At 33.4% G+C, this 72,089-nt stretch overlaps 4 protein-coding genes, 1 long non-coding RNA gene and 1 other non-coding gene across 7 annotated transcripts; 3 read left to right on the top strand and 3 right to left on the bottom strand.

Annotated features, from left to right (window-relative positions):
- Positions 1-14,311: 14,311 nt before the first annotated feature.
- On the bottom strand, positions 14,312-19,462 carry LOC145620549 (uncharacterized). Of its 2 annotated transcripts, XM_081675242.1 has the most exons (3): positions 19,347-19,440; positions 17,305-17,390; positions 14,312-16,895 (listed from the first exon to the last, which is right to left on the bottom strand). In XM_081675242.1, the coding sequence occupies exon 3, from the start codon at positions 16,835-16,837 to the stop codon at positions 14,987-14,989; it is 1,851 nt and encodes a 616-aa protein (XP_081531368.1). In that variant the 5' UTR covers positions 16,838-16,895; positions 17,305-17,390; positions 19,347-19,440; the 3' UTR covers positions 14,312-14,986. The 2 variants fall into 2 exon arrangements, with proteins under 2 accessions (XP_081531368.1, XP_081531367.1); XM_081675241.1 differs by lacking the exon at positions 17,305-17,390 and having other exon boundaries at positions 19,347-19,462.
- A 4,928-nt stretch (positions 19,463-24,390) lies between these two features.
- On the bottom strand, positions 24,391-24,495 carry LOC145621813 (U6 spliceosomal RNA). The gene has a single exon (XR_014108610.1). It is a non-coding gene; the product is annotated as a U6 spliceosomal RNA (small nuclear RNA).
- A 12,109-nt stretch (positions 24,496-36,604) lies between these two features.
- Positions 36,605-41,470, top strand: LOC145620514 (GABA transporter 1-like). The gene is made up of 7 exons (XM_081675198.1): positions 36,605-36,754; positions 37,834-38,064; positions 38,870-38,967; positions 39,049-39,235; positions 40,013-40,143; positions 40,259-40,492; positions 41,075-41,470. The coding sequence occupies exons 1-7, from the start codon at positions 36,631-36,633 to the stop codon at positions 41,453-41,455; spliced, it is 1,386 nt and encodes a 461-aa protein (XP_081531324.1). The 5' UTR covers positions 36,605-36,630; the 3' UTR covers positions 41,456-41,470.
- A 3,178-nt stretch (positions 41,471-44,648) lies between these two features.
- Positions 44,649-58,946, top strand: LOC145619822 (GABA transporter 1-like). Its single transcript, XM_081674515.1, has 7 exons — positions 44,649-44,745; positions 46,663-46,893; positions 56,451-56,548; positions 56,672-56,858; positions 57,817-57,947; positions 58,064-58,297; positions 58,540-58,946. The coding sequence occupies exons 1-7, from the start codon at positions 44,649-44,651 to the stop codon at positions 58,918-58,920; spliced, it is 1,359 nt and encodes a 452-aa protein (XP_081530641.1). The 3' UTR covers positions 58,921-58,946.
- Positions 58,947-67,019: 8,073 nt separating this feature from the next.
- Positions 67,020-70,173, top strand: LOC145620533 (GABA transporter 1-like). Its single transcript, XM_081675221.1, has 7 exons — positions 67,020-67,161; positions 67,285-67,515; positions 68,334-68,431; positions 68,559-68,745; positions 68,852-68,979; positions 69,079-69,315; positions 69,492-70,173. Exons 1-7 carry the CDS (start codon positions 67,038-67,040, stop codon positions 69,945-69,947), a joined length of 1,461 nt encoding a protein of 486 aa, XP_081531347.1. The 5' UTR covers positions 67,020-67,037; the 3' UTR covers positions 69,948-70,173.
- Positions 70,174-70,688: 515 nt separating this feature from the next.
- LOC145621417 (uncharacterized) lies at positions 70,689-72,031 on the bottom strand. The gene is made up of 2 exons (XR_014108414.1): positions 71,920-72,031; positions 70,689-71,061 (listed from the first exon to the last, which is right to left on the bottom strand). It is a non-coding gene; the product is annotated as an uncharacterized LOC145621417 (long non-coding RNA).
- Between the last annotated feature and the right edge of the window lie 58 nt (positions 72,032-72,089).

Here is a 72,089-nt window from a genome sequence, read left to right as displayed (position 1 = left end):
AAAGCTCAAAAAAACAAAGCTTATGTCTAGTCAAAAGCATTCTCCTTACATAAATTAAATATAAATATTTCTAAAAACAAACTTATTAATAATTAGAAAATCAATTATTGCACATTTATGCAACATGTATATGCTAGAGTCCTAGATCTTATCAATCAGTGTTGATGGCGAAGCCCTATTGGTAGTAATCCAGAGTTGCGGACCCAACCTATTGGCGTTTTGTCTAATTTGCCATGAAAGACATGATTGACCTTCACAACTTTCTAAGGTCAGATGTTTGTTTACACTCGTCTACTCTAATCTGTAACGTTCCCCTACAAAAAAAAGATCCAAATACTAGGCAATTTCCTCTCCAAAAAAGAAAAAGACTTACTACTCACAATTATTTTTTCTTTGTCAAAAAAAAAAAAAAAACAATTATTTTTTATTGTTCCATGAAGGCATGAAGCCAATGAAGAATGGTGAAGGTTGGCTTCAACTGCACTTATAGACGTCCTTCGATTTACAAATGATTTTGTTAATAAAAAAAATTTACAAATGATTTTGGATTAATAATTGAAGTTGGAGTTAAAGTTATAAGGTTATAATTTTCCAACGACTGTCATAAGCCATATAACAAACAACAAAAACGAAGTATTTGATGATAATTTTAGGTGGAATTGTCCGAAGTTGAAACTTTTTAGCCCAAATGTCACAACAAGAAAAGGGCCGTTTTGCGACGGAAATAATTCGTCGCAAACTGGCAAAATTCCGTCGCAAAGTGACTTTGCGACGGATTTCCGTCACAGGCATGGCGTCGCTCAAACTTTCGTAGCAAACAGTCCTTTTGTGACGGAATATCCGTCGCAAAACGAATTGCGACGGATTTTGCGACGGAAAGGTAGTTGTAGCTGAAAACAACATTTGCGACGAAAATTCCGTAGCAAGAGGAATCATTTTGCGACGGAATATTCCGTCACAAAGTTTGCGACGGAATGTATTTCCGTCGCAAAATGGATTCTTTTGCGACGGAATAGTCCGTCACAAATTTTGCGACGGAATGTAATTCCGTCGCAAAATGAAGTTTTTCCGTCGCAAAATACTCCATTTTAATTTTAATTTTTTTTTTTTTGTATTTTGTTTTTTTTCCTGGAACCTGTATTCCTGCAATCCTGTTTAATTTTTTTGTATTTTGTTTTGTTTTCCTGGAACCTGTATTCATGCAATCCTGTTTAATAAAATACGTGCATTTAAAATAATTTCAGTCAAAAAGTCCACGCCCTAACATAATTCAAATATATACAACACGTAGCCGTAACTACCAAGTACGGTACATGATATAATTTTTTAAACTACAATGTCATCCATATACAAAAATCGAAAAATGACACCTAACTAAACACAAGCTGGCTGTCCTTGGCCTGCACCACCACCACCACCACCACCCGGGTCGTTCCTAAGGTCTCGAATCTGAGGCTGAATCGTAGAACAAGTGAAAGGAGTGGTCAATCCTGTAAATCTACTGGCTAACTCCTCTAAGAACTCCTTGTTCTTCCTCTCGATTTCAGCCATCCGTTCTGCCACTCGAGCCTCCACTCGAGCATCGAGCTGTTCCGCCACACGGCTATCGATCTGGCTCTCAATTGCTTCCACCCTCTCATTCAACTCCTTGTGGAAGTTTTCCTGCATTTGAGTTATGACCGACGGTACGTATTGGCTGGAAGAACCCGATCCTCGTCCCCTAGATGTGCCGTAGTACAAGTCAGCACCAACACCAAGACCTCTAACACGACCCTTCTTATTACGACCACCAGCCGCCTCAAAGAAAATTTCATTTTCAGACAGTTGGGAACCCTGGGTTCTTGATTCCTCCTGTCTGTGTTGGTACGCCTCCTGTAACAAACAAAGGATATACAATGCAGAAATAAAAATAAAGAATGAGAACCAATAGTTTGAGGCTTGATATAGTTCATAAGTGGCAATATAGGTTCACTAGGTCCTAAAACTAGGAAAATTGGGTGAAAATGGGGCGTTTTTGGTTCTAACTTGTCTATTTCTTACATTTGTTATCTAATGAACCTATTTTTGACCTTAATACACCTAACTAACATAGTTACTTGAGTTTGAGGCTTGAAATTGTTTATAAGTGGCAATATAGGTTCACTAGGTCCTAAAACTAGAAAAAATGGGCGAAAATGGGGCGTTTTTGGTTCTAACTTGTCTATTTCTCACATTTGTTATCAAATGAGCTTATTTTTGACCATATAATACACCTAAATAACATAGTTACTTGAGTTCGAGGCTTGAAATAGTTCATAAGTGGCAATATAGGTTCACTAGGTCCTAAAACTAGGAAAATTGGGTGAAAATGGGGCGTTTTTGGTTCTAACTTGCCTATTTCTCACATTTGTTATCTAGGAATAAGAAGATGCAAATGCTTTCAAATCTTAGTGAACATATATAATTAACATACATACCATAATTGTTTAATTTAAACAAGTTTAAAGCAAGTGATGAAACACATATAATTAACACACAATTACCCACATTCAAATAAACATACATACACTAACATGTATTTTTAAATTAACATATATTTTAAACTAATCTAACATATATTTTAAACTAATCTAACATATATTTTAAACTAAACTAACATACATTATAAACTAACTAACATATATTTTAAACTAAAATAACATACATTATAAACTAATCTAACATATATTTTAAACTAAACTAACATACATTAAACTAATTCTAACATTGCAATATATCTTAAAAATTAAACTAATTCTAACATTGCAATATAAATTAAACTACACTACACTAAACACAAGTAATTAAATAATAAAATTTAGTTACAAATTAAATTAAAAAACATAATTAGAAAAAGTTAGGGTTTACATTAAAATTAAATTGAAAACAAAAACAAAGGGGGATAGTGGAATACTCACCGGGATTTGAGGGTGTTGTGGCGGAAATCCGGCTGCCGGAAGGAGGGTGGTGTGGTGGCTGCACACCGCCGGCGAACGGAGGGGCGTGAGTGGGCTTGAACGGAGGGGGTGGCGTGGGTGGGCGTGAGTGCGCGTGAGTGGGAGTGAACGGAGGGGGTGGGCGTTAGTAGGTGTGAGTGGCCGGATTCCGGTCGTTCCGGTGGCGACAGCGGCGGTGAAGTGGCCGAATTTTCTTTCTCTCTCTACGCTTTCCTCTATCTCTCTCTACGCTTTCCTCTTTCTGTTCTTCGTTTTCTTTTTCTCTCTCCTTCAGCGAAACTTCAGTTTTTTTTAAAAAAATTTAAAAACTTTTTGCGACGGAATTTCCGTCGCAGAATCCGTCGCAAAATGTTTTTTTTAATTTTTTTTTTTAATATTTTTTTGCGACGATTATTTCCGTCGCAAACAAACTTTTGCGAGGGAATAAATTCCGTCGCAAACTTTGCGACGGAATTTCCGTCGCAAAAGTTTGTTTCCGTCGCAAAGTTGCGACGGAATTTATTCCCTCGCAAATTAACCCTTTTTGCGACGGAATTGTAGTCCGTTGCAAGGTTTCCGTCGCAAAATGACCTATTTCTTGTAGTGTGTTTAGGCGTACATTTAGCCATTTAGGGCATGCTTGGATTGAGAGTAATACATTGAAGGGGTAATAAAAGTCAAACTAAGCAAAATGAATGTGAAAATAGGGATGAAGGAGATAGTGATAGTGTGATTGTAAGAATATTATGTAGTGATGGTATGGTGTGAGGTGAAGAAAGAAAATAGGGACGAAGGAGATAGTGATAGTGTGATTGTAAGAATATTATGTAGTGATGGTATGGTGTGAGGTGAAGAAAGAGGAATCAATACCCTCATTTTGGGGGTAATAGTTACACTAGGGAGAGGGTGGGTAACTATTACCCTCATTATGAGAGTAATAATTCCTCTATCTCTCTTTTCATCATGGTACAACTACCTTATTTCATTTGTAAATACCATGGCTTCTACAACTACACCTCAAATTACTTTTGTTTTTTCAAGTGTTGATTTTTATTACCCCCTTAATGTATTACCCCCAATCCAAGGAGTGTCGAAATACTTTCAGTGCCGGAATATTTCTTGCTTTCAAATTCGATTGTTCATCCTAATTTTGTTTTTTTTTTTTTTTTTGGCAATGCTCATGAATATATATTGTGATATTTCTTAATAATAATTTAGAGTTTTTAATGTTGAAAAAGGAAATTCAGTGTGTCTTGTGTACGGTTAGCCACACTATGTGCTCACCTATAAAAGAGAAAAGAAACCCCTATATCACTGACCTAGTGAACCCCTATAACATCGATGAAGTAACCTCAATGCGTTTTCTATGTGGTTGACCACATCATGTGGTCGGCTGCGCTGACACACACCAAAACACTGATCGGGTAATCATTGACCGACCGAGTAAACCCCTAACCAAGTAGCCTTGCTTGACTGAGTAACCCTCGATCGATCGAGTAACCCTGAGTAAGTAATTTCTAAATAAATAACGTCGGACACACAATATAGCCAGCCACATATGAAACTTTGCGCAAACAATATATTATAGCATAAGACGGTTTAAATTACAGTTATCTTTGTAACAACATTCTAGTAATAATATATGATAATGAGATGTGCTAGTTTGGTCGACCAACCATCTAGCTAGTCGAGCAAGACAATGTTTACTTTTGGTGTGAACAATGCTTCAATTTATGAGCGCATAAAGCAAACCAATGCTTCCCATTGTGCTCATTATACACAACATAATTTGGAAAGATATTTTACGCGAAAATGATGATACATTAAACATTGACTACAGTATAATAGAAACCAATATTCACTATTAAATTGATTAATGAAGTTCCAAATTTCAAATCAATGAATTATCATCACCAACAATATACTTCCATAATCCATATCAATTGATGACTACATGTCTACGGGTCTGTTCACATTTACTGAACTGAGCTGAACTGAACTGAACTAAACTGAACTGATTGAAGCTGAACAGAACTGAACTGAACTGAGCTAAAATGAATATTTTATGAGAGAGGGAAATTAGGAGCTAAACTGAACTGAACTGATTGGAGCTGAACTGAACTAAACTGATTAGAACCGAACTAAACTGAACTGAACTAAAATTAAGTAAATGTGAACAAGCCCTACATGCATATTATAGTACACCTATTCATGTAGTTAACAGTAATTGACTGTTTGGTAATATATTAGTACGTAAATTTGTAAAGATCGATCGGTCAAAGAAAGAGAAATATTTCGCTCCGTTTTGCTCTCTTCACGTGAATGTTGGTTTTTCTTTTTCCTCTGAAATCTAAGATATGGTGTAGTCTGTTTTGATGTGGTCTAAATTTCTTTGGTTTGATATGATTGTCTCTTAGCTTGATTGAACTTTTACACTTTGTTTGGATTGAAGGAATTGAAATGAAGGGAAAAGAAGGGAAGGGATATGTATGGAGGAATGGATCATCTTTCATTTGGATAACTAACTAATAAGGAAAGAAGAGAATTTGAAGGGAAGAGAAGTGGAGGGATTAAATTGTAAGAAATTGATCTTTTTAATAATTGAGAGAATCGGAAGAAAAACTGATCATTCTTCCCTTCATTCCCCTTCCCCACCCCCCTTATTTTTCTTCCCAATTATCTGTCTAAACACATTGTAAAAAGTATATTTTTGCTAATATTTTAGGAAATTTAAAAATACCACCATCTATTGTTCACATTTTGTATATTATATACCACCTCAAGTTTTTTTTTTTAAATTTTTTTTTTATTGTATTTTACCACCTAGTTTCCTCAAAAACCAAAAAAATTCCCTCCTCTTTTGCCCAACTCCCCTATATGACATCACGGTGGATCCAACTAACCAATTTTCCTTCTCTCTTCCTTCGAATTTCACCTTTCTTCTTCCCTAATCATCCTATTTAACCAATTTTGCAACTAATTAACCCTAGAACTAACTTCCCAAATATAATTTATAAACCCTAATTTCAATTGAAACACCCCCCAAATTGATTTTATGAACCCTAATTGAACAAAACTCTCTATAACATGATTATTCCCTCGTTTTTGCATTGTCGTTTGGCTTGAAGAACAAATTAGTGAATTAAAATCCTAAATAACGCCTAACTGATTCACAAATTGATACTCCCTCCGTGTTTTTTTAAGTGTTACACTTCCCATTTTCGGCCGTGTTTTTGTAAGTGTTATACTACCTTTTTTTGGCAAAAAGGTATATCAAAATATTATATCTCTCTCCTCTCATGGTCTTCACCCAAACCCACAACAACTTTTTTATTATATATTTCCTCGCACATTCATTACTTTTCAATAAAATATTAGCCCCACTATCTTTCTTTTTTAATTTTTTAATACTCTAACTACCCCACTTACCTCTTGTTTTATTTAAGTTAATTAAATTACCTAAAATTATGTACTGGTCAAACTGTAACACTTAAAAAAACACAGAGGGAATATCAAAATTAGACAAAGAGGAAGAAGAAGGAATAACAGAGGTGAGAATCAAGGGGAAAGAGAGGTATAATTGATAGTGGGACCCAATGTGACGTCATATAGGGGAGTTGGGCAAAAGTGGTGGAGTTTTTTTGGTTTTTGAGAAAACTAGGTGGTAATGTACAATAAAATTAAAAAAAAATTAAAAAAATTAAAAATTAAAAAATAAAAAAAATAAAAAAAACACTTGAGGTAGGTAGTGCTGTACAAAATGTGAACAATAGATGGTAGTATTTTTCAAATTTTTATAACCTAAAACTTTATCTTAAGATATCTTAGGGCTTGTTGTCTTCAGCTTAAGTTCAATTCATTTAAGTTTCTAACTTCCTCCTCTCATAAAATATTTAATTCAGTTTAGTTCAATTCAGCTCAGTTAGGCCCTTAGTAGGTTTGTTTCATTGCTATGTGATTTACGAACATATGGTTTTCATAATTCTTACTTCATTTTATTTAAAGATACTCTGCGTTATTTCAATTACTCCGTTTGAAATTACATTTGGTCTTTTCTTCTTGACAAGAATTAGTGAATGAAACAAGGTGATCATTGACCATGACAATTGAATCTACATCTTAACAAGTGATATTGAAAATTAATTATATCGTTTCTAGCACAAACACAATTCGCAAAAGAAATACATAGTTGGAGAACAAACGATCGAAAGTAACGTTGCATTATCGTAAGATCGGTTTTCATCTCTCTAGCTACAACAATTACCATTTATTCCCATATAATAACACCGCGTACTATTACAATTTATGGGAAAATACAAGTTAATCTGCTAGATAAACGAATTTTTGTTAATCTGATGGCATTTTTATAAATATATTGAAAAAGCAGGGTCAATTATTAAGTACTGTTCAATTACTATTTGCCTTTTGCTTTTACCGTTTAGTGAGAAAATTACACATGTACCCCTCAACTAGTACATGGAAAGACGCATATACCCCTTCATTGCTACTTGAAAAGACAATTATACCCTCAGATAAACAAATTCGTTAATCTGGGAATTGACTGGGGTCGGCTCACAATTTATTTCCTATTTCCCATAAATCACATGAGGAATTGATATGAATACATTTCTAAGCTATTCTCTCTGATTTATTGTAATAATAAATTATTTTTCTATTTTCATGATATTAAAAAAATGACTACACTTGTACGTAAACTATTTTAATTTGGGATACATATACAAGTATATATGTGTAACATTATTTTGTTTCTTTTTCCTTATTTTATTATTCTTTCCATACAATGATTTATGGGAGATTGGGAAAATGGTAATAGTACCATTAGTAGGTTTAGTACCTGGTGATATTTATTCGTTCATCATCTTGCTCTTATGCTCTATTATAGAATAAATATGTTATATTTTTTTTTTTTGACAAAGGATACAAACTGTAAATTACATATTAATACTAAAGCAAATTGAGTTAACCGCTGCTTCTCCAGCAATTAGATGAGCTCTATGGACGCGCTGGCGATCCGCCTTGTGAATAGTGCATACCCGAAACCTAGAGGCATGCTGTAAAATCCTCCGAATGAGCCATATATAAGCGATATAACCTTGCCCCTCCCCTCGAAGCAGGGAGACCAGAAGATAGGAATCAGTAAAAACCACGAGAGACGTAAAACCTTGGTCAAACGCCCACTGTAGCCCATACATGCATGCCAACGCCTCCGTATGTAAAGCCGAGGAACAAACCCCGAAGTGACTACCTCCAATGATCCGATCATCCAGTGGGTCATCATTATCCAAACACCATCCCATTCCTGCTCGGCGAGAGTCTTTGTACCACGCGCCATCTATCTGAAGAGAAAGTAGCGCACTCCCATGCGGAGTCAAGCCAAGCTGAGCCATATAAAACCCAGGCGGAGACGAGGCAGCACCTTCCGCGTCCGCAATAGCCGGGATACTAGTAGGTACATCAGAATTGATAAAAATTGAATGATTATCCATTGCCTCCTGAAACAAGGACTCAAAAGGCCGAGTTGCTGAAAGATCCCTAAAAATCCCGGAGTTTCGACATAACCACAAGCACCAAAGCGTACCAACAAAGGTACCTAAGCGAGTACTAGACAAACCATCCTGACTGATAAAAAGTCGGATATAATCTTGGATCCAATCTGAGAGAGAAAGGTCTCCATTAAATTCTGAGCGGATGCCGAGGCATCCACCCCTCCAAACCGAATGTGCATTAAAGCACTTTCTGAAAAGGTGTTGTAAATCCTCCGGATCCGAGTGACAAAGGTCACAACACACGTCAGGAATCGGAACTCCACGATGATGAAGTTCCGCCTTAACCGCATGAGCGCGGTGTAGCAGTTTCCATAAAAACAACTTCCATTTAGGCTGCACTGGAAGAGACCAAAGAACCTTCCAGAAAGAATTAGAGGCGGACGGTGTAGAAGGAAGGGGAAGTTGTTGTTGAAGCATAGCATAGCCAGTTTTAACCGAGTACTTTCCAGAAGGGGTACCGGCCCAATAACGGAAATCGACCTGAGTCGTATCAGGAGCCTCCATAGCCAGGATTGTAGAAGCATCCGCAGGGACAAACCAATCAACAACTTTGGTAGAATCCCAATCTATGGTGTGATGATTGATGAAGAAACTGACAGTGGGATGGGCCGTATGTGGCAAAAGAATTCCTGGTTTGAATTCAGGAATGCAACCATTAACCTACTTGGCTGACCCAGCTAGAGTGGAGTTGCCATTACCAGTTTTGCAGTTACAGCCAGAATTCAATAGAGTGTCCGCTTTGAGCAAACCCCGAAGGCCGTAGGAGTGGCGACCAGCATATCGCGGGCCATTAATAGGGACAGTGGAGAGAAAGGTCGTTCGAGCGCCATAAACTCTAGAGGCAAGCAACTGGGGGTTAGTAACAAATCTCCAAACTTGTTTCATGAGCATAGTCTTGTTTAAGGAAGACAAGCAGCGAATGCCCAACCCACCGAGGCCACGTGGAAGGTGCATGGTTTCCTTATTAACCCAGTGCATGCCTTTAGTATCAGAATTCGCCCAGAAGAAGCGCAGCAGTAAGGAGTTAATTTTCCCCGTCATAGAGGCGGGTAACTCATAACAAGCGAGAACATGGGAAGCCATAGCAATAAGGATTGAGTTAATAAAAATTAACTTCTGTGATTGTGAGAGGCGTATGGCATTTAGACAATTAATTCGGCCCGTGATCTTGTCGATGAGAAACTGAAAGTGATCTTTCTTTCTTCCAACAAAGTCAATTGGAGCTCCTAGATGATGATCGAAAACCTGAACGTGCTTCATTTGAAAAAGCGATTTGAAGCCTTGCTGAGCTACCAAACTGATATTAGGGCTAAACTTAATCAAGGGTTTAGAAAAGTTTAGTTGTTCGCCTGATATCTTAGCAAACCGCTGAATAATCTGCATGATATTAGTACAGGCTGTAGACGAAGCATGAAAAAAGATGAGAGCATCATCCGCAAAGAATAAATGCGAAATAGTAGGGCTCCTTCTAGACAACTTAATTCCTTGTAAAAGCTTCAAATATGTGTATATTAGGGTTAGAGTAAAGCTTAGATGAAATAAGTACAGGAAAAATATGATTAGATAAGTTTGATTAATGGTTAGCCAAGTTTAACTTATAATTAAAATAAGATCTAATAAATTAGTTCAGATATATAAAATTCAGATGAATAAAAGTATTACACACACCTTATTCCAGCAATTATAAATAAAATGTATTTTGTAACAATTAATACGAAATGGACTGAGCACCCAATATGATAAGTTGTATGGTCATAAGTCATAACATTATATATTCATATAAGTTGCTACCTCTCATGGTGGGACCTTCCCATGCATGGTGAAGGTCCCTCAAATTAAGCTCCTTTTGACATAATAATCACACAAGGAGGCCAAATTTTGATTCATGTAAATAGTGCACGTTTGTGTCGGTTGACACTGATTTTCTAACTCCTATAATGTTTTTAGTAATTTCTTAAATTAATGTCCCCCTCAACCCTTCCAATCCTAAGAGAATCTACTTGATCGTAACCACGACCTATATATGCTTTCATAAATTATACTCCATATATTCCATTGAATTTTTGTCCAACTATATAAACAATCAACCTCATGGCTTAAAAAATATATATAGTATTGTTTGTATAAATAAAATACCACACTAAAATTAATATATGGATTGAACAAAGCTAATTTAATTTGAGTTTGCAAAAAAAAAAAAGTTTATTTAATTTGCTTTATTACATCATCTAGAATGCTACTATTATTTTGTTAAGATGGTTCTTTATTAACCTTAGTTTACACGCGTAGCTAATTTAGCTAGATAATGAATGCCTAGTTATGTATGTAAATAATACAACAAACTAATATTCACATTATTGTATACATACACATACTTGATATTTTAAGACTTGTCACTCAACCTATTATTATTAGAAAGATTGAGAATAACTGATCAGAATTAATTATATTGAATTATTGTTCTACTGATCCTTATGTCATTAATCATTAAATTAATACGAGTATCATTTTAAAAAGTATTTAACATTGATAAGCAGCTCAATGAAAAGTGCATCTAGCTTTATCCGTTATTATTTACAAAATTACTCATAGTATAGAATTAAACCCCGTTAGATTTATATGTGCACGACTCTCCATCGACACTTCTAAAAGAATGAGAGCATTCACACCTTGTCTTGAAATGCAGCCTCATTTCGATTTATTAATCTTTAAATATAACTAATATTTCAGTGTTGTCTAAGCAAAGTTAACAGACATGTTAAGTCTAGCACTAATATTTTTTACATGCTTATTTTATTATATTGATTTAATTTAGAATTTAAAGTATAATTCAGTAATGGAGTAACATTAACACTTCTACAGTAAAAAAAAAATTGATAATTAGTTACACAAAAATAAATCCTATCTGAAGTCAATTACAATTTTTTTTTTTTTTGAGAAAAAAAATTAATTAGATTTCCAAAGTCAAAGAAGAAGCATAGAAAGCGGTAATCCAACATGGTAACCAAATCACAAAACTCAAAGATTAATTAGCCAAGCAACTTGACCAAAGTCGCTGCAAAATGGGAATTATCACATTAATTTACTGTGTGTCGGTAGACAAACAATGGGCTTAAATTATAAACCATGATATTGCGGAACCAAGTACTATTTTTATTAATTTACTAAATGTTGTTATATATTATATTTAATTATTACACCTTCCGTCTCCAAATGATAGTCACTTTTGCCATTATTGGTGACCCAAAATGTTAGTCACATTTGCTTTTTTTTAAGTACCATTAATATTATTTTTTTTTTACTAAAATTCTCTCCCATTTGCAAAAATATTTGTGCAAATTTAACTTTCCTATGTAAATTTTACTTTCCCATGTACTTTAATTACTTTTTCACTCTACTTTTTTTCATACTCGATGTAAATTTACTTTTTCAATTTACTTTTACTACTTATTTATGTTTATTAATTCCCGTGATTTTCTACCAAAAGTGACTATCAATCGGGAACGAATGGAGTATTATGGATAATATTCATAATAATGGTATTAATGTGTTCTTCGATCTAGTCAATATTATCAATATGAATACAATTTTGATGATTTATACTTAGTGGTTTCTAGGGGAAAAAAGAAAAACTGTTTAGAAAATACTGAGGCCCGAGGATAGTAATATAAACAAATTTGCAAATTTTTCTTTACTTTAGAGGAAATTCTAACTTACGTTTTAGACACCACGACCTCCAGACTTTAACTTTTTAAAATAATTGACATCAATATGATCATTGTATGTATAACATTATGTAATTTATGCTATTTTTATCCTCTTATACAGTAACAAATTTTTGTTGGTACTTTTAAATCTTATGGTTGAAAATGTACAATACCAACATAAGGTATAAGAGTAGACCTCATGTTACTACAATATACTCGTATTACCAAAAAGAAGAAGTACGTACCATTGTACCAATTATTACTGTTCTAAAGTACTACGTATATTAACAATTAATAATTAATTTTACAGCCATGTATTTCCTGTTGTTTTATTAATGGTAGTTGTTACTAATTGATTAAAAGAAAAAAAAGGGTAGTATAACAATAAAAAAAATTTGACTAAGTAAAGAGGGGACAAGTCAGTAAGCATCATTTATAAAAGAGAAGAATTAAGAGGTACTATCAATTTATTTACCAAAGGCCAAATAAAAAAAGGAATCAAAAAATTATGGAATTTGTTCAAAGTAGATGGGTACAAGAAGAAGGTGCTAAAAAATCGATAAATCATTTAGTAAATATAATAATATACTCCAATACATGTGAGAGATAATTATTGAATATTGATGATAATTAGTAAAAAGAAAAGGAAAATTAAAAAAATAATAAAAAAAATAATAAAAAAAATTCTTTAATCTTAAGGCACATGCTAAACATGTGTTTTTTCATGCCTTAAATGTTAAAATGGTGGAACTTTAACTAAGTCCATCAGTGATGCAGCTTATGACAATTGCAATTACTTGATTAGCCAAGAGAAAAATTAGCCAAAAAAGTTACTTGTTCTAATTATACTTGTATATATTTGGTTGCCAATCATTAGTTGATGATGTGAATGAGTAATGATGTTTACGCCTATGATCAAATGAGGTTATATTGATATAGGAAGGGGTTACTTTGACGGAAATATGGTGATGCTCTTACAATTAAGTGGAATCATTTTCTTAATTGTCAAAACAAAAGAAAATAGTTTACTCAAATAATAAACAAATAGTTTTTTTTGTTTTTTTGACGTTATTCGTATAATGAATTGAGACCACTCTTGTAGACAAAAAAAAAAAAAAAAAAAAAAAAAAAAGGGTAAAAAAATACATTAATGAATAAATAATAAAAGTTACTCTTCTCTTCTCTACCTTATAAAAGTAGAAAATTGTTCTTATGAATAGTGCACGGACTATTATACCCCTCAAAGTATTTATTTACCTTCTTATCCTCATGTGTAACTAATTTTGTAATTTTATCAATTAAGCATAAATTAAATGGAGGATTGGAATAATAAAGTTTAGAATTTTTTAGAATTTTATGATTTAATTATATAACAGCATTAGTTACTGGACAACGAAAGGTTGTTTCTTTATGTGAGCGTTATTTTAAAGTAGCTCAACTAAAGCTTAGAACATTGCACAACATCCAACATATTTATCGTTTATATGCAAATAACTTTGATAAAATATTATACACAAACCGGCATAAGACATAAAGAACATCGATAATAATTTTACTCAAAGGCTAGCTATACCGCACGCATTGGAATCCCTACTATAAATAAATGTAGGCTATAGCTCCACCATGTTACAGGCCGCACACAAGATTTATTGGGGCCAATGGAAAATAACGCCAAACTAAATGGTGTCGAGTACGATGACATAAAAGTCAAGATTTGTGATTACTCTACAAAAGGAAGAATTTAACACCGACTTGTCTTAATAAACTGGAACCAAATCAATTTATTTTTGTAGAATGCTGGTATCACTAGGACCCTACATAAGATCAATACCCAACTGAAATAGTCAAGCTTTGCCCAGCTACACCACCAAAAGAAATCAGCAAGAGAGATGTAGCATGGAATAAGTAAGTCCATGGCTAATTAGACATGTCAAACATTTTCAGATTTCGGACATCGATCAACAATCAAACTGACTACACTTGCCTATTCAAATGGGGTTGGACCGTCGACCACAAGTCAAGTAAGATGGCTTTGCTCGCTTGCTCGTTCATTCTATGATATGATGTGCTCAAGGGTGAAAGCTGCGACCGAAAAATATATGTGCTGATATAATGTAAAAAACAAAAGCATTATAAACAAAGTTGGGCAGTATCACAAGAATTTATCAGCATTAATAACTGCTTACACTCCCTTATGTCCAAATAAGATTGCTTCATTTGAACATTATTTGCGGGAGCTTCTTGAGTCAAATGGGACAATCTTAGTTGGACGGGAAGTATATAACATAGAACAGTATCATAGGCCATCATGTTTTATCCAAGTCACATCTTGCAAGATGCTGCTAATGGGAAGTTACAATCAAATGTGCCTCAACCAGCAATATTAGCATGCTATTATCTCGGAAACACAGCCTTTCTCTGAAAGAAACCGCTCTGCTGTGAAATAAAATGCACAATGTACTGACTTGTAAAATGTTTCAGAGTAAAATTCACTTCACCAATACTGACCCAGAAAATGTCCAACCCTGGTTATACTTGTATACTCATCCATCAATGGGAAGTGTCATTTTGAATGAAAGAAGGGGATAAGAAATTCATACCCTAATGTAACTCATGAAAATCCTGAAAAATAGTTATCAAGAACCCATGGGAATTCCTTGCTGCATAAATGGAAGTCCACCAACCTGAAAATATTGATATTTATATCCATGTACAAGCCGTGAACTTTAACACTTCATCTCAGAACAATGCATAGCTATCAACATCCAGTCGAACAACACATATTTCCACTTTTAGGCATAGATATAAAGTTAATGCTCCCATGTTTTAGGCTTAGAAGGCCAAGATTGTTTCTCACAAACGCAAGATCCTCCACTCTTTCCACTCCCATCTTTTTCACAGTTTCTCGACATGGAAGACTGTCACATTGGCCACTATCTCTACACAGCGACACACTGGAAACCTGGCTCAGCACCTTTATGGCTAAAGTCTGCAAGTGGGGTGTCTCAAAACCAAAATTCTCCCACCAAGCAACTGGGTCCATCTTATCTCTACATTCAACAGCATCTTCCTCTCCGAATGATCCCTGTGATCTCCAGTAAACACTAAGCTGTTCTCTTAGTAAACGCCTTGTAGCACTTTCATGCTCATATCGTTCTAGAGTGGCCTTCCATCCTCGCATAACAGTTTTATCCTTGCTCTGGCCTCTCCCAAAATATTTTGGGTTCAGCATATAGCCGGCTGCATGGAGGGGGGAAAATAGCATATCCCATCTGCTCTCTATCAGTAACTCCATTTGACTAAGTGCAATGTCATCAATGCCCCTGCTCCTCACAGCTTCAAGTGACTGAACTCGCCAGTTGTACACATCCCCCATGACAGATTTGTCGATATTGAACGTAGCAAGTAGTCTAACAAAAGGTTCGCTAAGCTGCAACATCAACTGAGCCCTAGCCCAGAATTCGTCCCCTAACACAGTGGCTTCTGTATTGACTACATCACATAAATCAGTAACCTTCCATTGCTTCCACTCAATGCTCATGACTAAATCTTGTAATTCTTCCTTCATCTGAAAAACTCTTTGGACCAAACAGAATGAAGGCGCAAATTTCAAAGACAGAGAATCAGAAATCTCCATTGAATTGTATAAAATACAGGAAGAATATCGTTGGTAAGATGAAATAACTTGCTCAATTCCTCTAGCACACAAAACAACAGCTTTCATCCAGTCCAATTCAGCAATCTCTTCCATAAGAAGATGGATAGAATGTGAAGTGCAATGGGACCAAAATATATGAGGGAACTTTGATAAAATAACAGATTCAAAAGCACTACTTGCCTGGCCAAGGTGAGTAATTATTTGAATTACATTTCTGGGCCCAATTTCTACTATTGCATCACTGAGAACATTGATAAATAAATTGTCAGCTTCATCCCCTTCATTTATATCAATGGATTTCAGAAACATAACACCCCTCGGGCTCGCAATGAAGAAGTTAATACAAAAGCATCCAAGGGATCCATCAACACGATTGACACATATAATTGTGCATCCTGTGTGAGGCCAGGACTCCCTGACTAAGGTTATGGCTTTTTCCAGCTTTGCCTTTTCTTTAATTAGACAGGTATCCGACAACATATGTTTAGAGGGGAGTTCGTATCCAGGACCGTAAGCTGCAACTGCTCTGATCATTTCTCGAAAGTATGGGGAGCTCACTACATTCATGTTTAATCCATCAGCATAAAAAAATCTGGCTACAGTCTCATCTACATCCTCTTTAGCAAGAGTTCTAATCGGGCTAGTGAAATTCAATTGGCAATTCTTCATGCGCTTACCAATCTTTGCACTAAGAGGATTCTTTTTCTTCTTCCTGTTAAGGCGTTCCTCTTCTAAAATCCGGAATTCTTCTCTTAAAGATTTGTCGATTGCCGGGCAACTTTTCACGCCAACACCAGTGAATCCAAGAAGATGGGCCCTCACACGTGAATAGGAACCGTTGTATCTTACATTACAATGATTGCATTTCCATCTTTTTGTACCACTACCTTTATCAAATCCACCGAACACACTAACATGTTTCCAACCCCATTTATCAGTCTCAGTAGGCATGTTTTCTCATAGAAAAAACAGTTGTGGCAAGTGGACAACGTAGAACACAAATGTAGACCTACAAAGATGAGTCAGAAATATATGGTGAGATATTTATGCAACTAGATCCAGGAGAAAATCTAAAAGTTCTTAAAGTCTGCAGCCATATGACTGACATTAGATGCACTAAATTATTATTGGCTACTTGTCTAGTAAGCATATGGATTAAAAACCTTTATTATGTAGTCAAGCTACATTACAGGCAGCAAATCTTTTGTTCAAGCAATGCACAATACAACAAAATTTATCATTAGCCATATTGAGGCTATGTCATTCAATAAGATTTCCCATTATCAATTGTCAATAGACGTGAGACATACTCTGCTTTGTGCTTGTATGAGCAGCTATCTATTTTCATTACTAAAGCAAATAAGCAAAGCTAATTCAGTGTACTTTAGTTAAATAGCTTGAAACACATTGAGGCTTACCTTGGGAAGAAAGCAAAGCACGTAATTGAATTTCATAAATCACAAAGATGACACCAGTTTAAAGAAAGCCCACGTTTGAAATCAACCTACAAGTTTTAGGTTGAAAGTGAAAATGAGTTTCAATCATTATTTAGTTCAGAAAGACGGAGATCATTAGTTAGTGATGGTATAGAATTTAGAGGCCAAAGTAAAGTAATTCTCTACACACAATCATGAATCATTTACTCCCATAGTAGTCGAATTGCAAGGTTCAGTGGTTCACTCCTAAATTACGTCCTGAGGAATATCTTATGTTCTTACGATAACCAGGAAGTATCTGTGAGATACAGCATGAAAAATTCGTCAACTTTTATAATAAAATCCACTATTGGATGCATCTAATGCTCCATTTCCTTACATAAATTCCTAGCCAAAGAAGTATAATACTACATGTTCAATATGGTAGCAGCAAAAAAAAAAAAAAAAAAAAAAAGAGAGGGGGGGGGGGGGGGGGGGATGGGGGAAATAGGAAGAAAAAGTTGTTTATTGAAATTGACAAAAGATACACACAATACAATTTATCATGCTTCTTTTCACCAATAAATCAAAAGCAGCCACAATCATGGTGAAATACCAAGAGTACCAAGCATTATCTGAATGCCTTAAACAAGTAACTGAATCCTGATCAACAATTGCCCATCCCAACTTTCCCGCAAGCCAGATCAAAACGTAAAGGCTTTAACAACACAGTTTCAGGTTGCTCTTTTACACCCACCAGTCATACTCTTTAAAAAAGCAATACTTCACACACCCAAGCACATTGATTCAGTCTTTATAATTATGATGATTATTTAGAGATCAGAAATATTAAAACTAAAATCAGCAATATTCACCATCAACTCAAGCCACAACAATAGCCCATCACCATAAGCCGATTTATAGGCAAGGAATTAGGGCCTGTTCTGATTGACTGAAGTGAACTGAGCTGAGGTGAACTGGACTTATTGGAGCTGAACTGAATATTTTGTGAGAGAAGGAAATTAAGAAAAAAACTGAACTGAACTTAACATAACTTATTGGAGCTGAGCTAAACTGAAATGAAAATAATCTGAAGAGAACAAGCCCTTGTATGCCTATAACTAGTGATAGGCTAACACAAAAACCATCTTCGAAACAATATACGGCATCCCTCACCAATCACTAGATTTAAAGTTCAAACATGTTAAATCACTTTTCCTTCATTTTTAAGAAAATAGAAGTTAGTGAGGTTATATAACTCCGTTACAACAATACAACATAGCCAAAACAAGTCAATAGCAACCGGCAGTCCAATATAGAGCCCTATAGACATTAATTTAACTATACTGTACTATCATTCAACATTTGGAAACTCAACATAATTCACTTTGTTGATTCAAATTTGTTATAGAATGATCAAAGAACATCAAAGCTCTCCTCTCCAACCCGTTTGAGAAAGTCTATGTCAATATCTGAGATCAACTGCAACCAAATATAAAGTCCTATAGACATCAAATTAATCTAACTATATCATCATTCCATATTTGGAAACTCAACTTATATCACTATGTTAGCCCATATTTGTTATCACACAAACTGATCAAAGATCATAAGAGCTCTCTACTACAACCCGTTTGAGAAAATCGATATTAATATCCGAAATTGATCGATTTCACACACATGAACAATAAAACCGCTAACCATATAACAAATTACAATATTCAAAACCATAAACATCATCAATCAAATTACAACTTTTCTACAGTTCCAGAAATTTTTTTCTAAATACCCAATTCAACAAAACCACAAATAATCAAAACCCAAATAAAAAACATATACTTTTAAATTCATTTGACTTCAACAAAGATCATATGCTAAAATTGTAATAATAAAAACAAACAAGAAATAATTGTATTAATATTTTATAATAATTTGTGCGATCATCAAATCAACAATTACAGGTATGATATAGTAAATCCCAAAATAATTGATCGAAAAAAGGGGGAAGAAATAAAAAAGATTAAGTGGGGTTTAAATTAAAATACCTGAAAGAGTGGGAGATAAAAGGGCCGAAACATTTGAAGAAAGATCGAAACCTTTGCGTTTCGTTTAAGATTAAAACGAAACCTGAAACCCTTCAATTTTGAAAAGACGGATAACAATCAACAATTTGTCAATTTGGGAATAATATCAAAGTCGACGACTTTGGAGTTTAATGGACCCGAAACGGGTTTCTCGTTTTTTTAATTAATATTTTTTATATTAATATAATTTTTTTTTTTATATATTATTATAAAAACTTACCCTTCATATTTACAAAAAAAAAAAAAAAAAAAAAATAATAAAAAAAAAATAAAAATAATAAAAAAAAATAATAATAAAAACAACACTTTTTAACACAAATGAAAATTAGCATTAGTTGTATATTGAAAATATAATTGGTTCTTCTTTAAATGTATAAAGCATTTTGGCCCATTTAATGCACGGGTTATTACTTAGAATATTTTTATGTGCAAGTATATATTTCAATAATTGAAACTTTTGATATAAAATACAAAGTAATTGTTTTATGCCCATTGAGGTGAATAAAGTTCACTATTAAACAAAGAGATAATGAGTGCGGATTGTGGAAAAAAAAAAAAAGGAAGGCATTTAGTTAGGTATTATGACATATTAGTTTAAGGGTCTGTTCACATTTACTGAACTGAACTAATTGGAGCTGACTGAACTGAACTAAGCTGATTGGAGCTAAACTGAACTGAACTGAAATGAATATTTTACGAGAGAAGAAAATTAGGAGCTGAACTGAACTGAACTGATTGGAGCTGAACTAAACTGAACTGAGATTGGAGCTGAACTGAACATAAATTAAGTAAATGTGAACAGGGCCTAAGTTATATGTTAAGTTTAGGAGATGAAAAGACTAATTTTTTTTTTTTATTATTGCAATTCATATGTTTATTAATGTGTACTAATCAGTTCAACTTTATTTTATTACATATGGTGGAAATAATGAAGCACTTCATTTCCTTACTTAAATTTGCAAGTTAAGGAATGCATAAAGACTTTTAACATTATTTTGTTTTAAGTTTAATATTAAAAAGGGTATTTAAAAGGAAGGGTTAAGAGAGGTGACATGTGGCACATGGGTGATTTGTAATGACATGCGGCATATGAGTGATTTGTGGTTTGTGTTTTTAAATACTAAGTATAAAGTATAGAAATAAAAGTATAGATTAGTTCCGTATCTAATAAAAAAAAAAGAGAGAGAAGTAGTATAGTTGGTTGTATTAGGCAATTAATTTGTTAAGAATTAGGTAATTAAATACATTGAAATTCTTAATAATAATAATAATAATAATAATAATAATAATAATAATAATAATAATAATAATAATAATAATAATAATAATGGATTGGCTGAATAGGATTGATTATATTGGACAATCTAAAGGTAAAAAGGTAAAGTTTTTCAGAGTTAGTTGAGATGAGATTAATAGATTGGTCATAATTTTATTGCTTCTGTTCATTTGCAGCTGCTGACTGTAATAACAACTATCGACGACTTGAACTATCTAGAGAAGACTGATACTTATTACATCGTTAATGCACCATATATATATTCTCAGCATGTTGGAAGGTTTGCCTCTAATTTAATTTCTTCCACTTAAAGTAGATGCTATCAAAGTTGGTCCACCTCTAATAATTTGTTTTTGGTATTTAATTTGTTTTTTGTGATTGGAGGCTGCCATCTTCTGGTGCGATCAGAATAAATTCTGATGCTAATATGGCTGCGGGAAACCAGATTGGGTTGGGTGTGGTGTTAAGGGATGATGCAGGGTGCGTTGTGGCTGTGGCTGTTAGAAGGTTGAAGGCTTGGTGGGGTGTTGAACAAGCTGAGGTGGCAGCGGCTAGAATATGGGTGTGCAGATGGCAAAGCAGCTGGGACATGAGAGAATTGTGCTATTTAAAGATTTCAATTAGTGATTCCAAATTTGTTCCACTACAACTAGTCATGAATAAAGCATAAGTTGGAATTGTACTACTATGAGATATTGTACATATGCTATAACATATTTATATGTAATAAAAAAAATTTAGCATAAACTTGTTGTACGTTTTTGTTTTTTTTTTTGTTTTTGTTTATATTTTATTTTGGTATTCTAGAATTTTTTTTTAAAAAAAAAAAAAAATTGGACAAGAAAAAGTGTCCCCAAATTAGAAAATATGGACAGGAAAAAGTGTTGCCAAAATGTTAAATAGCAAATGTATGAAAATTTGGACAAAGAAAAGCGTCACTAATTTTAAGATTCTTGACGTGAAAAAGCGTCGCCAAAGTTAAGAAAGTGCGCCAATTGTGGCAAATTCGTATTAAAATTTGGACACAATAAAGCGTCGAAATTTGCGACGCTTTTATGTGTCGAAAAAAAGGTTGAAAAGCGTCTAAAAAGCACGCTTTTTGTAGTTCCATGGAAAGATTTGAAAAATAATTCAACTCAATGAACTAACTATCAATACCCACATAAAATGTTTCTACACATTGTGATTCTAATATTAAATATTTATAAAAGAAATTGTTATTATTATTATTTATTTATTTTGAAAGAATATAATTGTTATAATTATTTGAAATTACTAATTAATAATATTATTAAATATTAATTCTTAATAGTTTGAATTATTAAATATTATGATTGATAATTATTATCATTTATTATTATTATGATTAATAAATATTAATTATTATTAATATTAATAATTATTAAAATTATTTTTAATATTAATAATTATTATAATTATTCAGAATAATAAATTATTATCATCAATACAATATTAATTATTATTATTGAATATTAATTATTAATAATGTTATTATTAATTATTATTTGAAAATAGAGTACAGCAGAGTAGATTTTTTTAAGTAGAGCAGAGCAGAGCAAATTTAATTTGAGCAGAGCAGCTCTAAAGAACGGGGCCTTATTGTAATCCCATCGCAAATTCTTGGCTGCATTATAGAGCAGCCAAGTTATTAGCTGCAACATTATTGAATGTGAACATAAAAATGAAGATACGCTTTTTTTTCTTTCTTATGTCTTAACTCTTTTTCTTCTTCTTTTGTAGCTCTATTTTTTTTTTCTCTCTCTCTCTTCAGTTTTCTTCTCAATTTAATATTTTCTCTCTCCTCTTTACCTCAATTCCCCTCAATCTATAAACTTCTTTGTCCTACTTTGGATATTCTCCCATTTGTCACCACTATAGCAATCTCCATCGTCATCATCTTCGTCGTGATCATGAATCTTGAGGTGAGTTTGATTTTTTATTTTATTTTATTTTTTTAATTTTTATTTTTATAAATATGTGAATGTTGTAAAAGTGTTATTTAATTTTGCATTTGTCATTCCAAATCTATTATGTTGTAGATTGATAATTATTGCCTTTATGATGAACTAAAATTAGATTTAAGATGGATATTCAAATTTTTAGAGTTAAAATAATTACAATCGAACTTGTGTATAATTTCTGTAAAAAAAAATGAACATGAAATACTTTAAAATTGATTAATTTTGTACAAAATGAACATTTAGTACATTAAAAATGAATATTTAGTACGTAAAAAGTGAACATATTTTTAACGATTTAATTTAGCTTTATATTTCGTGAATTATTATATTTAATGAATTTGAACCTATATGAATAGATGGCAATCATCTTTCAAAAAAAAAAATATATGAAAATCATGTTCATTTTTAATATACTAAATGTTCATTATTATTTTGAAATGTTTATTTTTTTATACCAAATATTCATTTTTTTTATTTTTTTTTTATTTTAAATGTGTTCATATAATAGTATGAAATGTATTTGATTTGGTAGTGTCCAGCTATTTTATGGTTGTATGATAAATGTTCACTTCTAATATACTAAATGTTCATTAATTTTTTTGACTTGTTCACTATTATAACTAAATGTTCATTTTTTTTACGTGTTCATTTTTTTTTTAAATAAATGTTCATTCTCTTACGTGTTCATTTTTTGTTACTAAATTTTTTTACGTGTTCATATTTTTTTTTACTAAATGTTCATTTTCAAGGTCGTGATCTAGCATATTCGTGATTTATGATAATCATGTTCATTTTTAATAAATAATCCTTTTTTTTTTTAAACATGTTCCCTTGTTAGTATTAAATGTTATTTTTTTACGTGTTTATTTTTTATTATTGAATGTTCATTTTTTTTATGTTCATATTTTTTAACTAAATGTTCATTTTATAGTGCGTGGTGTTAATTTGGGCGGATATGTTGTCTGGGTTATTTAATTTGGGCCACTCGTTTTGGACCTTTCCCCTTGTTACAACTAGAATAGATGCATAACTATGCACCTAAGACTCATTGTAATCCCATGGCCAGACTTCCTTTTTTCTTTGGACTGTCTAACTTTACAACTGGGCCTCGGTGACTCTATGGTCTATTGCATATTTGGTTTGCATGATCTTAATATTGGGCTTTTTTAAAGTTCATTGGGCCTGGATCCTTAATGTCAAATCCTAAAAAATGAGTCTAATAGTATTAAATCTCTAATGTCTCATACTAGTACTAGACTACAAGTATTAGTAGTATTACTAGACCAATGTTTGGAATTTAATCAATCATCCATATTTACCATTGATGTTCTTATAGCTGGGGGAGGTGGTGTGCTTCGAGACTAGACTGGCAAATTTGTGAAAAGTTTCTCAGCTAATTTTGGTGTCTGCACTGCCTACAAAGCTGAGTTACTTGCTCTTGAAATAGGCATCAAAATGGCTATACAAATAGGACCTATGAAGCTCATGATTCAGATGGATAACAAAGCATGTGTCGAAGCTGTTTAAACGCAAATCAAATGGACGGGGAATGCTTTCATATATTTAAACACTTGTGGCCTGATATTCTTATAAAGTCTCTAGGTAGTAGTGTTAATGTGGTTCATTGTTTTAGGGAAAGTAACAAAGTAATCGATAAATTAGCTAATTTGGGTGTCCTTCTTGAAGAAAAGATTGATTGTTTAGATGACCCTCCAATTGAAATAAAGAGTCTTCTTTGGGGATATCGTAGGAGTGCCATCGCCACGCTTTGTTTGTGCGTGTCATCCTTGCGCAGGGGCCATGCTAATCTTCTCTGTATCGTTCCAATTTTATCAGATGTCTCTGAAGAGACATCATCGCCACGCTTTGTTATGTAATCATTTCGTTTATTTAATAAATGAGCCTGACTCACTTTTGCATCAAAAAAAAAAAAAAGAAAAAAATGTTTCCAAAACTTTTATGCTAAATTTTTGTATTTTATGTAGGAATAAATAATAATGCATTCGAAGAATCGAAAAATAGATTACTCAGTAGTTGGAAACACAAAGGATCGCATATATGGTGTTATTTTTAGTGCTATTGCAATCTTCGCAACCTTTGGGAATGGAATGATTCCTGAAATTCAGGTTTTATGCATTCTTATTTATTTATTAATTTAACTCTTTTTTTGATGAAAAATTTATTACTCTTGTTTGCATGCAAACTCATTCTATTTCATTCATAAGAATTATGGAGGATGTGTCATGAATATATATGATATATGAATATTATCGAGGAAAATGCTATACATATCCCTTAGGGCTACATATAAGCATTAAATTTACACTTAAAAATCGTAAAAAGTTAAGAAATCATCAAAATATAAACACTAATTAGACTGATTTACGCGTGTTTTTGTCATGAATTCCTAATTTTGTACAATTTCCAAGAGTATGTTTAATGCTTATATATAGCCCTTAGGGCTACATATAACATTACCCTATTATCAATCGATTGATGTAATGCTTAATGAGTACTCATTATATTAATTAATTTGGTGTTGTTTAGAGAGCCACAAAGAGCGGGGGTGAGAATCGATCCCAGGATCTCCTGAAATCGGGGGAGAAGCTCTAACCACTTGAGCTATCCTTCACTCTCTTTAACTACAACTAGAGCTGTCAATTCGGGTAAATGGGTCGGGTGTGAGTCGGGTTAGTGTGGATCGAGTCATCTCGGTCGGGTCAATACGGGTTAATGTTGGGACTTATGCGGGTCGGGCTTGGGTTGGGTCATGCTTGAGTCAGGTCACGTCGGGTCATACATCTTATCGGGTTTGGGTCGGGTTTAGGTCGGGTCAATAAAAGGTCGGGTTACATTCGGGTCGGGTGAAAAACAGGTCGGGTTACATTCGGGTTTAAATGAGTTAGGGTCTTGTTCGGGTTCGAGTCGGGTTTGGTTCAAGTCAATTATTTACGGGTTATAATCAGGCCAGGTCATTATCGGGTTCGAGTCGGGTTTGGTTCAAGTCAATAATTTTCGGGTCATTTTCAACTCGGGTCATTCTCGTGTTCGAGTCGGGTTCGGTTCAAGTCAATAATTTACGGGTTAAAATTAAATGAATGCATAAAGGATATTATATGCTACATAAAATTTTATTTTATTTTAAATTGTACTTTAGAAATACATATTTAGAAACAACGCTAAATTATTGGAACGGCTAGAGTGCTAAACATTATGTAGTTAAGTGAAATATTGAAGGAATAGAGTTAGGATTCAATTTCCGTTCGAATATTAACATGAGATAACGACCTATACATAATGATTCAATAACAAGTTGGGTCAATAACAAGTCGGGTTGAATTTGGGTCGAGTTAATAACAAGTCGGGTTGAAATATGAGTCGGGTTAGTAACAGGTTGGGTTAAATTCGGGTCGGGTTGAATTCAGGTCGGGTTAGTAACAGGTCGGGTTGAATTCGGGTTCTGACGGGTTAAAACGGGTTTGGGTCATTCTCAGGTTTGAGTCGGGTTCGGTTCAGGTCAATAATTTACGGGTTACATTCGGGTTGGGTCGTCTCTAGGTCGCTCATGTTCAGGTTCGGGTCTCAAATACTCGGGTCAACTCGGGTCTAGGGTTGGTTTCAGGTCGGGTTAGGTCGAGTTCGGGTCACCATTTTTTTGGGTTCAGACGGGTCGGTTAATAATCGGGTTAGGGTCGGTATTTCGGGTCGGATCAGCTTTTGACAGCTCTATCTACAACTAGTATATTGAGTAGAAAACTATTCTCCCGCCCCAATAAATGGTCACACATTTTTTATAAGCCCAACCTACTTAAATGGTCACGCTTCCTTATATAATACAAAGTCACTAATTATGTACACCTTCATCTTAATTTCCTCAAGGAAAAAAAAATTGTACACCTCATCTATTGACGTTTATACAGTAAGTGTATTGTGAATATTTTATTTAAAAATAATATATCAAAAATAAATACTCCATTCATCCCAATTTATCGTGTACCTTTCTTTTTTTGGCACTATATAATTTTTTGAAAATTTGTCAGGAAAAATATGACCTTTGCCCGGTGGTCTTTTAAAAATAAACCGACCTTTTGATTATCCCGGTGGTCAATTGTTATTATTATTATTATTATTAGTTTTTTTTTTGACGGAATTATTATTATTATTATTGTTATTATTATTATTATTATTATTATTATTATTATTATTATTATTATTATTATTATTATTATTATTTCTATTGTTATTATTTTAATTTTTACAATTTTCTTTTTGAAAAAAAAAATTGATTTTAACTTTTTCTTTAAAAAGAAAACCCCCTTGCCCTTGTAGCCCCATCCCCGTGAAGTGAATCCCATCCCCGATTGGTGATGTAGTTGCTTGCGGTAGTTGCCGGAGGAGGGTAGTAGCGTGTTGAGTCTCGGATTTGGTAGCGTTAGGGGAAAGGAACTTTGGGCGGTGGCGATGTTAATGGTGGGGGTTTAAGGGTGTCCTAGTTCTAGGACGGGGGTTTTGGAGGGTGCCAAATTCTAGGATAGGGGATTAAGGAGGAGGTCTTGATTCCGGGGTGGGGGTATTTGGGTGAGGATTGGTCGATTTAGGATGGATTGTGGCCGGAAAAGCAAGGTAGCCGGAAAGGGAGGGTAAGGGGAGGATGTTCGGAAAGAGAGGTGGTGAGGGCCATGGTGGCCGGATTTAATGGAGGACGGAGAAAGTTGAAAAAAAAAATCATGGAGGTGGCTGACAATAAAGGGGAAGGGGGTGGGCGTGGGGTTGTCGGAACATGGACCGGAAAAGGGAGGGGAAGGAGATGAGGGCTGTTGGGGAGGGGGTTGATTTGGAAGGGCAAGGGGGTGGGAAGGTCGAAAAGGGGAAGGGATGAGGGTTGGATGGTCACCAGTCTTCGATCAGGTGGGGGAGGGGAAGAGGTGGCTGCTGAAAATTTTTGGGTTGCCGATAGTTTAGAGAAAGAGGGTGGGGTCTTTTTTTCTTATAATTTTTTTAATTAAAAAATCAATTATCTTAAAAAAGAAAAAAGAAAATTATAAAAATTCTTTACCTATCTATCGCGCAACACGCTTCTAGTGTTAACCATTAGATTAGGTTACCAGTTATTTATTCTATGTATGGTAGATGTATGTTAAAGGTCATTTTATTCTGGGATAATCAAAAGGTTGTTTTATTTTTGAAAGACCTGAAAAAGGTCATAATATTCGATCTTGACAAATTTTCCATAATTTTTTGTGATAAATTGTAGTGTAGTTATTAATATGTTATTTTAGTAAATCCACTATTACATTTTAGGATAAATACAACATCCAAATCCATTGCAATAGAGGAGCACTAACTCTGTCACAATAGACCTTATATATGTAAATCACAAACTATTGGTTTAGTTCAGCCTGACCAAACATTTCGTCAGTCCAGCTATTGTTTGTACGACTATACAAACTTCTCAAACCCTCATTTCCACTCACCATCACCAACAGTACTCCCACTCAATCCTACTTCACTTTCTCTTTAATTTCCTCCCTCGTCTTTAACCTATCCCTATTTTCTCTCTCCTCAACTTTCTGCTAAATTTCTCCATTTTATTTGTCCATGATTTATGCTTAATTTAAAGAGGATGGAGAGGAGAGAGAAATTAAAGATTGTTTATTATATTTGTCCATGATTTATGCTTGAATTGGCTTGATAATTGCTTGAGATTCTCAGATTTTTCGAAAAATGTCCAAAAAAATCGATTTGGGGCTTTCTCGTGTGACGTATAATTGTTGAAATTGATTGTACTATGTGATTGTATGTTGAATTGTGAGCATTTTGATAACAAATGCATGAATTTTGGTTGAGAATATGTTATGTACCCATGAGCTTAGTACAGGAGCTTCAATGGTGGTTCCGCCATTGTTTACCTTTTAATAATTTTTATAAAATAGATTATGTTGTTTAGATTATATCATCTATAATAAGTTAGATGATATCCTCTATAAGTTGGATGATATCATCTATTGTCTAGATGATATCTTATATTAGTTCCATGATATCCTCTATTTGTTCAATGATATCCTCTATTATATAGGTTTCATGATATTATCTATAGGCTGGATGATATCCACTATTGTTTCCATGATATCATCTATAAGCTAAATGATATCATCTATTGCCTAAGCTAAATGATATCATCTATTGCCTAAGCTAGATGATATATATACTTTAATTTTTATATGATATCATTTGTAGGCTGGATGATATCCTCTATTAGTTTGTTGGATAATATCTTCTATTAATTATATGATGATATCATCTATTGTATCTATGATAATCTTCTATTTGTTCTATGATATCCTCTATTGGTTCCATGATATATCATCCTAGATGATATCATTATATCATTTACTGTGTATAATGATATCATCACGCCTATAGATGTTATCATCTATTTGTTCAATGATAGCATGCTATTTTTTATGATTATAGAGTGGTTTTTAACGTTGAATATGTGAGGAATTGATGCCTTAGTTCATTATTCACTCTATTTTTATGCAATTTTTGTGTATCTTATGCTTCACGGGTTGTTAGTATTTTTATTGATATTTTAGGTCTAAAGACGACCAATTGAAGCCTATGGATGATGAACCAAGGTTAGAATCAAGAAGATGATAGAAAGAAGCCAAGGCAAAGGAGCCAAGTCAAGAAGAACGAGAGATGTGCGGTGGAGAGGCCTCTCCATAGAGTGGCGCGACCTCTCCTGTCCTTGGAGAGGCCTCTCTTAGCTCCACCAAAGGCTCCTGCCAAATTATTGCAAAGTGAGGAAATAAGGAGGAGCGGCCTCTCTTGATCTTGGCGTGGCCTCTCCACCTGGAGAGACCTCTCCATGTCAGCGGAGCGGCCTCTCCACCTTGATGCAAAAGTTCCTGCCTCCCTTGGCAGATTCAAGAAATTTCGCAAGGAGAGGCTCTCCAACATAGAGGAGCGGCCTCTCCACCTTTTTGGAGAGCCCTCTCCACCCTACTACGGAGCATTCTGCCCCAATTTTCCCCGGTTTGGAGCGGCCTCTCCAGGCCTTGGATAGGCTACGCCAGATAGGTCCTGCGAGCTTTCTATTGCAGAGTTTACTATGTAATTGTGGGTTATAAATAGCCTTTGGGGGCTCATTTGTACCCAGCTTCTTCTATCTTAATTACCTTTAGTTTTCTTAGGCCCTTAGTTCCTTTAAACCCTCTTTAATTAGTTTAGTTTTCCTCAAAACTCAATCATTGTAAGAATTAATTGAAGTTTGTTCTCTTAATCTCAACAATTTCTCAACTTTGAAGTTTATTAAGTAATCTCTTTTCTCTATCTGTTGCTCTTAATTTTCAGTTTTAATTGTTTTAAGTTGATAATTTCTCCCTTAATCTTGTTTATTTGTTCTTTCATGTTTAATCCATTCTTGTTCTATCTCTTTCCTAGCTTATTTGAATTCATAAAAACCCTAGTTTTAATTGTTAGAGTAATTTCCACCATGTTTAGTGAGTAGTCTCTTAGTTAGGGGTTGGGTGAAAACCCAACCAAGCTATGATTGATTGACTTGGATTTATTCATGTTCTACCTTGGATTGGTGGTTGTTTATGCTTGAATTGATTATTGCATGTGTATTTTGATGGCCACAATATGCTCATGTGTTCATCCCTCTTCTCATATCCAAATTTGGGGTTTTGGAGTGAGTCCTTTCTTGTGCAATTGGATTATGCTACTTTCATGATTTGTGGATGTTTGGTTTCATTGAGTAGGATGCTTTAGTGTGGTAATTAGGTGAGAAATCCCCATTATTTGTGCTTCATGCTAGTTTGGAACGATCGAGAGACAAACTCGAGCTAGAAACCCACTTCCTATCCTTGAAACTTAATCCTTGTCGTGCTTAATCTAGGGAGTACTTATGTTGTGACTTTGAAAGAAGACAATGCTGAGTTCCTTTACTATCTTCCATGTATGCTCATGATTTGTCCTTGTTATTGATTCCTTGGTTTTGGTTGGTGTTAAATCCCGTTTTCCCTAGCGTTCCTTTATATAGTAGTTAACCAATCAAAACCCAATTTGTGACCGAATTAGCTTACAACCGTTTCATACTCTTGGTGCTCTTTACCCATTCCCTTTGGATACAGTCCTCTACTTACCCTAGACTTGTCTTAGGTTAGTTTAGGTAGAAATATTGTTTGGTTTAGGGTGATTGTCCAACGACCGATCTTACCCTCTACCATTCAATAATATCCTCTATTGGTTCCATGATATCATGTATAGACTTGATGATATCTTATATTGGTTATATGATATCATCTACAAACGTGAATTGGTTTTTTAATACTTGACTCACCAAACTATTGGTGAGGCAAGCCTCACGCAATACCTTCTGTAGGTAAATATGTAATGACTCTAGCTAGACCACTGCTTCACTAGCTTTGCATTAGCCCGAATGTGAATACATAAATTAAAAAAAAAAAGAATTGACATAAGGTAATCTTATTGTCGTTGCATTAGCTATATATATAATGGAACAGTAACCTTATAGTTGATGTTGCACTAGAGCAAATCACAATGAATCAATCAAGGTCTCACATACATGATATTATTTTCAATATTCACTAGTACAGATAGTTGGATCTTAATGGACTAACAGTACCAGCAAGCTAACTAGCTAAGGGAGCAAACATGAACTTCCCTTGGGTGTAGCTTGAAAAAATCACCCCTGGATGCTTAAGGAGGTATTGACATTTAGAAGGAAAAGTAGAAAGTAGGATTTTTTTTTTTTTTTTTTTTTTTGTATTTTTTTATTTTGGTTTGACAATAAAAGAGAATGCTATAGGATTCAATTTCTTGATAGAGGCCTTGTTCAACCCCTTATATGTGGTACATGTGCGTAGGAGTATTTATAGTGTATGGTCTAACCTAGGTCAGGTTGAGCTAGAATGATTCCTTGTAGTTGTTCATCATCAACTTTTAGCCGGGTTAAGGTTAACTATATTTAGCTTATTGACGATGAGGGCGAGGGTGTGTATCTTGATGAGTAAAATATATAGTAAGATAATTTAGCACGGATTATCCTATACAATTTATGTTTTGATTTATGTATTTTCCATTAATGTATTAAATTTCATTTGCATTCAAATCAAATGCTACCTCTGCTTCATAAAATCTATAACAAAGTGGGTTGCACAATCACCAACGTAAAGTTTCTTAAGCAAAGATTAGTAAATAAAGGGGCATGTGATTAGTCGGATGAGAGAGAAAGTAACCCCACCACAACCACCCAAACCCAGCCAGGCAACTCGCACCACCACCAGACCACTACACCAGACCACCAACATCACCAGACCACCAACACCACTACCAGACCACCAATGAACGAAGCTCCACCTCACCACCACCAATCAACTAGCACCACCACCCAAAACCTATCCAACCAACTCGCACCACCACCAATCAACTCGCTCGTCCATCAAAAACCCACCCAACCACCAACAAATCAAAACCCCAACTCACCACCAAAAAACAAAAACCCCCACTTACAACCACCAATGAACCCACCTAACCAAATCGCACGACCACCAGCGACTAGTAGACCACCTTACCACCTCTGTCCAACAAACGAAAACCCCACAAACGACCACTATTTTAGATCTAAAACCCCAACTTACCGCAAAGAATCGAAATATTGAAATCATGTTGGACGACAGCGACTTTGAAAAGGGTAGTAGAGGCGGCGAACTGGCAGGGTGACGTGAAAGGGGTGAACGATGGCGACTTTGAAAAGGGAAACAGAGGTGGTGGCGGCGGCGGGCTGGGTTTTCTGTTGAGGATAACGAAAAGGGAACAAAGTTGATCTGAGTGGTGGTGGTGGTGTTTTCGTGGTTGTGAGAGAAGAGATAGAAGAGAGACTAAGTGCTGTTGGTGGTGGTTGAGAGGGAGGAGAGAGAAAACATGGTGATGTTGGTGATAGATGTGGTTGTGAGGGAGGAGAAAGAATGTGGGTTAGAGTTTTGATTAAGGATAAATTAATTTGGGTTAAAGAGTTAATATGTTATTTATTGAAGTTAAGTAAAATTTAGTAAGGGTATGCTAGTAATTTTACACAAAAAAATTTACTAAAAAGGGAAACTTTTGGTTTGTTGCACATAATGTGTAGTTTTCGTTTTAGGAAATTGTTGCTGATTTTATGAAAGGGAGGTAGTAATAGAAATAAGTTTTTTTAATTTTTAAAGTGATTTGATTTCTCAATTGTCAAAACCCAAAATGGTCAAATCAAATAATAGGAACTAAAGGACTCTTCCCTGGCTGTCTTTTTTAAATTGATTCAATTCTGAAATAACACGATGTGTGTATCTAGAGAATAGTCGCTTCGAAGTGAATTTTCCCTAGATACGTCTATTCAATTCATTTTTTTTCTTCATATTTTTATTAATCAATTATGAAATGCTTTTCTAGAGTAAAATAATAGGAAGTAATAAAGAAGACACATTGAATCTTACCCGAATAGTGAAGTTATTAGGAAAAGATATGATAGAATATATTTGTTAGGCTAAGATATATTATTTGCTATATATTGTTAGACTTATCTTAGGAAAGTATGTTTAGTTTCCTAGAATGACAAGATCTCTCTCCTTGTATAAATATGGTTGGATGATGGAATAACAATTCAAGTTTTTGCTACCTATTTTTGCATATCTTTACATGGTATCAAAGCAGATTTTTTTTATCTAACCTAAACTATGGCTGGCGGCAATACACCACCACCACCAAAAATTGAACCTAATTCCCCCTTCTATTTAGGCGCACAAGACAAACCCGATGATTTCATCACCCTTGTGCGTCTCAAGCTTGATAATTTTGATGATTGGGCTCACGCGATTTATGTGGCTCTCTCGTCTCGCCAAAAATTCGGTTTTCTTGATGGACCAATCAATGATGTTATTCTTCCTGCTACTAAAGATGATTGGATCACGATACATTGTATGCTTGTCTCGTGGCTCATGAACACGACCGATTCGAAGATAAAATCATTGCTTTCCAATTATGACAATGCAAAGTGACTGTGGGATGATTAAAACGAGCGTTTTTGCGTGGTTAACGGACCATGTATTCAACAATTGAAGGCTGAAATTAGCAAATATGAGCAAACAAAGACCATGTCTGTTGTGATTTATTTTGGAAAATTGAAGGTTTTATGGGATGATCTTACCAAGTACGAACCCCTCATAAGCTGTAAGTGTGGGAAGTGTACCTGTGGTGTGGGAAAACAACATGAGATACGCCGAGAAAATGATCGTTTGCAACAATTTTTTTAGGCCTTTGTTCAGGTTACTACTTTGCCCTACGATCCAATATACTCTCGCAAGACCCTCTGCCTTCCTTAGGCAACCAGCAGGTCTCGCAAGATGAACGTGTTCGTGGCATCTCCCAAGTACGTGATGAGAAGCCAGACATTGGGGGGTTTGCTGTTCGTATGGAGTCCAAACCAAAACCAAGACTCAGTCGCACAGAGAGGACTACCTTGACCTGTACTTTTTGCCATAAAACATGACATGATACCACTACTTGTTTTGAGATCCATGGCGTTCTATTTGGTACGTGGAAAATATGGGTCTTCTAGTACTAACTTGAAAGGTGCGGCCAAAGGGAAGAGTGTTCCTCCTGTTGGTCGGGGTTGGGGTAGTATGGCAGCCAATGCCATGACCACAACTCCTCAACCACAACAGACTACCACAACTCCTCAACCACAACAGACTACTACGGGATTTTTTGTGGAGAAGTGGTAGTCCTCGATTCCAGCTTTCAATACTCCCCCACCTCCTTCAAATCGATTGAATGGTGAGTGGATTATTGTTACGGGCTGCTCACATCATGTTACGGGAGATCTCTCATGTTTGACCAACATTAATGGGCAGTAAATTATGGCCACGAAGGAGGGTGTTGTAACACTTACAAAAACAATGACCCTCAATAGTGTTCTTTTTGTTCCTAAGTTGCATTGTAATTTAATTTCGATGTCACAATTAAGTGATGATTTAAATTGTTGTCTCATAACTAACTCATCTATGTGTGCTATTCAGGACCTACAAACGAGGGAGGTGATTGGCACGGGTGAAAGACATGATGGACTTTACTATTTGTGTGAGGAGGTGAATGTTCAAGAGGTTTCGACAGTCTCAGTGGATAGCTTGTCTTCTTTGGAGCTCTGGCATAATCGGTTGGGTCATCCCTCTAAGAAAGTAGTACAATGGCTTCCTTTTTTTTTCTTCCAAATGTAGCTTAAATAAAGATTGTGAAGTGTGTCACCGAGCTAAGCATCCTAGGAGTAGTTTTCCTTAAAGTGAAAATAAATCAACTCGTATTTTCGAGTTAGTTTATTGTGACTTGTGGGGTCCTTATGACCAAACCTCTTCTTGTGGAGCTCATTATGCAATCAGCAATATGAGATGCTGCAACAAATTTTAGTTTTATGAGTAGATGTTAGTTGTGAGAATATATATATATATATTTACTCTGTAGCAGTCAATTACTAACACTTAAATTGAATAGAGATGTTTGAGGTAGAGAGTTAGAGGTGGATGTGAAAGTAGTTGTTTAATACTTCCTCAGTTTTTTAATAGTTGCAACACTTCTCTTTTCATGCTTGCCAATGCATGTTTTCAATCGCTAATATCTTTAATTACCAATATGTAAAAAGTATAAACCTTAGATATTAAAATTGTATAAATTGAGACGACTCTAACAAGATCTCACATGACTACATATTTACTTAAGTATAAATCGTCAAAGCTAGTCAAAGTGAAACACATGAATAGTGTAAAAGTCAACCTGTTACAACTATAAAAAACGAAGGAAGTAATAGTGTTCGATACGAATTGAAGTAGTTGTTTAGTAAAAGTGTTCGATACAGAGAGGGATGGAGTATATATTTAAACTTGAGCAGTGCTTTTTTTTTTTGTGTGTGACTGGTCGGCTACTTACATCATGTGGCCATTTGTACTAGAAAATAACAAAACAGCTCCTGTTGTACAAATTAAGTAACCCCTATAACACTGGCGAGTAACTGTATAATACTAATAAAGAAATCCCTTTAACGACCAACTACATATAAAACTTGGTGTAGCTTGAGCGACCATCTTCTCACTTGGTTTAATTTGCTATATTCATGGTAGATTATAAGTCGATTTCTCACCTTTGATTTCTAATTTCTAACAACTCCATCCTAAACCAAAGTACCCTCAACAAGTCAAAAATCATGATACCATTAGTGCCAATTGCAATCGAGAGTGCGTGTGGCTAACATAAAATAACAACTTGATTGTGATTCTTTTTGAAAAAGATACAAAAACAAATAAAAGTAAAAAAGAAGTGTGAAAATAAGGGAAATGTTGTAACAAATTCATACCATCGATCATCTTGGAAAGTGGGTAGATGGTAGGCGAGGTGCTCATGTCCAATTTATAGAAAATAGAATTATATTATAATAAAAAAAATACGAGTATTAACGCAAGGAAAATTAAATGGACCCGAATATATCATAAATAAAAAAAATGATAATAAAAAAAAATTATCACCTTAATAAATTTGAAATGCAAATTTAGTGGCAAACTTAAATTAAATCGCTTACCGTATCTTACCCAAGTTTTATTACATATAATTTACTCCGTTTTATCTACTATACATGTTTTGTTTATCAAAGAGATAATTTGGGTCTTGTTCGAAAATATCACTTATGTCAACTGCTGACCACCTTTTTAAATGTATTTCTGGAAAGGTTACTCATACTGTCATACATACAATTATACTAACGCATATGTTTTGTTTTATTACATCAATAATCCAAATAAGTAGGCTGAACGACTATTTATTCACATAAAGAATGGTATATTTACAATATACAAGTCTACCTTGGCCTATCTTATACTTGTATTATTATTTGATCAAGAAGAAAAAGTAGAGAGAGAGAGAGAAAGAGAGAGAGAGAGAAATGGGAACATATATTGTTGAAACACAAGTAGTTCCAGAAGAGAACACAATTGTTAACCAAGAATCTAATCATGAGACAAAGGAGGAGCTTGATGCTGGTGCACTTTTTGTTCTCCAATCTAAAGGTATGTAAAAATCCGGTCTTCTTTATTGATCAACTCTATCCAGTGCGTGGCGGATCTTGAAATTTTTTTTTTTTTTTTAACTTTTCTTATAACAATGTTTGTTATTGAATTGCAACAATAACTTACGAGTAGTATAATTTCTTATATACACCCTGTACTATTACACCTATTTAAGGCATGATCAACTAATGTAGTTTTGAGTATCAAAATTCGTCATAAAACACCAATTTATAAATCATATGTATACATAGTGCATTCTTCCAAAACAATTGTTTATCTTGGGCAAATTTTGTTGTTTGTGTAAAGTTTGCAAAAATACTAATCAAGTAAATAATAACAATAAGATGATTATTATCACGTAGCCAGGATTCTAATTAATAGAGATGATATTATGTGGCAGTTTGAAAGTGTTACCAAATTCATTATACTACGTATTTGGTACATATAATTTCCTATAGGCTATAGTGAGTTTGGTTGGAAGGAAAAGGAGGGACAAACTACCACTGTTAACTTCTTTTTATTTTTGGTTAAACCACCATTTTTTTTTCTTTTTTTTTTTGTTAGAAATTAAAGTATTAAACCATCATTTGTAATAGCATACCTCTATTATTACTTGCATTATTTTTTATCTGAATGAACCATATGGGCAATAATGCAAATTATAAATGCGGACGGATAATAGTAATAATGCTTGAGTAAATTTTTCAATATCATTGATGAGTAATAATTATACAAGAATATAGGCGGTACTAAGTAAAATAGGACTTATATATTGAACACATTGAATTGAAAGCCATTCAATTCAAAAGATAAGGTAGCAAATTAACTACGTTCATCCTTTACTTACCGCAAAGGAAATTACTCTAATAACCGGTTAATATATTACAAAAAACTTCTAAATTTATATTCATAAAAAAAGTTAACTAAAGGTAGACGACTATTGGATATATACTATATTATACTCTTATTGTATAGAATACACTCATATATATATATATATATATATATATATATATTACTGTATAAAATACACACGTTGTATATGTAATGACGTTTGTGTGATTAAATTGTAACGACAGGTTCATGGGTGCACTGTGGGTACCATCTAACAACGTCCATAGTGGCACCAGCACTACTGAGTTTACCATACGCTTTTAAATTTCTGGGATGGGCTGGAGGAATTATATGCCTCATTGCAGGAGCAATGGTCACATTTTATTCCTATAATTTGCTATCATTGGTACTTGAGCACCATGCTCAATTAGGTCGCCGCCATCTTCGTTTCCGAGACATGGCACATGATATATTAGGTATGTTTTTATTTATCGTATATAAGTCCTCAATATTTGTACAAGTACAAAGTATTAGACAAAGAACACATTGTTTGGCATTATTTTTGGTTTTCAGTTTTCTGTTTTTTTTTTAAAACTAAAAACAAAAAACAGAAAACAAGAAAAAAGTGTTTTCACTTTTCTATTGTCAATTTTCAAAATTATCATGATTTCAATAAGTCTAAATAATTTATGATTCATTATGTGACATGTATAATATACTTATTAAAAACAAAAAATCAAAAAACAGAAAACCACAGTGATGTCAAACGAACCCTTAATAATTAATTTATAATATTAATTATAGATTAACATTTGTGTAAAATGGTCAACGATTGGTCATTATATCATCATGTTGACATGTTACTGGAGCAAATTTTTATAATGTTAATCATAATGAAGGAAACAACTAATGGCGTGAATGACTTGACCAATGACCACGTTAATTTCTTATTACTTTTCAATAATATTGCATCAAACTTGAAAGATGAAAGACACTTAAATTAATCATTTTCAACTTCAAAAGATTAAATGGTGTTGTAATTATTTGCTTTCATGTATGGTTCGTAGGAAATTGACCATGTACACCAATTATTACCATTATTTTATTCATAGAAAACACATTTTTATTATTATATTTTAGTACTTGTATTGTTTAGCTTATGATGGTGACATTATTGGATTCTATCATGACTTACAAAATACTATTCAATTCAACTTATTTTAGCATGATTGATTTGGCATGAAGGGAGAAACTAAATCAATTTGTTAACATTATTGGCAGGTCCAAGATGGGGTCGATATGTAGTGGGTCCAGTTCAATTTGCAGTGTGCTACGGTGCAGTTGTTGGCGCTTGTCTTTTGGGTGGCCAGTGTATAAAGGTTATTACAAAATATAGTCAAATTATATTATGCAACAATATAGTCATGTATACTAAGAAAATGATGCAACTTATTTCTCAGGCTATCTACTTGTTGTTCAATCCGAATGGTGCAATGAAGCTCTATGAATTCATAATCATATTCGGAGGACTAATGCTAATCCTAGCTCAAATGCCCTCATTTCACTCTCTACGCCATATTAACTTGATTTCTCTACTCCTATGCCTCGGCTATAGTGCCGCTGCTACTGTTGGCTCCATCTATATTGGTAATCCAAGCCTTTTACTTATCTTAGCTTGATGAAAAATAATAGAGCTCATGATTTATTTTTTGTACTCGCACATTATATATAATGTTTTAACTTTTTGCATTACTTATGTGCTTACTTATAGTATCACATATTTTTGGTAAAATCTATTTCATACCTGTATTATGAATGCGTATTCGGACTGTTACGTTCTAAGTTAATGTATACCTTGAAAATGTCGAATTTTTGTTGATAAAATAATTGAAAAGATTAATAGTCAAATTTAGGTTTAGCTAACATGTCCTATCAAAACTTTTTATAAGCTAAGGTATTACAACGTCAATGAGAGTCTATTTCTTTCAATTCACATGTCCACATAGTTTTTTAAAAAAAAAATGTCACTTGTTCAAGAATTGTTAATGACCAAGCTATATAAATGCCTAAATTGCACACCTACCAAAGGTGTGTAGCAATCATAAAATTATCTTTATGACAATCATATATAAATGCCTAAATTTTATCTTGCACCTAGATGTAAAGTAAAAATAAAAAAAAATAAAAAAGGTACACATCAATGCGATAATGCATCATATAGTTGTAAAAGTACATCTCGCACACCACAAATTATCATACACATTCTAGATACTCGGTAGCAAATTTACCATGCATGTGATCATTTCACTAGAAACACGTGAATTATTTATTACTAACCTTAAATCATACGTTGTATTGCATTTGAAAAGTATCCTAAAGTTGTCAATGGAAATGAATAATGTGTTGCATTATTGTGTCATGCAGGGCATACATCAAAAGGACCAGAGAAAGACTACTCACTAGTCGGCAACTCTGAGGATCGGTTATTCGGTGTTTTTAATGCAATAGCAATTATTGCAACAACTTTTGGAAATGGAATTATCCCTGAAATTCAGGTTATTTAGATGAGATATCTTCTTAATATTTTAAATTTTTGGCTTAGCCTAAGTTAAATAACATAATTATATTACTAATTACATACTTATGAAATTTATGAAACAATATTGTTAGGCAACATTAGCACCTCCAGTAAAAGGGAAGATGTTCAAGGGACTATCTGTGTGTTACAGTGTAGTTTCAATGACATTTTTCAGTGTGGCGGTGTCAGGTTACTGGGCATTTGGGAACCAAGCTGAAGGCCAGATATTAAGCAACTTCGTTGTAAATGGAAATCCTTTGCTACCTAAATGGTTCATTTTTATGACCAATGCCTTTGTCATTCTTCAAATTTCCGCTGTTGGTGTGGTACGTAACAACTTTACTCTTTCTCGCCTTGCACGTTGATTGTCACACTAAAAGTTAGGGCATGTTTATTACAAATCCGACACAAGTCTTGACTTGAGTTTGTTATGGGTCTTGTGTAGTAAGCTAGTGTAAGACTATATAGACCTCGAGTTGAGTTACTCAGGACTCACCCTTGCCAAGTGTCCAGCTTTTATTGGTTGATTTTTTTTTTTTAATTTATAAAAATCAATCCAAAAAAATGTTTGTAAATACTTTTGGTGACTCTGAAATAGAGTCTTGGGGATAAAGTGTTAAAAATAATAAGGAAACTCGTATATGAATCTAAATAATAAAAACGTTATTAAAAGTTACCGGACAGTTGATGTATGTGGCCGAGTTTGGAGTATAAATCTTATATTAAGTTAACAAACACTAAAAATGCCTTGATCTTTGGTCTCACTATACGTAGTTTATAACTTATCAATCGTGAGATCGACTCTCAAACACAAGATTTAACCTTTTAGAGTTGAATTGTACTATAATTTCCATATTTTCAATATATGTAGTAATATGTAATGCAAATTTTTTAAAATTTTGGTGCAGATATACTTGCAACCCACAAATGAAGTATTAGAGGGAGTATTAGCAGATCCGAAAAGTGGTCAATTCTCTCTAAGAAATGTGATCCCAAGGGTGATATCGCGGTCTCTCTCAGTCGCCATAGCAACAACAATATCAGCAATGCTCCCATTTTTCGGAGACATAAACGCAGTTATTGGAGCATTTGGCTTCCTTCCTCTAGACTTTGTTCTACCTGTCATTTTATTCAACCTTACATTCAAGCCTTCGAAACGTAGCTTCATATTTTGGTTGAATCTAAGCATTGCTGTTGTTTTCTCCATATTAGGGGTCATTGGATCAGTGGCCGCCGTAAGGCAAATCATTCTTGATGCCAAATCTTATACATTGTTTGCTAATGTATGAAATTTTCACTGAATTGGTGAAGCTTGAGTTCATATTTCGAGCTTGTTGTTTGGATTTGAAAGATAGGATGTTGTTCCTTACATGTAGAATATGTAAAATGTAAATTGTTTACATAATTATTTTTTTGGGGAGTTCTTTTAATTATTAAAGTTTAGGAGACAAAAAGTGTTGATATATGTATTTGCATCATTGTAACCAATGCAAATCATAAAGCAAACCAAAATCATAAAACTCATTTTTTGAGAACATTGCGCTTCTGCTTGAGACATGCCATTTTTTTCCATAAGGAGTACATTTTTATTTTTAATTTTCTTAATAGCAAAAGTATTCCATTTGTAAAAAGTCATATGACATCTACAAATAAAAAATATTTCAATTGAACAAATACATAACATATTGAATCAAATTAAGAATTCTTTTATATTGAAAATAGTATAGTGCACCCGGGTGTACCATGCGCATGGTGCACCCGAAAAGAAAATTAGACATATTTTAAAGAACATGGGCGAAAAAAAAAAGAACATGGTAGTGTTTGAAAAAGAACATACCTGTGTTTGACAAAAGAACATATTTGTGTTTGACAAGAACATGACATTAAAAAGAATATAAAGTCTTTACAAAAATAACATGTTATATTTTATGGTTAATCGGGTGGTTGAACGTGTTTGAAAAAATAACATTATATTTGACAAAAAAGAACATGTTTGTTTTTGACAAAGATAGAGGTGATCATTAGGCGGGCTGGACCAAGGTTAAAAAACCAGCTCACTTCTCAGGTCGGGCCAAGTTTTGGGCAAAGTTTTTATGCCCAAACCCGCCCAAAATGGTCCGGTCATGCGGGCTTTTATGGTCGAGTCAAAAAAACAACTAAAATGCATAAAAACGCATTCACAAACCCGCCCAAAAAATTAAATTTACGGGCCGGGTCCCACCTGATTTGGAGGGCGAAACAATTATGCTCAAAACCTGTCCAAAATCGGGTCGGGTTGGTCTAACTTTGATCACCTCTAGTCAAAAAAACATAAAGTCTTTACAAAAAAAATATGATAATACATCAAAGAACACGTTCTTTTTCTTGGTTACTCAGGTAATTGATTGATTTTTTTTTTTTTAATGTACAAACATTAAAGAACATATTGTATGATGTAAAGAACATATAGTTCAAACTCAAAGAACATAATATGCTCACGTTCTTTATAAATATCTATAATGTTCTCTTTTTTTTTCGCCCATGTTCTGTTAAATAAACCTAATGTTCTTTCTGGGTGCACCAACCACACATTACTTTCATATACTCCATATAAACTATGATCGTCCTGCACTATGAAACATAGATCTCCCGCTTACATTATTATAGTTGAAATATACAACCTTTTTGTAGAGACAATCTAATGATTTGTTGTAGCTTTGATGATGATTCTTATCTTATCAGATTCACTTGACTATATCCGAAAAATTAATAATATCAATGGTAGCTACGTACAACTACAACAAATTTTTCTATCTCCTCCTCATCTAAAAAATCCTATAACTCGATGACAAGATGGTGGCATGGTGGTTATGGCGAAGGAGATAAGCGAGGTCATTTGGAAGAGAGAGAAAATATAAGAGAATTGAAGAGGGTGGAGAGGAGAGAAAAAATAAAGATTGTTGATTATATTTGTCCATGATTTATGCTTGAATTGTATTGATAATTGCTTGAGATTCTCCATTTTTTTTAAAAAAAAAAGCTCAAAAAATCAAATTAGGGCTTTCTTATGTGATGTATAAATGTTGAAATTGATTGTCCCATAAGATTGTATGTTGAATTGTGAGCATTTTAATGACAGATGCATGTAATTTGGTTGAGAAATGAGCAAGTTATGTTAAACCCATGACCTTTAGTACGAGTTCTTCAATGGAGGTTCTGCCATTGTTATACATATCATCAAACAAATTATACATATCCTCAACTAAGTTATACATGTCCTCCATTAAATAATTTATAACCTCCAATAATTTATACAGATCCTCTACTGGCTAGATAATATCTTCTATTGGTTGGATGATATCCATTACAGGCTGGATGATATCCTCTCTTGGCTATATGATATCATGGTTGGATTATTGGCTGGATGATATCTTCTGTTGGCTGGATGCATGATATCTTCTACTGGCTGGATGATATTCTCTACTGGCTATATGATATCATGGTTAGATGATATCCTCTATTAGCTATGTATATGATATCATTTATGATTGTGTCTATGATATCCTTTATTGGCTGGATGATATCCTTTATTGGCTATATGATATCATGGCTGGAGCCTGGATGATATTCTGTATTGGCTATATAATATTATCCAGCCATGATCTATATGATATTATCCAGCCATGATATCATATAACCAATAGTGGATATCATCTAGCCAATAAATTAAAGGATATCATCCAGCAATAGAGGATATCATCCAACCAATAGATGATATCATTCAACCAATAGAGAGATATAAAAAAAATCCGCCGAAGTGACAAAATATTTAATCAGTCTGGACTGACGCAATACCTTCGCATACAACTTGCACGAGAATATCACTTGTATAATTGATGACACCTTTTTAAGTTTATTTTTGGTAACATTTCTCGAACAACTTATGCTTGCACGATAATATCACTAATATAATTGATGACACCTTTATAATGTTATTTTTGGTAACCTTTCTTTAACAAGATATTGTACTAGCTCATATGATTCTGTTCTATTAAGTCATAATCCAAACTAGAAGGCTGATTTTTTTTTTTTTTTTTTTTTTTTTTTTTTTTTTTTTTTTCTGGGACGAGAAGAAGGCTGATTTGACTAACTTTATAACTATATATTCATTTAAATAACAATATATATTATATTTATATATAAATTGAACCAAGTTTATAAAAGAGAGAAAAAAATATGTGATTTAGGTGTCAACTTCAATAATAAGTCAATAACTTTTATAAACCTTGGGTCCCACACTTATTGATTTTATTACAAAGATATCATATTAATTTAGTGAATTTGTTGTTATAGTTATAATAATAACACTAAATTGCATAAATCATTTATCTCCGTGATAAACTGGTGCTTCCTCTATATAATAAGTTTACATGCTCATCTAGCTTATTTTATTTGGTCAAGAAGAGAAGAAGAGACTGAGAGTAAGAAAGAGAGAGAGAGAGAATGAGGACATATATTGTCCAACCAACGGTACTAGAATCCACGCAAGAGAAAAAAGAGGAGCTTGATGCTGGTGCACTATTTGTTCTCCAATCGAAAGGTACGTTCAATTCGATTTCTCTTATCAATCAATACTATTCATTGGCGAATCTTGAATTTTTTTTTTTTTTTCCTTCTTTTAATAACTACAATTTTTAGTTGTAGCGTAGTCACTAATGAGTTATTATTTCTTATACACACCTCATTGTATATCTAAGATGAGATAAAATAATGTAGTTATGGTTTTCAATTCCCAGTAGAACACCAATTTCCTCCCTCTATCTCTATTCTTTTAGCTATATTGAGGTTTACACTATCTTTAAGACGTGTTTTAAAACACATATAGTACATTTTTATTTTTATACGCGTAAATTCAAAAAAATTGACATTTAAAAAATATTATGAATTCAACAAAATCTCACATGACTATGTTATCTTTTACAGCACTCTTTTAAAATATTTCAAAGTTGACCCAAATATTGACATTGGAAAAAATAAATAAATAGAGACAGCTTATACTCTCTCCATTTTCCTGAATTCTTTGCAGTCAATGTAAGTTACGTAACTACACAAATTAATAAAATAAAATTGAATTAGAGACCATTCATGTAGGAATTTTTGCTCTAAAGAGGAGAGAGATAAAGAGCAAAATATTTATTGAATACAGTTCAGCCCTAAAAATTATATAAAAGCTAAAATGAATAGATAGAGGTAAAAAAGGGCAAATTTTTTAAAAAAATTGGATGAAAACAAATAAGTAAAAAAAAAATTGTGTTTCACCCAGTTTATCCTTTGAGCTAATTCGAATGTGAAAATCTATGTTGGGTGGTTAGGTTCTAGTCCTCTGCTAATGATTATTGTATGCGATCAAGAAAGTATATACATATGACATCTCAGTTTTTATTCTTCCAACCATTAAATGTCTGTCTTGGGCATGTTTCGCTGTTTGTGTAAAATTTGCAAAAATACTACTCGTATGTAAAAATAAAACTACCTCCGTTAATTTTTATGTGCAACTTTGGAATATTTTATATCTCACAAATAATACCCCAAAGTTGCACATAAAAAGTAACAGAGGTAGTAATAATAACAAGATTGTTATCAAATCGGATTCTAGCTAATAGAGATATTATCTGGCATATTGAAAGTTTTAAAGATATCTAAATCTATTATTTTTGGTATGTAATTTCTTATTTCTTATTCTATAGGTTGGTGATTTAGTGATATACCACCATCATAATTTAATTTTTGGTTAAACCACCATTTTTTAATAGCATACCGTCCAATTTTTATTTGATTTGTATTGAATAAATCGCATGCACAATGCAAATTATAAATGGGGCTGGGGTATGTAGTATAACTTGAGTGTATATCTAATTTGTTGAAGTATAATCTTCACAAACAACACATAAGCTATTCACGTAAGGCTAAGGGGCTACTTCTCTTATTATCATATATTCATATGAAGTGGACTCTTTGTCTAGGTAACAAATATGGCTCAAACCCGTGTGTTAATACTAAAACATTAGTGACTAGTACTAATTATGCAAGACTATTAACGTAAGTATATAAGGAATATGGAATTATTTTTTAAACACAAAGAAAGCTATTCTAAAAATAAGGAAGCAAAACCACACAAAAAAAATCAATCCTTCCATTAACAACAGGTGCATGAAATCACTCTTTAAAACGGTTATTAAATTATTAATAACACGCTAACCATTTAAAAATAAAGTTCAATTCAACAAAATAAAGACTACCATATAAGAACTACTACTATTATCATAATCCGTGAGAGTGAGGGATAGCTCAAGTGATTAGAGCTCCCCTCCCGGTTTCAAGAGACTTTGGGATCGATTCTCATCACCTGCCCTTGTGGCTCTCTAAACACCCAAAAAAAAAAAAACCTATCCGTAATTTATATGTTTCACGTGTTGCATTATTGATGCTAGCTTATGTAATTAACTTTTAATGACAGGGTCATGGGTGCATTGTGGATACCATTTAGCAACGTCAATCGTAGCACCACAATTACTGAGTTTACCATATGCGTTTAGGCTTCTGGGATGGACTGGAGGCATAATGTGCCTGATATTAGGAGCATTGGTCACGTTTTACTCGTATAATTTGCTATCTTTGGTACTTGAACACCATGCTCAATTGGGTCGCCGTCATCTCCGTTTTCGGGATATGGCGCATGATATATTAGGTATGTTTTATTGTTGTACTTAATTTTTTTTTTCTTAATTCATTTACTTTTCGTGGGAATTGAATGAAGAGTAAAGCAATTAGTTGCTCATTTTGCGTGGGCGTAAATAGAGACAATGTGAGAATATAATTAAGATGATTCAAAAGAGAGAATGAAAGGGCTTTACCCTGATTATGGGCATGTTTAGGCCTAAAATAAGGAAAAGAACACATGGAAAATGTTGGAAACAAAAAAAATGAGGGCAACCATTGGAAGCATGAGGACATTAGTTGGCATGAGTTTTGCTCTAAGTTCTAAAGGCATCACAAATTATAAATGAAAGAAAAAAGATTGGATTTGAGTCAATGACATATTTGACATAATATAAACCTTTACTTTTGTCTTTAATTCGTCCGCTTAAGTCAAGTCATGAGTAAAGACATACAATTTACTCATACAAATAATGAATGGAAGATTTAAACATGTAACATATCATATATTGACCCTCAATATTTGTTACTAGACAAAGAGTGAAAGTGCTTATGTAATAAGTAATAACATTTGGTTAACGGGTCAAAGTGTTGGTCATTTACTCATTAGTTGATTGATTGTACTCGTAATCTCGTGGGTACTTTTTTTTTAATAGCAAAAATATTTAAAAATTCTACAATGTCATTCTTTAAAAATGACACCACAATTTGCTGATACGGCAAAATCTGATTGGCCCATATTTAGTACTTTTATTTTCATTTTGATTAATTTTTAATATCCATAATGTATTAAAATTTTATTTTTTTTGTATTCTTTTTAATACATGTATTTTTATTAGAAATACATTATTATAAATTATAAAAATCTACTTTTTTTAATATTAATTAATTTTCGAATTTATAATTATTGTTCAACAAAACTAAAATCATTCAACATTGTTCATATTGTTCAACAATCGTTCATCATTGTTCATACTTCAATTCATACGAAGTATTGTTAATCAATGATCATCAATCATGTCATAGATTAGCCCCCTATTCCCAAAATCAATGTTAGTTGTTGATGAATTTGCAAATTGGGATAGAAATTCGTAATCAAATTGTGTTTCTTAGCTTGTAGTTCTTGATTTTAGGTTTTCATTCATAAAAAATCTCTACAACAATCTCATTTATAAGTATTTGCAAAGAACGAATTCCGCTTTGAATGGTTTGAAAATATGATTTTTGTGGACTCAAATCGTGTACTTTTGTCAAAGAACTAGGAGTATCAAGTTTGTGTGTAGAAGATGAAGTGGTCGCATTTTGATCCGATAAATGTAATAAAGTTTTCTCGAACTTGTTTGTGGGTTAGGTATTGATTTAAACTATGTTTGGTCATTACCTAGAAAAACAATGTTTTTTTATATTCATATATTAACCTCATTATATTATGGACGTGACAAAATATTAAATTATGATATATTTTCTCACATTATACTATAATATACTTATTTATTTTTAGAAAATAATTTTTTTGTAAGTAAAATGAGCTTCAATTCATTAGCTATAAACACAATAAAGTATTATTTTGAATTCAACAAATCAAAATTTAGTTTTACATATCAAGGTAATAACCTTTACCATTATAGGTCATAACCTAATTAAGTATATAGTATTACATGAAATTAAAACTTTAATGCAGTGTTCATATATATGGTACAAAAAATATCTAATACATTATACATAAACACAAATTTTTGTATGTGGCTGGCCACACCATGTGGCCAGCCACAATTTTATTAAAAAATACATAAGTCTTTTCTTTTCTTTATCTCTCTTCTCTTTTCTTAGCTTCTTCTCCAAGCCAAACCACACATCACCAACAACCATATTTCTACTCCACCCATTTTCTCTCTCCTCTTTTCTTAGTTTCTTCTTCAAATCAGACCACACATCACCAACAAGCATATCTCTACTCAACCCGTTTTCTCTCTCCTCTTTGCCAAATTGATGCAATTAAAGCCCGAAATTGTAGAATTTGGGTGTTAAATTGCTGTGAAAATTGCGATTAATTAAGCTTAAGATCATCAACAACATTTGAAGTAGTGAAATCAATGAGAACCGGAGAAATTTGAGCTCGTTTTCTTCGTGGAATCTTCGATCGAACATTCTTCGTCAAAAAATCAGCAACATAACACAACAATAGTAGTATGAGTAGATTATAGAGTGTTACTTGTCAAAAAAAAAAAAAAAAAAAAGTGTTACTTGTAGGGTGTTACTGGTTTAGTTAGGGGTTACTTGTACGGTGTTACGGGTTTGGTCAGGGGTTACTTGTAGGTGTTACTGTTTGGTCAGGGGTTACTTGTACGGGGTTACTTGTACGGTGTTACTGGTTTTGGTCAGGGGTTACTTGTAGGGTGTTACTGGTTTTGGTCGGGGGTTACTTGTAGGGTGTTACTGGTTTTGGTCGGGGGTTACTTGTAGGGTGTTACGGGTTTGGTCAGGGGTTACTTGTAGGTGTTACTGTTTGGTCAGGGGTTACTTGTACGGTGTTACTGGTTTTGGTCAGGGGTTACTTGTAGGGTGTTATTGGTTTGGTATGGGGCCTACAAGCAACTCTTGAATAAGTAACTCATACAAGTAACCTTGAATAAGTAACTCATACAAGTAACTCCTAAAGTAACCCATACAAGTAACCCTTGAATAAGTAATCATACAAGTAGCCCTTTAATTAACCCATTCAAGTAACCTCTGAATAAGTAATCCATACAAGTAACCCCTGATGAAGAAAAGAAAAAAAAAAAAACAAGTAACCCCTGAAAAATACAAGTAACCCCTAAATAAGTAATCCATAAAAGTAACCCTTGAAAAAAAAAAATAAAACAAGTAACCCCTAAAAAATACAAGTAACCCCTGAATAAGTAATCTATACAAGTAACTCTTGAAAAAAAAAAAATACAAGTAACCCCTAAATAAGTAATCATACAAGTAACTCCTTGGAAAAAAAAAAAATACAAGTAACCCCTAAATAAGTAATCATACAAGTAACACATGAAAAATACAAGTAACCCTGACAATATCAGTAACTCCTACATGCGCGTGAATAGTAACCTCTTAGGTCAGTTATTTTTGCTGATTTGGAATGTGGCCTGCTGCACCAAAAAGGCACCGATACATAAATATGTGTAGGCATAATCATATTATGCTGATTTTTTTTTTAAATGTCATTAAGGAATTTTTTTGAGAGAGAATATTTCTCTATAAAATTTTCTCTATAAAATTGCTAAAAAAAAGGGCAATATTATTATGGATATGTCAGTTGACAAAAAATTAGATGAATGCTATCATTAAACTATAATTAAGATCAATAAATAATCTTTCAAAACTAAATTTTTCGGTCAAACCTTCCATAATGGTAAATTCATTACATTATACTTAGATGTTTTGATATCATATATTGATATATATATATATATATATATATATATATATATATATATATATATATATATATATATATATATATATATATATATATATATATATATATATATATATATATATATATATATATATAACAAACCTATGTTTGTATACAAATCATATGAACAACTAATTAGAAATATACCAAAATTATAATACGTAGGATTCGGTAGGAACTAATTAATTTATGCCCAAGATTTTAAAAATATTTTTTCCGAAACATAATAAGATAATAATCCTATAAATTTTTCTTACCAAAATGATATGATAAGAATTCCTTTTTTTCCTTCTTTTTTTTTTTTTTTTTTTGTTATATGCTTAGCGTAAAATTGTGATTCCCTTTAAAAAAAATGCAGTTGTTAGGTAATTCATTTGTGCCGTGAGCACGAGAAGATTCCAATTATAACATAAAACGTAATTTCTTAAGTAATGACCAAAACTAATACTAATGAATGCCCCAGGCAGATTCCAGTTACAAATTAAAACAAAATTTTTTAGGTAATGACCTAACTAAATACAGGTAATTACCTAACCACAAACATATTATAATAATTGCAGACCTCGATTATTGATCTAACAGGTTTGCGAAAAAAATATATATTACGAACTCTACTTCGCAGAGGACACCTTCGTTATCCATTGACCCGCTAAAAAAATTGAAAGTTTTGTATTTTAGATCATCATAATACACGCTCCTAAGGCTATTTTCATCCTCAAAACCATCAAACAACTTGATTTTTACATAAATCAATATCATCAATCGAACCCTAAAACGAAATTTGTATATGAACCATGAAAGCATATTCGAAAACCAATGCAATCAATCCAATCTTTGGACGAAATTTTTATCTGAATTTTATTGGTATCGTCTGAATTCCGAATAAATTATACAAGAGTTTTGGGTGGTTAATTAGGATCATGAGTGAACCTAAGAACAATGAAGAACAATGACAAATTAATTATTTTCTAAATTTTAATTTTCAAAAATGATTTTAATAAGATAAAAATAGATTTTAAAAAGTTATAATTATGTATTCTTTACAAAAATACACATATTTAAAATTATACATACATGTAATATATATTTAGGTATTTAGAAATAAATTGAAAATGGACTAATCATAACATGACACCTCATCATGTTATAGTGTCATTTTTTGAAAAATGACACAGTAGAAACATCCAAAAATATTTCATTAATTAAAAGTCATACGACATCTACAATATAGATTCGACGTTAACAAATACATAAGATATTGAATCAAATAGAATTTTCCTTCATAAAAACTACGATCGTCGAGTAGATCTTGCACTGCGGAGCATCTCCCGCTTATATCGCTGAAAATTACAGCCTTGTTGGAGAGACAATCTAACGATCCTTTGTAGCCGTGAGGATGTTTTTCTTCTGATTTATCAGTTCGTATTCGAAAACATGATAACTTTTTCACCAACAAAATAATTTCACGACAATCCATTAGATCTGCTACCATGGATTCAAAACTAAGAAATTTCTCCCTCAAAAAGAGGAGATAAACCTTGTCTTTCGAAGGAGGTCGAAAAACCCTTGTCTTTCGAAGGAGATCGGAAACCCTTTCTTCCGAGGGAGAAAAGTTCCAACCAAAAGGAGGAAGCATTATTATAAACCTAAAAAAACAATAAAGAAACAAGGATTGGGGCTTTCCACCGATTAAAATCGATGGAAGCCCCTTTAAAAATTTAACAATGGAGGCTAGGGTTTTGGAGAGAGAAAGGAGGAGAGGGAAAGGATGTTACAGATCTCGTGGGTACTTGTAGGAGTTAGTTTTTAATGACTTGACCACATTTAATCTACTTGTTTCCACACACACACAATCTTCGCTACTACTTGTTGGTGGATTTGGCGTTGGAGGAATGAGAGAGCGTTCGAAAGAGATGCAGTGATCCCTCTTGATCAATGTAGCTTCATAATGGCTAGAGTTGGTGACATTAATAGAGCCTTCGAGAAGGATATAATAAGCACTAATTTGAAGAAGAGAAAGAGGACTGAAGTCTTGCTCCGTTGGATTGCTCCTCGTGAGAACTGGGTTACACTACTACAAAAAAGCCCTATCGAGTCGCCTGTAAATGACCTAACGGATCGCTTTAAAGGCAACTCCATAGCCATCGACACAATAGCTTCCAACTTTAGGAGTCGCCTCTAAGGCGACTCGATAGCTTTTATATAAGTCGCCTATTAGTCGTTAGGCGACTCTATTTGTTAAGCTATTGTATCGCTTGTGTTGAAAGAGGCGACTCCGATCCATAGGTTCATCTATTGTATCGCTTGTGTTGAAAGAGGCGACATGTAAAAAATCAACATTTTTTCCAACTATTTTTATTAGCTCATATAATGTCAGTACGTGTTTATGACACTGAGCATGCTTGATCTCTGGTTTTATGCCTAGAAGTTTAAAGTTCTTGCCATTATGCCAAAGTTACTTTTCATATATTTATGATATTGTAACTATTTTAAATACATTCTTAGAATTAACCTATCGCGTCGCGTCTTACGTATTAGGGGACTTATTAGGTAGTGGTCATATAATAAAGCACCTACAAGCTAAGTCGGACTTTTAGAGTCGCCTGTATATAAGGTGCGACTTGTAAACATATCGAGTCGCCTCTTACTTATTAGGCGACTTGTTAAGTTGGGGTTAAATCAACAAAGCACCTAATGAGTCACCTAATATACATGAGGGGACTTGATAGGTTTACAAGTCGCACCATGTATGCATGTGACTCTATAACCCAGACTTAATAGGTGGCTTAAATTAGATTTTCAAAGTCACCTGTATATAAGGTGCGACTTATTAACCTATCGAGTCGCCTTATACATATTAGGCAACTCAATAGGTGAGAATCATAGATAACAAAACTCACTTATTGAGTCGCCTAATATGTATAAGGCGACTCGACGAGTTTTCGAGTCGCACCTTATGTACATGTTACTTTGAAAGTCTAATTTAGACCACCAAATAAGTCGAATTATAAAGTCGCATGCATATATAGGGCGATTTGTTAACTTATCAAGTCACCTCATATATATTAGGCGACTCATCGTTAGGTGCTTTGTTGATTTTAACCCCAACTTAACAAGTTGCCTGATAAGTATGAGGCGAATAGATAGGTTTATAAGTCGCACCTTATGTACAGGTGACTCTAAAAGACCGATTTATTAGGGGTTTTTTGTAGTAGTGTTAGATTGAATACAGATGGGGCTTCTCGGGGAAATCCAGGTCCAGCAGGGGCAGGAGGCATAATTAGGGGACATCGAGGTGAGCTATTTGAATGTTTTGCTGCAAATTGTGGTATTTGTTCGAACACTAAAGCTGAATTGCTTGCGGTCATGAGGGGTCTTGCCTTAGCTTGGAATGGAGGTCATCGAAAAATTCAAGTTACGGTTGACTCGGAAGTTATTGTTCGTATGTTGGTGGACCCTATCCCCGCCAACTCTCCTTATATTCATTTGTTACGTAAATGTAAGTCCTTGATTGCTAAACGTGATTGGGAACTTACAATTAGTCATTGCTACAGAGAAGCTAATCGGGCTGCTGATTGGTTAGCTAATTTTGGAGTAACGGCTACAGAAAAAATAGTCATCTTTGAGGCGGTCCCGGAGGATCTTCGAACCGTTTTATTGGAGGACTTGAGGGGAGTTACAAGGGCTAGGATGGTTCCAACCGATGCTACTTGAAGGGCAATAAAGGGCTGCTTGGTGTTGCTGATCTTAGCAGCCTAGTTTTAGTTTTGTTTTTGTTTTTCATTTTTGTTTGTCTTTTCGTTTTGCTTTTTCTGTTTTTTTTTTTTTTAGTCTTGTTCTAAGGTTTTACTTTCTCTTTTGGGGCTTGCCCCTCGTGTGCACCAAAAAAAAAAAAAAAAAACAAAAAAAACAAAATAATAATAAAAAAAATACTTCTTAATGATGTATCATGCATGTAAGATGAAAGCCAATAAATTAAAATCTTCATTTCCTTAACTTTAAATGACTAAAATGATGTTATTACGATTTGCTTTCATATTTGGATTGTAGGAACACAATAACCATGAACCTATTATTGCCTTTTCATCATAGAATTGAAATACACATGCTAATACTATACTGCTACAAATTTTAGTAATTGTACTATTTAGCTTTTGATGGTGACATTATTGTATTTTAAAATTCATATTAATATACTTGTAGATTATAAATATTTGATTATTTAAAAATACACATTATTGCATGCAAATCTATTGAGATCAATATTTACCTTGTATATTAGATTATTAGTGATATATTACAATCAAAGTTATTATTAGACATGAAATTTTTTTATAGAATTGGACCTTGAACAAGAAACTCGAATAATATGAAATTAGCTGAAAATGTCCAACTTAAAACCAATTTTTATGGGATAACATCAAGTACTATTTTTTATAATGATCGCAAGACATACTGAATTGAGTACAACAACAACAACCCAAAAAAAAAAAAAAAAAAAAAAAAAAAAAAAAAGTAGCAATTGATGAGATGATATGTCATTCGATTGAAGGAGTTTTTTTTTTTTTTTTTTTTTTTTTTTTTTTTTTTTGAGGGAAGATTGAAGGAGATATTAGTAGTGTATATATATAATCTTATAGTACGTTATTATATACTTATATACTACTAATATCTGGTTTCAATATATATGTATATGTGTATATACATATTTTTTTTTTTTTTAAAGATATGTGTATATACATATACATATACATATTTTGAAACCAGATATTAGTAGTATATAAGTATTTAATAACGTACTATAAGTTGCTCCTGTCTTATATTCGTCCAAAAAATTTAACTAATGTATAGGCAGCAAATTATTATAATATATAAACTAGTGTGTGGCTCGGGCGATGCCCCGAGTTGCTAGTTTGTAATTAACGTTTGATTATTTTTGCTTAATGTATTGATAATTATCTTCAAAATGAAATATATTGAAAAAAGATTTGTATTAGGAGAACCATATTCAATATTTGTAACAAAATTTAATATAAGTTGTTAAATTATCCTATGATATGTAACAAATAGTACAATTAACGACTATTCATCTTATTCAAGTTAACTATAATTTTGTTGGATAAATTAACACAATATATGGTTAGCTAAGGTGGTAAGACTTGTATCGTAGTTCTTATTGGTCTCAAGTTCAAGTCATGTTGTAAGCATTTTTTAAATGTCAAATCTAATTCTTGTTGTGGAGGTGACATGACATATTTATACTGTTTAAATACATGACACGTGGCATATATTGATGACTTGGCATGTTTATAGAGCTTAAAAGGGTGACACGTGGCACATATTATGTTTTAGAAACTTTTTTAATATATAAGTATAGATAAACACTATTATTACTGATGTAATTGTAATAGTAGTAGAATTTAGATGACAATTAATTGCGGCCATGATAATTTATTGTACTTATACTTCACATTTTTTATTAGTAGTAGTGATTATAAGAACTTGGGTAAGCCTTTGACATTGATTTATTTAAGTTCCAATTTTACAAATTTTGACCAAACAATTGTCATTAAAACATAAGAAAGAATTATGAAGTGTGAATTTGTTAGATTCATCTCAATAATTAATTTAATATGTATTATCAATTTATCAACTTCTTATAATTTGTTCATTTCAAACAATTAAAAATTTGAGGCCATATCTATACTATATATACATATTTAAAAATTATCTTCAGAATGCACGTGTATCACGTGGCATTCTTAATCATTTAATGTCTCGCATTACATGTCATCATCTTACACGTACTAAAAAAAAAAAAACTGTGTTTTAGGTAAGATATAAACATATAACCTCAATTTCAATTCAATTCTAACACTATAAGCTTTACGGCCATGCTATATTATATTTCATGCTTTTTTTAGAAAACAATATGCAATAAGTAAATAATTAAAAAAAAAATCAAGTCATGAATTTTATGCATAATCATTATCTACGTAATGACTCGTGACACTATCCGATTTCAAATGCTATTAGTGTCTTTAAAACTATGCAAAAGCATTTGTGGGCATTGAGATGAGGCTAGTATTTTGGGAGGAAGGGAGTAACTAATTTGTTAACGTTTGCAGGTCCAAGATGGGGAAAGTATGTAGTGGCCCCAGTTCAATTTGTGGTTTGTTATGGTGCAGTAGTTGGCGCTTGTCTTTTGGGTGGCCAGTGCATGAAGGTTAAGCCTTGTTCTCAACTTATTTTAACTTATTTCAAACAATGTTTTCCATTCAAATTGTATGATGCAATGATATAGTCACACATGCTAATAACTTAGTGGCAATGCAACTTAATTCCTCAGGCTATCTACTTGTTGTTCAATCCAAATGGTACAATGAAGCTCTATGAATTCATAACCATATTCGGGGCACTAATGCTAATCCTAGCTCAAATGCCCTCGTTTCACTCTCTCCGCCATATTAACTTCATTTCTCTGCTACTATGCCTTAGTTATTGTACCGCTGTTACTGTTGGCTCCATCTATATAGGTAAAACATTCATTGCTTTTTCTTATCTTGATGAAACTAAACACGTGAATGAAATTGTACCCCCTCATCTCTTATACCTTACCCGGATTTACTTTTGTGGCGTTATTTATGCGCTTACTTTTGAATGATATTTTTTCGCTGATATATAAATGTATCGTATTATGAGACTATTGCTGATTTTTGTTGTGTGTTTCAAAATTGTCCAACTTTTGTTGATAGATACAATTAAAGAGATATTGAGTCAAATTAACGTGTTAGCAAACATGTCCAATTAAAAATGTAAGGTGTTATGGAAATGAGAGTGAATATGGCTTCCACACGTCCAAGCTACGCATATATGCGCAAAATCTATATTGCACCTTGATATATCTAAAAGAAGGTACTTTGCACCTAACAATTTTAAGAGTAGCATGCATGCTTGTACCACGTAATCTCACACACCATAGGCCTATCACATACCATACACCAATACACCTTCTATTTAGTGAAATTATCATATTAACAATAGATTCATAGGTTCTCGAGTATACGATTTACATCTCTATTTGATAAGAGCTACAAATTCCATGTAATGAATTGAAAAACAAAGCTAAGCAATAGTAAGGTCAGTAACACAAATTAAGCTAAATAAGCATTTCATTTCAGGATCTTTTAATTTTCATTCATGCTATGTCCTATTTCTTTTTACAACGTACTTTTTTGAAATAAATGATGTATATAAACTACAAATTTAGAACTGCATAGCACGCATCATATGTTGATAAATTAGATACTAAATAACTAATATATGTGATCGAATAGTCCTACATTAGGATGACGTGTAATTTTTAGTACTCGTTCATGGTATTTATTACATTTGCTAATCAAAGTATCCTAATGTTGTTTGTTTTTTCTTTTTTGACATGATATCCTAATGTTGTTAACGACCATATATAATGTGTTGCATTGTGACATGTAGGGCATACATCGAAAGGACCAGAGAAAGACTATTCAATAGTCGGCAACTCAAAGGATCGCTTAATTGGTGTTTTCAATGGAATAGCGGTTATTGCAACAACTTTTGGAAATGGAATTATTCCAGAAATTCAGGTTATTTGAATTGATCTATCTTCTCAACTTAAGAATTTGGCTAACCCCTAATCTAATCAAATAAGTACATCACTAATTACATATGATACATTTTACTAATAAATTTAATTTGTTAGGCAACAATAGCGCCACCAGTGAAAGGGAAGATGTTCAAGGGACTAACCATGTGTTACATTATAGTTTCAACAACATTCCTCAGCGTCGCAGTGACAGGTTACTGGGCATTTGGGAACCAAGCCCAAGGCCAGGTATTAAGCAACTTTGTTGTAAAAGGAAACCCTTTGCTGCCTAAATGGTTCATTTTTATGACCAGTGCCTTTGTCATTCTCCAAATTGCCGCTGTTGGTGTGGTACGTAACAACTTCACTCTTCTTTTACTTGATTACACTAAATATATGCCCTAAAGCAAATACTTCTTAGTAATAAGTTATCTACCACTAGATAATTTCCTGTCTCACGATTACTTATAAATCATGAGACCCTCACATACAAGATTTAACCTTCGAAAAGTAGGATTATTGTCATATTTTGCAAGTATTTACGTTTTTTTTTTTTTTTTTTTTTTTTTTTTTTTTTTTTTTTTTTTGCGCAGGTATATTTGCAACCCACAAATGAAGTATTAGAGGGAGTATTGGCAGATCCGAAAAGTGGTCAATTCTCTCTAAGAAATGTGATCCCAAGAGTGATATCGCGGTCTCTCTCAGTTACCATAATAACAATAACGTCAGCAATGCTACCATTTTTCGGAGACATAAACGGATTCATTGGAGCTTTTGGTTTCTTTCCTCTAGACTTCGTTCTACCTGCCATTGTATTCAACATTACATTCAAGCCTTCGAAGCGTACGTTCATATTTTGGTTGAATCTCATCATTGCCTTTGTTTTCTCCATATTAGCGGTTGTTGGATCAGTGGCCGCCGTATGGCAAATCATTCTCGATGCTAAATCTTATCAATTGTTTGCTAATGTATGAATATTTCGCTGAATTGGTGAAGCTTGAGTTTATATTTCAAGCTTTTACATTGGATTTGAAAGAGGATGGTGTTGTTTCTTAGACGATAGAGCATATAAATTGTTAAATAATTGTTTACATGAATCTTTTTCGATTTTTTCTTTTTTTTTTTTAAATTGAGGTTTAGGTTATTAAAGGTGTGTATGTAAAACTATGTAGTTGTTCATTGTAACAATTGAAAATCAAAAGGCTAAAAGAAGAAAAATATGACTCATTAATGGAGAACATCGTGATTCCTCTTTGTACCTCCCAGAAAACATGACAAATCTTTGAGACATGTGATCAAACGAGTTGAAATTGATAGTCTAAAAAATAACTACGTTTATAAAATAAAATTATTGAGAAATTCAAGGTACGTGGTTGATAAACACCAAAAAAAAAAAAAAAACGTTCATCAAGTGACAATTTCATTATAATTCATTAACTTTTATTTGCTTTTATAGGATTTAGATATTATTTTGTTATTATTATACAGAAATTTTGACAATTACCACCTTCTGTTATGTCCATTTTAGCAATTACAACCTTCTATTTTTTTTTTTTGAAAATTACCACCTTCTATTTTCAAAAATATCAAAAGTTACCACTTTCTTGCCTCCTAACTACCACATGACCTCATTTTGGGCTCATTCTTTCCCTTTACTCCCTATTTCCCTCACATTTCTCATTCCATATGAAAATTGGAAAAAATTACGTAATTTCAAAATTTTAAATCACATACGAGTATCGAATTAGCTAGAGAGGTCAGTTAATGATCCATATGAAATTATATACAAGTACACTTTTATGATATAATTATACTTTAATTGTCTTTAAACTAACATGTACATTCGTAAACCTTGAGCTCATATACATTTTACAATCACAAAGTAGAACTCCTTGTCCTCGGTCTCATTTATATAGGTAAGCCTGCAATAAACTATTACCTCCGTTTCTTATTAGTTGCAACTTTGGGGTATTATTTGTGAGATATAAAATATTCCAAAGTTGCAACTAATACGAAACGGAGGTAGTATTTTGCACATAAATATCTAAACACTCGACGGACCTACAAATTCTTAATTGTTCCTAGATTTATCTGTTTTGGATAACTCTAAATAAGTAAGCATAAGTTCTTTAATGACCTTATCCGATCCTTTGAATATATACAACTCTAAGTGTACTCGAAAACACGATGAATACTTCGTACTAGACAGCTACTTATGATATTGGACCTGCCCTAATAATTTTGTAACAAGTACGGAGTATTTTCGTTCAAAAGGTCAAGTTGATTGTCAAATTGGCGTCCTTGGCAACTACTCCGAAAACGCCAACAACCCCCCAAAAGTAAGGACTATTCAACAAAGTTATGCTAAAACAAGAATGGCTTTCAAAAGTGGATCAAGTGGAACGATAATGTGACACTATTAAATTTAATGTTACGGACCAGCAATTGGCGGCTTGCGAGTTGCTAATTGTTTTTTATGTTCGTAAAAACAATGTAGAAATTGAAAATTGTAATTATTACAGATATTTGATTTTCTCATTTCTACATCCTAGTCAGCTTTCCATGTCATCAGTTTGTTATAACAAACTTTGTTAGTAACTACCTATATATAGCTTCCTCTCTGTATTTGCTGACAATTAATGAGAATAATAATACCTTCTACCTAATTCTCTTTCTCTCTCTATCTCTCTCTCTCTCTATAATTTCTCTGCTAATCTTCTGGAATTTTCTTTTCGCCATTGATGGAAGCTTGAGCTTCTTTGAGCAGAAGCTAGTCTGGTGCAGCTGGCACACTTTATCATGGTATCAGAGCGGGTGAGCTCGCTTCTCAATCTTGTTTGAGGTTTTATTTCTGGATGATTTCGTTTGTTTGCTATTTGCTGCGTTTTCTTATCGATTTTGTTGATTGCTGTAAATCGATTCTACGATTGCTTTCTTAAGCTTGTTCGATTGTTTTTCTGGAAGTTTTGGTATATTTTTGGGTCGGATTTCTTGAATTTGGAGGTTTTCTGGCTTGATTAGCTATTATTGAGTGATTTCAATTTGATGATATTGTTTTGGACTGATTGAAGTTGTTGATTGTTCTGTTCTTCGATCTATTTGTCCTGTTCTTCGATCTGTTGGACTATTTTTGGATTTTCTTTTATCCTGAGTTCATCTTCATACCTAAAATGCCAGAAACAAACACTCTTACTCTCACTAATGATCCTTCGAGTGTTTATTTTATTCATCCTTCTGAAAATCCAGCTAATTCACTAGTTACTGATAAGTTCAATGGCGATTGTTACAATGAGTGGAAGAGAAGTATGGTTATTGCTCTTTCTGCTAAAAATAAATTGAGTTTTATTGATGGCACCTTGTTGAGACCTACATCTAGTTCAGAGGTTCAGGGTTGGGATCGTTGCAATGCAATGATCACTAGTTATATTTTGCATTCAGTAGATAGCAATATTGCTCGTAGTGTCCTGTACTTTACCTCAGCTAGAGAGATATGGTTAGATCTGGAGGAAAGGTATTCTCAGAGCTCAGGACCTCAGTTGTTTACTCTTCAGCAAACATTGAGTGATTTGTCTCAAGGATCTAGTACTGTTGCTGAGTTTTTCACTAGGATAAAGGCAGTTTGGGATGAGATAAATGGTGTGAATCCCATTCCTGTGTGTACATGTTCTGGTTGTAAGTGTAATTTGACTCAGAAGATTGTGAAACAACAACAAGAGGAGCGTTTAGTACAGATGTTGATGAAGCTTGATGGCAAGTATGCTGCAGTAAGGACTAATATTCTCATGATGCAACCTCTGCCAAATGTTTCAGTAGCTTATAGGCTATTGATGCAGGAGGAGAAACAAAGGCAGGTTACTATGATAGATGATAGTAATAGTATGGCTTTCTCAGCAGATGTTAAAAGATTTTCTCAATCTTTCTCAGCTAGACCTTCAGGAAACTACAGGTTTCAACAGGGGCAACAAGGTCAAGTTAGGCCTTATTCTGGTAACAACAATTTTGTTCCTGGTTCAAGGAAAAACTTCAATTTGTTCTGTACTCACTGCAAGATGTCTGGTCATACAATAGAAAAATGCTTCAAGATACATGGATATCCTCCAAGTTTTGGACAGAACAAGTTTAAAGGGAGAAAAATAGCAGCAATTGTCTATGGAGATGAGGAAGCTAGTGAAGATCACAACAATGATGAGCCTGAACAGATCTCTTTGGGTCAGTACAACCAATTCTTGCAACATATCAATCATGAAGAACAGACTGCAAGTGCTCAGGATACTGTATTCACAACAGCATCAGCACATGTAGCAGGTACCTGTCTTCTCACTTGTTTCAATACAAGGTGGATTATTGATAGTGGTGCTACAGACCACATGTGTTCCTCTCTGGATTTGTTTGATTCTTATTACAAGTATGATAAGTATCCTAACACCATAACTGTTGCTGATGGAAAACAAGTGATTGTTGAACACATTGGAAATATGACATTTCAAAATGGCATTGTTCTTAAGAATGTCCTTCATGTTCCTGGGTTTCATTTTAACTTAATATCTACTCACAAGCTGTGCAAGGATCTTGGTTGTGATATTAAGTTTACACATGACACTTGTGTGATTCAGGATCCAATCAAGAACTCTTTCCTGGTTCTTGGTAAGCTGGAATCTGGGCTTTATGCTGTAGAAGATGGAAATAAGGGTGTTCAGGAGAATAAGACAACCAAGTCTGGTATGATTTCTGTCTCTAGCTCAGAAGAAGCCAAACTTTGGCATTTAAGACTTGGTCATATGCCTTTCAATAAATTGCATTATGTGAAACCTCACTTCTCTTGCAATATAGAACATGACAGTATCTGTCAAGTTTGTCCTAAGGCTAGACAATCTAGGCTGTCATTTCCTAAGAGTAGTTCTAAGTCATCTACTTGTTTTGAACTTTTACACATTGATACTTGGGGACCCTATAAGCTAGCAACTCATGATGGTTTTAGTCTTTTTTTTTCAAGAAATACTTGGACATTTCTGATGAAAAATAAGTCAGATGCTGTAAGGGTTATGGAAAATTTTGTTGTACTTGTCCAAAATCAGTTTAATGCTCATATAAAGACTGTTAGATCAGACAATGCCAAGGAGTTGTGTGAGGGAGATATGTTGCTCTTTTATCAGAAATATGGTATTTTACATCAAAAAAAAGCTGTACAGACACACCACAGCAAAATGGTGTAGTTGAAAGAAAGCATAGGCACTTGCTTGAAACAACAAGGGCATTATTTTTTCAGTCAAAAGTTCCTGCCTATCTCTGGGGAGAGTGTTTGCTTGCTGCCATTCATCTTATAAACAGGATGCCTCTGGGTGTTATTGACTTTATTAGTCCTTATGAGAAACTTTTTGGTGCAAAACCCAATGTTGATCATTTGAGGGTTTTTGGCTGTTTGTGTTTTGCATCTACTGTCAAAGCTCACAGAACAAAGTTTGATGCTAGAGCCACACCCTGCATTTTGATAGGATATCCACCAGGACAAAAGGCTTATAAGCTTTTTGATTTGGACACTAGAAGGATTTTCATCTCTAGGGATGTAATCTTTCATGAGAAACACTTACCTTTTCATTTTTCATCATCACCTACAAATCCCAAACCCATTTTCTTACCTGTTTCAACTCCTTTAACATTTGATATTGATTTTGAAATACCAGAACCTTTCATTCTCAATACAGATTTGGATTCTGAATCCATTTCTCATATTCCCTCTCCACATTCTAGTCCACATCCAAGTATCACACCCTCACACACTCCCTCAACTTCAAATTCAGATACATCCCAATCCACAAACCAAAACACAGCCCAAAACACAAACCAAAACCCAGACCCAAACACAGAACTAAACACATCTCAATCCATATCTCAGATACCTGATCCAGGTCCCGTTCCTGTTAGACAATCAGGTAGACCAACCAAACAACCATTCTGGATGATCAATTATGTAAGCAATATTGCTTCTCACTGGTGTAACTTGGTCATATCAGATCAAATTCCATAATCACACATTGCTTTATTCAGTCATTTGAATAATCTCTCATAAGCTACAAGCTACTTTGAAGCTTCTCAGCATCAAGATTAGGTTGATGCTATGCAGAAGGAACTTCAGGCACTTAAAGCTAATGAAACTTGGGATTTGGTTCTTCTTCCTAAAGGGAAAAAGGCAATAGGGTGCAAGTGGGTTTATAAGATAAAGCTCAAAGCAGATGGAACTATTGAAAGGTTCAAGGCAAGGCTAGTAGCAAAGGGTTTCACTCAAAGGTATGGGATTGACTTTGAGGAAACCTTTTCCCCTGTAATCAAGATGGCAACAGTTAGATGTCTTCTTTCTTTAGCTGCTAGCAAAGGTTGGGAATTGCATCAGCTTGATATCAACAATGCATTTCTCCATGTGCATTTGACAGAAGAAGTGTATATGCAAGTACCAGAAGGGATTCCTAATCCTAATGGTCTTGTTTGCAAGATCAAAAAGTCTTTGTATGGACTAAAACAGGCCTCTAGACAGTGGTATGCAAGACTGAATTCTGAGTTGCTGTCTTTGGGATTTACTTAGTCACTCAATGATTATTCTCTGTTTCTAAAGAAGTCAGATTCTCATATCATCATTGTGGCTGTCTATGTGGATGATATCATCCTTGCAGGCAGTGATACTGCTGGGATTTTGGATCTTAAGGCACATCTGCATCAAGTCTTTAGTATAAAGGACTTGGGGAAGTTGAATTTCTTTCTTGGGATTGAAGTTTGTCACATTTCTCAAGGAATTATTTTGACTCAAAGAAAGTTCACTAAGGAACTTTTACAAGGGTGTGATTTTGATGTTTCTAAGCCTGCAAAGACACCTCTTCCTGTTAGTGTCAAATTGTTTGCATATTTTGGTGATTTTTGTCCTGATCCTGTCCAATACAGATGCTTAGTTGGGAAATTGAATTTTCTAACACATATAAGACCAGACATCTCTTATGCTGTGCAGACCCTTAGTCAGTTTTTATAGCAACCAAGAATGCCTCATCTTCATGCTCTTCAACATGTTATGAGATATATTGCAGGGACTATTGGTCAGGGCATATTATTGCTTGCTAGTGAACAACTGAAGCTGCAAGCTTATTCAGATTCTGATTGGGCAGCTTGTCCTAACTCTAGGAGATCAGTTGCAGGATACATTATGCTGTTAGGTAACTCTCCTATATCCTGGAAGTCTAAGAAGCAAGGTACCACTTCCAAGTCTTCATCAGAAGCTGAGTATCGAGCCATGGCTGCAGCTTCTTCAGAGATATGTTGGCTGGTTAGACTTCTGCAAGAATTGGGAGTGCTTAATTTGTTACCTGTTGAGCTGAATTGTGATAATCAAGCTGCAATACATATAGCCAAGAATCCAGTCTTCCATGAGAAGACTAAACACATTGAAATTGACTGTCATTTTACCAGAGAAAAGGTTCTTGCAGGGCTAATTCAGTTCTCTCATGTTCCAAGTCATGATCAGTTGGCTGATTTGTTCACTAAAAATATGCCAATCCAGCAGCATGCTGAGCTTTGTTCCAAGCTAGGACTGATTGATTCTCAATCACCCACTAGCTTGAAGGGGGGTATTACAGATATTTGATTTTCTCATTTCTGCATCCTAGTCAGCTTTCCATGTCATCAGTTTGTTATAACAAACTTTGTTAGTAACTACCTATATATAGCTTCCTCTCTGTATTTGCTGACAATTAATGAGAATAATAATACCTTCTACCTAATTCTCTTTCTCTCTCTATCTCTCTCTCTCTCTCTATAATTTCTCTGCTAATCTTCTGGAAGTTTCTTTTCGCCATTGATGGAAGCTTGAGCTTCTTTGAGCAGAAGCTAGTCTGGTGCAGCTGGCACACTTTATCAGTAATTGCGGAATTTTTTGAAAAATATACACCTACTATTATGAAACGTGCAAGTATATATACAACCATTAACTAAACATCTTGCAAATGAACTTTTTAGCTTACAATAATTGTCAACCTTATAAGAACCAATGATAATTATTTTGTATCAATTATATTGTGTATAAGATCACCATTGAAATCTTGTATCTAAAACTAAAAGGAAAAAAATAAAAAAAAAAACATTATCGCACTATGTTTTTTATTTTATTATTTTTTTTTTAAATACGGGTAATGTATTTTTCTATAACTATATTATAACCGCAGTTTAAACTTTGGATTAAACAAATGACTTTAAGTTTGTTCACATCAAACTTATCAAACATTATCTTAGAAGTTGTAATGAACAAATTTCTATATTAAATACGAATATCATACTCCGTAAGGGAATGGAGCGAATTTAAAGTGAAGATTAATTCGGGAGGTATTATCTCATTTACAAACATATTTTTGAAACTTTTAAAGATTAAGGTACATTGCTTAAAATATTAGGAATTAGATCATTATATATATATATATATATATATATATATATATATATATATATATATATATATATATATATATATATATATATATATATTGTATTTGTTAGGTGTTTATATATATATATATATATATATATATATATATATATATATATATATATATATATATATATATATATATATATATATATATATATATATATATATATATATATATATATATATATATATATTGTATTTGTTAGGTGTTTATATATATTTGGCCTTATTCCAATCCCTTTTTTTTTGTTTATTTTTATTAGGCTCGTTATACACGGACTCTTTTTGATCAAGAATACATTATCTGACTTTTCTTCATTGTATTATCCAAATAAATTAAAAGTGGGACCTTTAATTTATTATAGTTGTTTATTTCATTTAATATTACTCGTATTTATTTATATCTAAATACCTAATTTTAATTTCCCCGCGTGTTTGCTGCGTGTGTGCGGGGAAGATAGGTTAGTTGTTGACTCGATGACTGATTATCATTGCGTCCAAATAACTACAAACTCATATAAAAAGAAAGCCAAAAAAAGATGGGTTCCCATTACGAGTAGAGTGTGAAAGAACACAAAAATAAGATCATCTAAAAAAATTGAGAGAATTTTTTTTTTTATAAGAAAAGAAATGGGTAGTGAGAGTGTTCCAACAACAAGAACATGTAAAGAAGTAGAATCTTTAGTGGTTCCTCTTCTTCCCAACAAAGAAATTGATGATGTTGATGCTACTCTCTATGATATGCAATCTCATGGTAATTACAACTCTATTATCTCTGTTTTATCGTCGAGTCATTGTTATTTTCGAGTAATCAGATATGAGTCAGTTTTAATAGGTCGATGTGTAATCGATATACTGATGATTATATTTTTAACAGGAACATGGCTACACTGCGGATACCATTTAACAACATCAATAGTAGCACCACCTCTTCTAAACTTGCCTTATGCTGTCTGTTTACTTGGATGGAACAAAGGAATGCTTTATCTAATTATTGGAGCTCTTGTTACTTTTTACACCTACAATTTGTTATCTATGGTTCTTGAGCATTATGCATCTAAAGGTCTCCGATTTCTTCGATTTCAAGATATTGCTGAGCATATTCTTGGTAAGACTAACACCCTTACACCTGAAATTTCCTGATTTCTGGTGGATTCGATATTAATAATTAATCTGTTTAATATTGGCGATGGTTTGATATAGACTAGTGGCGGATCTAGAAAAATATATTTTGGCGTGTTGAAAATTATCTGAAGTAGACAATTATTTTTTTTAATAAAAGGGAAGATTGTGACTACTCACCAATCCATGGGGCTATGTACATCTGTTTGTGGTCTAGTATTAAGACACAATTGTTTGTTTAATCATGTCATGAATCATGTGATAAAAACTAGTATTATTTGCATAATTGCAGCATTCCTGTATTGACATGTTCATTAGCACAAAAAAAGTGTAAATATGGTGTAACCTAGCATTCCTGTATTGACATGATAAAAACTAGCATTCCTGTATTGACAAGTAACATACTTCTATATATAACTAGCATATAATATTATAAAACATAGTCAAAACATAATAGCAGTAAAAAAAAAACTAAGAATAAATGTGTAAATATGGTGTAACCTTATTAGCTTATAACTAGCATATGATTGCATAAAACAGTAGCAGTAAAAAAAACTAAGAATGAATGTGTAAATATGGTGTAACCTTAGCTTATCTACGATAAATACGAGTGTCATAGTGCCCAAGTGTGAGCAATATAAGTCACAGATACTATGAATTTGACAAAATTAAATTTTTATACATGTGAAGAAAGTAGAGGCAGTAGTGTAATCCTCTGTTTATCTCCTCTGCATCAATATTTTCTAAGACTTTTCATATGATAAGTTTTTGCTATGGAATCTAATGTACCAAGTACTATAACAGGAAAGGCATGGGGTCGATATTTCGTGGGGCCGCTCCAGCTTGCTGTCTGCTATGGCTCTGTGGTTAGCTTGATCATACTTGGTGGACAATGCATGAAGGTCATTGCTAATCCATATTACTACGGCCTTGTTCTCTTCACTTGATTTTTAACGTGCTTGAAAAATAATGATATATTACTACTTCAGAGTTCAGAGAACTAATACTGTTAGTTTCGCATATCTGCAGACAATTTACTCTCTGATATGGCCAAACGGCGAAATGGAAGTCTATCAATTTGTAATGATGTATGGAGGTGCAGTACTATTGGTGGCTCAAGTACCTTCGTTCCACTCGTTACGACACATCAACTTAGTTTCTCTAGTCTTATGCCTTGCCTACAGTGCATTTGCTGCAGCTGGTGCCATTTACATAGGTACATTAATAATCATCCTACAGTTTAACTTTATACTAGTATTTGCTATAAAGTCAGAGGATTTGATCCTAGCATTAGTGGTTAATGAACTGTGATGTGTTTTCAGGGAATTCGTCGACTGAACCAAAAGACTACTCAATAGTTGGAAGTACCGAAAACAAGATATTTGGATCTTTCACAGCAATTACAATGATTGCTGCGTCATTTGGGAATGGAATCATCCCCGAAATTCAGGTTTGTTTCTCTTCTATGTTTGAAAATATAGACACAACACACGACACTGTAATGTCTGTAAGTACATTTATCTAACCAAAGATTTTTTACATCTTACAGGCAACTATAGCAGCACCAGTGAAGGGGAAAATGTTCAAGGGGCTAAGTCTTTGTTACACAGTGGTGATCTTAACTTTCTTCAGTGTTGCAACCTCAGGGTACTGGGCCTTTGGCAATGGCACTAACAGCTTTTTAATCGACAATTTTGTTGACAAAAATGGCAACGTTTTGGTGCCTAAATGGTTTCTTATCACCACAATCAGCTTCATTATCCTCCAAGTATCCGCGGTTTCAGGGGTAATTACATTACATCTCTCTTATAAAGTCGTGATCTTATTAGCCTTAGTTCATTTCAACCTAGAAAGAGTTTCAACTTCAGGAAAAATAAGTTCTGATAATTTTACATAGTAGATGAATAGATTATATAAATAGTGGTTTTCATCTTAAACTAATTGCTTTCCTGCTTCAAACAGGTGTACTTGCAACCAGCTAACATACTTCTAGAGAAAATGTTCGTTGATCCAACGAGTAAACCATTTTCCCTCCGCAATGTGACATCAAGAGTAATCTCAAGGTCCATCTCCGTGATGATAGCCACTACCATAGCCGGCTTGCTTCCATTTTTTGGCGATGTCAATGCACTCATCGGAGCATTTGGCTTTGTACCCCTCGATTTTATCCTGCCTGTCATCTTCTTCAACCTGACCTTTAAACCACCCAAAAGAAGTTGCATTTTCTGGATAAATCTCATCCTTGCATTTGTTTTCTCGTTGATTATGGTAATTGGAGTCTTTGCAGCAACCAGACAGATAGTTCTTGATTCAAATGCCGTGCATTCCTTAGATCGTCTTTCTGATTCTTTGAAGTTGCCTTCAGTGGCAAACAGTACTTGGAAATCATTATCAAGTTACTTGGCTAAATATACATAATCAGTTTTTTTTTTTAAATGTTTATTAAATATGGATGTCAATTCCATGATCATAGTCCTAGAGTACAAACATAGAATATTGTAAAGTGTATATTATCCCTCAGAAGTACTAAATTCTTTCATTGATAGCCTATATACAATGGCATTAAAACAGAAAATATGATTAGGTATATTGTACAGTGTATTCTATGTACTCTATTATATAAGATTGAAATTCATTTTTGCAATTCATTTTTGGAGATAATCATTCATGTGATGTATGGTAAAAACGCCTCCCTTGTTCTATTGCTAAGGTGTTCCTATTGAAGTCAATAAGTTTGGTTATCTCATATGTCCAAGTAGCACATGCTGATTATCCGTACCACTGTTGCCATTTAACAGCTGATTCTTCCGGTGTCCTAAAAGACCAAATGTGCTGCTTTTCTTTCTCACGTGTTCTGTAGCTATCATCCCTCAAACCTTATTCTAAAGAAGTCAAGAGAAGGGCACAGATTCAATACTTCTAATAATTTCCATGAAGAGCACCTGATATTAGCTTTAATTTTGTTTAGTGTTGAAGAGCACCTTTCACTCTTCCAACATCAAATTATTGTTGTTTATATTTTAACTCTCCAACTTATACCAATCTCATCTATTGACAAATTAAAATTCAATAAAAGATGGACTACAATTTATTTAGATCAAGTTGCCTAAATTTTGACGATTCAAAGAGAAAAGAACCAAAAATGCAATAATCTTCAAATAAGCATTGAACTGAGATTAAATCCGGATGAAGAACAAAATCCAATTATTATGTGCAATAAAATAGTAAAAAGTTTTCCTAAAAATGAAATTATTGAAAGACTAGGAAGTTACAATCAGTCCTGATTAGGAGCTTTTGCAAATCTTCTGCATAATACATCATTATCTGGAATATTTCTTTGCATATTTCTTTTTCTAATATGCTCTTTATAACCTTTTGCAAATCTTCTGCGTAACACATCATTATCTGGCATCTCCCCGGTATAATACCTTAACCCCATCATAAGGTCAATCATAAGCAGTCGTTCTTGTACTTGTTTCAAACCCACTCGTTCTTCTACTTGTTTCTTTTCATTTGAATTCGACGATTCCATCTTCAAAACACAAACAGATACCTTTCAATTCATATCACAAAACAAAATATATAACTACATTTAACAAACTATACATTAACACCCAACAGTTTCTGTAAAAATATACACAATTATCCCAGGAAATTTGCATGAACAAATAAATAGAATTGAGAAAATAAACAAATTAATCAAATATTCGATTAAATTTAACTCAATCTTCAAATATAATTCATCTCGCTTTAGATATGATAGCAGGGCGGAATAATTAATTATAACAAATAGTTCCATAATCAGTCTGAACCCGAATTAAATTGAATATGAACACTAGAATATGAAATTGAACCTACAAACAAACCACAAAAACCGACACTTAATTGAACAAACAAACCACAAAATCGATACTTGATTCAACAAACAAACCAAAAAATCGACACTTAATTGACCAAACAAGCCCTCAAAACTTGACACAAAATTGAACAAATAACCCACAAAACTTGACACAAAATTGAACAAATAACCCACAAAAATCGACTCAAAATTGAACATACAAACCCACAAAAATCGACACAACAATAAACAAACCCACAACAAATAAAAAATAATAGAACGTATTAACCCACAAAAATCGACAGTAATTCGATAAAACCCCCAAAAACGGAGTCGATTAATTACAAAAAAAAAATTACTTGAACAAATAGAGCACATAACAAGCACTGTACACGAATTAGGCGAGATCAAGGGATGAGATTAAGAAACTAATTCAAAGACAAAGAGAGTTGGTGGATTTGTTAACAAATCCAAGCAGGAGAGATCAGTGAGAATATTCCCAGATCTAGGGCTTTCACTAAGTTCTTGAATTTTTTTGATAAAACATCTTACCTCAGATTCTCAGAAGTCGCTAATGCTCGCATGACGATTCAACAGACAATTTAGATCGATAACACAAAGAAAAGTAACGTTCTTCAATTTTTTTTTTTTTTTTTTTTTTTTTAAGGAAATAACGTTCTTCAATACAATGCTCAATATATATACTATCAGTGCCTTTTTGG

This window comes from Chenopodium album, chromosome 27 (assembly GCF_948465745.1).
Source record: "Chenopodium album chromosome 27, dcCheAlbu1.1, whole genome shotgun sequence".
Taxonomy (NCBI): Eukaryota; Viridiplantae; Streptophyta; class Magnoliopsida; order Caryophyllales; family Amaranthaceae; genus Chenopodium; species Chenopodium album.
This window is presented reverse-complemented; position numbering and strand designations above follow the sequence as displayed.

What these genes read in the sequence shown, in the direction of transcription:
- LOC145619822 (XM_081674515.1), top strand. Translation starts at nt 44,649, where the DNA reads ATGAGGACATATATTGTCCAACCAACGGTACTAGAATCCACGCAAGAG. An exon ending in ATTTGTTCTCCAATCGAAAG is followed by an intron (nt 44,746 to 46,662) that starts GTACGTTCAATT and finishes TTTTAATGACAG; the next exon opens with GGTCATGGGTGCATTGTGGA. An exon ending in TGTTGGCTCCATCTATATAG is followed by an intron (nt 56,859 to 57,816) that starts GTAAAACATTCA and finishes TGTGACATGTAG; the next exon opens with GGCATACATCGAAAGGACCA.
- LOC145620533 (XM_081675221.1), top strand. Translation starts at nt 67,038, where the DNA reads ATGGGTAGTGAGAGTGTTCCAACAACAAGAACATGTAAAGAAGTAGAA. An exon ending in AGCTGGTGCCATTTACATAG is followed by an intron (nt 68,746 to 68,851) that starts GTACATTAATAA and finishes ATGTGTTTTCAG; the next exon opens with GGAATTCGTCGACTGAACCA. An exon ending in AAGTATCCGCGGTTTCAGGG is followed by an intron (nt 69,316 to 69,491) that starts GTAATTACATTA and finishes TGCTTCAAACAG; the next exon opens with GTGTACTTGCAACCAGCTAA.
- LOC145620514 (XM_081675198.1), top strand. Translation starts at nt 36,631, where the DNA reads ATGGGAACATATATTGTTGAAACACAAGTAGTTCCAGAAGAGAACACA. An exon ending in TGGGTGGCCAGTGTATAAAG is followed by an intron (nt 38,968 to 39,048) that starts GTTATTACAAAA and finishes CTTATTTCTCAG; the next exon opens with GCTATCTACTTGTTGTTCAA. An exon ending in TGTTGGCTCCATCTATATTG is followed by an intron (nt 39,236 to 40,012) that starts GTAATCCAAGCC and finishes TGTGTCATGCAG; the next exon opens with GGCATACATCAAAAGGACCA.
- LOC145620549 (XM_081675241.1), bottom strand. Translation starts at nt 16,837, where the DNA reads ATGCCTACTGAGACTGATAAATGGGGTTGGAAACATGTTAGTGTGTTC.